This window comes from Molossus molossus, unplaced genomic scaffold, assembly GCF_014108415.1.
Source record: "Molossus molossus isolate mMolMol1 unplaced genomic scaffold, mMolMol1.p scaffold_m16_p_5, whole genome shotgun sequence".
In the NCBI taxonomy this organism is placed as follows: Eukaryota; Metazoa; Chordata; class Mammalia; order Chiroptera; family Molossidae; genus Molossus; species Molossus molossus.
The window spans coordinates 116,168,993-116,240,769 of record NW_023425388.1 but is presented as its reverse complement, the minus strand read 5'-3'; the positions used below and the strand labels follow the sequence as shown (position 1 = coordinate 116,240,769).

The 71,777-nt window shown below is 50.1% G+C and overlaps 1 protein-coding gene across 1 annotated transcript; it reads left to right on the top strand.

Moving 5' to 3' along the window:
- Nucleotides 1–26,933: 26,933 nt before the first annotated feature.
- Nucleotides 26,934–61,141, top strand: MINDY4B (MINDY family member 4B). Its single transcript, XM_036242535.1, has 12 exons — nucleotides 26,934–27,046; nucleotides 27,253–27,280; nucleotides 28,883–29,050; nucleotides 35,545–35,664; nucleotides 36,350–36,441; nucleotides 39,086–39,251; nucleotides 40,143–40,208; nucleotides 44,146–44,216; nucleotides 46,155–46,227; nucleotides 47,004–47,162; nucleotides 58,577–58,757; nucleotides 60,999–61,141. The coding sequence occupies exons 1-12, from the start codon at nucleotides 26,934–26,936 to the stop codon at nucleotides 61,139–61,141; spliced, it is 1,380 nt and encodes a 459-aa protein (XP_036098428.1).
- Nucleotides 61,142–71,777: the final 10,636 nt, after the last annotated feature.

Sequence of the window (71,777 nt, the reverse complement as noted above, 5' to 3'; positions counted from 1 at the left end):
TAAATAAATGAATTTGGCAAAGTAGCAGTATACAAAATCAACATCAACAAATCGACGGCATTCTTATACACCAATGATGAACTCACAGAAAGAGAACCTAAAAAAAATTTCCATTTACCATCAAATCAGAAAAAATTAAGATACCTAGAAATAAACTTAACCAAAGAAGTAAAGGACCTATTTGCAGAAAACTACAGGACATTGAAAAAAGAAATAGAAGAAGATATAAAAAAGTAAAAGGACATACATTGTTCATGGATTGGAAGAATTAACATCATTAAAATGTGCATACTACCCAAAGCAATTTATAGAGTCAATGCAATCCCCATCAAAATACCAACAACGTATTTCACAGAACTAGAACAAAACACCAAAAGTTTATACGGAACCAAAAGAGACCTTGAATAGCCACAGCAATCTTGAAAAAGAAGGACAAAGTAGGTGGGGTCACATTACCAGATATCAGGTTATACTACAAAGGCACTGTAATCAAAACAGCCTGGTACTGGGCACAAGAACAGGTAGATAGACCAGTGGAACAGAACAGAGAACCCAGAAATGGACCCAAGGCAATATGCTCAATTAATATTTGACAAAGGAGGCAAGAGCACACAGTGGAGTAAAGACAGCCTCTTTAATAAATGGTGTTGGGAAAACTGGACAGCTACATGCAAAAAAATGAAACTAGACCATCAACTTACACCATACACAAGAATAAACTCAAAATGGATAAAAGATTTAAATGTGACCCGTGAATCCATAAAAATCCTAGAAGAAAATGTTGGCAACAAAATTTCAGGCATCAGATGCAACAGAATTTTTACTGATACATCACCTACGGCAACAGAAACAAAGGAAAAATGAACACATGGGACTACATCAAACTCAAAAGCTTCTGCACAGCAAAAGATACAATCATCACAATGGAAAGGCAACCCACTGTATGGGAGAGCATCATTGCCAATGATACATCAGATAAGTGTTTAATTTCCAAAATGTATACAGTACTCATACAACTCAACAAAAGGAAGACAAAGAACCCAATTAAAATATGGGCAGAGGAACAAAATAGACACCTCTCCAAACAGGACATTCAAATGGCCAAGAGACATATGAAGAAATGCTCAACATCACTAATCATCAGAGAGATGCAAATTAAAACAACAATGATGTATCACCTCACACCTGTCAGAATGGCCGCCATCAACAAATCATCAAACAACAAGTGTTGGCGAGGGTGTGGAGAAAAGGGGACTCTAGTACACTGCTGGTGGGAATGCAGACTGGTGCAGCCACTATGGAAAACACTATGGTGTTACCTCAAAATATTAAAAATTAAATTGCCATTTGACTCGGTGATCCCACTTCTAGGAATATACCCTAAGAAGCCTAAAACACCAATCAGAAAGAATATATGTATCCCCATGTTCATGGCAGCACTATTTACAATTGCTAAGAACTGGAAACAGCCCAAGTGTCCATCAGTAGACAAATGGATCAAAAAGCTGTGGTACATATACACAATGGAGTACTATGCAGCTGTAAGAAAGAAAGATGTTTTATCCTTTGAGACGACATGGAGGGATCTGGAAAGTATTATCCTAAGTGAAACAAGCCAAACAGAGAAAGACAAATATCACATGACCTCACTTATTTGTGCAATATAATGAACATAACAGTCTGAGGAATTGGGTAGACCCAGAGATGTGGAAGTAGGGTACAGAATGACAATCCTCAGAAGGGGGGTGGTGGGGGGAGGGAAGAGATAAACCACAGGACTTATATGCATGTATGCATAACCGATGGACACAGACAACAAAGCTGGGTATGGGGTGGGGAGGATGGGGAGGAGGATATCAATGGGGAAAAAAGGGAGAAACATCTGTAACAAAAATAAATTAATAGAAAATTTAAAAAAAGAAAAGACTAGAATACAAATGGAGGAGAGAAAAGCAAGATGCAGACTCAGATCAAGAAAGAGTCTCCTGGAATCTGCATATAAATATATTTATAACCTGGCTGGTGTGGCTCAGTGGTTGAGCCAAGAGGTCGCTGGTTCGATTCCCGGTCAGGGCACATGCCCAGTTTGTTGGCCAAATACCCAGTGGGGGGCATGCAGGAGGCAGCCAATCAATGTTCTTTCTCATCTGTTTTTATCTCTCTCCCCCTTTCCTATTCTGTCTCTGTAAAATCAATAAAGAAAAAACATTGTGTAAAAATAAAATAAACATATTTATAAGGCATCCTTGACAGGAGCTATTCATTGTTCCTCAACAGCTGTTCTCCCTTTACAATGTAGTAAAAGCATTCTTAGTAGAATGCATGGTGGCCCAGTTAAGAGCTCATTTCTAGCCACCCTTCCAACTAGTGGCCACATGATTCTGGCCTATAGGATGCAAGTAGATATGACATGTGCAAAATCCATGTCACATTCTTAGATGGCATGTCCTCTCCCCTTTTCCCCTTCCAGAGTTAACGGCAGGAGATGAAGCAGCCATATTGGACCTTCAGAAGCAAACCAGGTTTGAGGATGATAGAGCCACAAAGTGAAAGGCGCCTGGGTTACTGGTCATTGAGAAGCTACCAATCAATCCCTGCCAACCCAGACTTCTTTTCAAGTCCAAGAAATAATTTTTAGCCATTATATTGAAGAAATAATAAAAGGCTATCATCCATCATGCACAGTATCATAGTAGGCACTGGTAAATGATCATTGTTTCCATGATTGCTATGCAGGCTAAAAAAACAAAAGAAAAATTTGGTGTATTTGGCTAGGAAATTAGTGTTAATTTCTAGGTCTTCTTTCTTTCTTTACTTTACAATGTTAAATGGTCATGTACTAACAGTAAAGTTACTACTAAAGTATATAGCATCAGGGATCCAAGAGCACAGCGGAGTGGGTAGAAGTTACACGCACCACCTTCTTCGGTCAAACCAGAATTAAAACTTAAATACAGAGCAATCAACCTGCCCAACCAACTGAAGAGTAGCTGAAGCAAAGGATTATAACCAAGGATTTACAGAAGAAGCCACCTTGAGACTGGTAGGAAGGGCAGAGGCGTGGAAAGGGCTGACTCTGCTCCCATGGGCGGAGGCAGAGATTGCAGAGGGATACCTCCGCTGCAAGGTTACCCCTGAGCAGAATGGGATCCCAACTCCAAGCTGGGATCCTCAGCCCAGAGCACTAGAGCCAGGAACAGGCACCCATATAACAGCTGTGAAAATCAGTAGGGATTCTGTCTGCCAGAGAGTCTGCTACACACAGGTGCCCTCTTAAAGGGCCAATGCACATAATCTCACTTGCGGCCACTCAACATGGGGTCCAGCAGAGGGAGAGCAGAGCAAACTAGATTCGTGTGCGAGGGACTGAGGTTTGTGTTTCTGGGGAGAGAGCTAAAGGGACAGCTGCGAGGATCCCTGCACTGAGTTTCTCTTCCACGCTGCAGACACCCTCTTCCTTGGGTGGGGCACTCCCCTCTTTAAGCATCAGCCTGGAGGAATGCAATAGCCCCACCCTCTTAAATCCATCTTGCCCCACCCTTCAAACCTTATACCCTGCTGAGGAGTCAGCTGCCTGGGCTGGGGTAAAGAGATATGGGCAGAATGAAGGGGTGTCTGTGACTGAGTTGTGTGGTTTGGGGTGGAGGCATTCCTTCCAACTATCTGGCTAGCACCTCCCCCTCCCAGGAGGGAGATTCCTTAGGTCCACTCTCTGGGCTCCTGGAGGCCCCACCCTGCCTAGGTCTGGGCAGAATCCAGGACCCACTGATTTGTGTGGCTCTGGAGTGGGGGCTGCTTCTCTCACCTTCCCCCAAGCCTGAATAGTACCTCCCCCTCAAGGGAGATCCACTAGCTCCATCCCCACAGTCCCACCCTGCCGGGATTGCTCTACTGGCAGAATTTGCAACAGACTGAGTTGAGTGGCTCTGGGATGGGGGCCCTTTCTCCCTGGAATAATGACCGGTGCGGAGTCCTCCCTTCACACAGACCAATTTTAGTCTGTTTCAGCCTCATAAACTCTGCTAGCCTTACCCTAACGACTCCCTGAGACCCCACCCGACTACAACGGTATGCAACCACACAGCAAGCACTTGGTATACACTGGGACATTGGCTGAGTAGCCTCAGACCCAGCACTGGAACATAGTTTGAACCTCTATCAGTCTGGTGAATGCCACTCACCCACCCTTACCTGGCGACTCACTGAGAACCTACCTCATGCTTCTTGAGTACCATGAGAGTTCTTCCGGGGATTAGCAGGCAGCTGGCAGGCAGAGGCATATTTCAGGGTGCCTTGGGACTGTTACTGACCTGCTCCCAAGCCTGGTACTGGTAAAAAACAGATTTGGTGCACAGTTGGGTCTTTCCCGTGCACACCTGAGCCCAGCAGAGGCAGCCAGAAACTGTAGATCACTTTGTAGTTCCTAATAGGTTGCCCAGGGCTAGTCATAGGTAGTGTCTAACATTGACCTTCACTGGAGTTCCTGCCACAAGGCCCCAAAACAAAAATACTAAGTGGGCCCTGGCCAGTTTGGCTCAGCGGTTGGAGCATCGGCCTGCGGACCAGAGAGTCCCGGGTTCAGTTCCCACTAGTGGCACATACCAAAAAATATAATAATAATACTAAGCGGCCAGCTTTAGACAACAGCAGAGCAGAATCCAATTAGCTTCACAAATGGCAAAACCAAAGGGAGATCTCAGCAGGGACCAGACCCTGCTGAGGCGAATTTTGTTCTCAGTGGTCAGCACCTACACAGCAGCTTGTACACTATAATCAGGGTTAATCATCATAGTCAGTAGCCTGAGGGTCAATCTCACTCACAAATGGGCCACTAGCAATCAAGACTCAGTGACAATAGGAGAGCCCGTGTAACCCACACAATGGACATTACTGAAGCACCCAGCTCAGATGATCAAAGAGAATATGCCACTGGATTCCACAGAATACTTACTGCATAAGGCCACCCTACCAAGACTGGCAGAAGAGCAGATCTACCTAATATATAAAAACAAACACAAAGAGGCAGACAAAATGGAGAGAAAAAGAAACATGCCCCAAATGAAAGAACAGAAGAAATCTCTAGATAAAGAGCTAAATAAAATGGAGGTATGCAATTTTCCAGATATAGAATTCAAAAAAATAGTTATAAGATGCTCAAAGAAGTTACTGAGAAATACAACAGCATGAAAAACCATATAAACCATATAAAAGAACTAGTCAAAAATGAAGAATACATCTGAAATGAAGAATACATTAAAAAGAATAAACAGTACGTTGGATAAAGTGGAAGACTGAATTAGCTATTTGGAACACAGGTAGCAGAAAATACCCAATCAGCACAGCAAAAAGAAAAATAAGTTTAAAATATGAGGATAGTTTAGGGACCTTTGGGACAGCATGAAGAATAACATCTGCATCACAGGGATAACAGAAGGAGAAGAGAGAGAGCAAAAGATTGAGAACCTATTTGAAGAAATAATGACTGAAAAGTTCCCTTACCTGGTGAAGGAGAAAGACACACAAGTCCAAGAAGCACAGAGTCCCAAACAAGTTGAACCCAAAGAGGCCCACACCAAGACACATCATAATTTAAATGGCTAATATTATAAACAAAAAGAGAATCTTAAAAGCAGCAAGAGAAAGATAGATAGTTACCTAAAGGGGAGTTTCTATAATATTGTCAGCTGATTTCTCAACAGAAACATTTCAGGCCAGAAGGGAGTAGCCGAGATATTTAAAATGATGAAAAGCAAAAACCTACAACCAAGACTACATTACCCAGCAAAACTATCATGTAAAATGGAAGGAGAGCTTTTCAGATGAAAAAAAAATCTAAAAGTATTGCTGACAACCAAATGAGTATTATAAAAAATGTTAAAGGATCTTCTTTGGGAAGAAGAGAAGAAGAACAACAACAACAGCCAAAACAAAAAACAAACCCACAAAGAAACAAACAACAAAACAGAGGAAATAGTTAAAAGAATAAAACAATAAGTACCTATCAATAATTACTTTAAATGTAAATGGCTTAAGTGCTCCAATAAAAAAAAAAAAAAAAAGGGCATAGGGTAGCCCTGGCTAGTAGGGCTCACTCGGTAGAGCATCTTCCCATGCACCAAAAGATCCCCAGTTTGATTCCCAGTCAGGGCACCTCCCAGGTTATGGGTTTGATTGCGATGTATGAGGGAGGCAGCCAATTGATGTTTTTCTCTCACATCAATGTTTCTCTCTCTTTCCCGCTCCCTTCCTCACTCTCTAAAATCAACAAAAACATATATATATATATATAATTTTTTAAGATATAGGGTAGTTAAATGGATAAGAAAACAAGACCCATATATATGCTGTCTACAAGAGACCTACCTCAGAATGAAAGACACACACAGACTAAAAGTAAAGGGATGATAAAAGATATTCCATGCAAATAGAATTTTTTTTAAAAGTTGTAGTAACAATACTTAAACAAAATAGACTTTAAAACAAAAGCTGTAATAAGAGACAAAGAAGGACTGACATACTGATAAAAGGATCATCCACCTAGAGGATATAACCCTTATAAACATGTATGTGCCCAACATAGGAGCACCTAAATGTATAAAGCAAATCCTTATGGACATAAAGAGAGAGACCAACAGTACTACAGTCACAGTAGGGGATTTTAACGCCCCATTAACACCAAGGGACAGATCTTCCAGACAGAAAAATCAACAAGGAAACAGTGGCCTTAAATTACACACTGAATCAGAGGGATTTAATTTACATCTTCAGAGCATGTCACCCCAAAGCCACAGAAGACACATTCTTTTCAAGTGCACATGGAACATTTTTTAGGATAGGCCACAAGTTAGGACATAAAATAAGTCTCAATAAATTTAAGAAAATTTAAATCATATCAAGCATCTTCTGTGACCTTAATGGTAAATCAATCACAAGAGAAAAACTGACACACAAACACAGAGAGGCTAAGTAACGTATTACTGACATGACTGGGTTGACAATGCGATCAAGGGGAAAATCCAGACACCTTCAAACAAGTGAAAATGAGAACACAACAACCCAAAGTACACAAGGCACACTGAAAGCAGTCCTAAGAAGAAAATTGATAGCATCATAGGCCTACCTCAAGAAAGAAGAAAAATCTTAAATAAATCATCTAACTTTCTACTCAAAGGAACTAGAAAAAGAACAACAAACAAAGCCAAAAGTGAATAAAAGAAAGCAAATAATAAGAATCAGAGAAGAAATAAACAAAATATAATCTAAACAAAACTGCAAAGATCAGAGAAACCAAGAGCTGGTTCTTTGAAAAGATAAACAAGATTGACAAACCTTTAACCAGATTCATCAAGAAAAAAGAGAGAGGACCCAAATAAATAAAATCAGAAATAAAAGAGAAGTAACAACTGATACCACAGAAATACAAAGGACTGTAAGAAAATACTATGAACAACAGAATGCCAAAAAATTGGACAATCTGGACACAATGAATAAATTCCTAGAAACATATAATATTCCACAACAGAATCAGGAAGAATCAGAGAATCTGAACAGACCAATTACAACTAATGAAATTGAAGCAGTTATTTTAAAAAAATAAAAAATAAAAAAACCCAAAAAACAAAATTCCTGCACCAAATGGCTTCACAGATGAATTTTACCAAACATTCAAAGAAGAATTAACACCTATTCTTCTCAAATGATTCCAAAAAATTCAAGAGAAAGCAAAACTCCTGGGCTCATTTTAGGAGACCAGCAATCAATATCCTAATTCCAAAACCAGACAAAGACACTACAAAGAAAGAAACTTGTAGGCCAATATGCCTGATGAACATAGATGCTAAAATCCTTAGCAAAATATTACTAAACCTGATTCAGAAATACCTTAAAAAGATCATACACACCCTGCCAATGAGGCTCAGTGGTTAAGTGTTGACCCTGCACCAAGAGGTCACTGGTTTGATTCCTGGCCAGGGCACATGCCCAGGTTGTGGGCTTGATTCCCAGTGGAGGGCATGCAGGAGGCAGCCAATTGATGTTCTCTCTCATAGATGTTTTTATTTCTCTCTTCCTTGCCTTCCCTCTCTTTCTAAAATCAATAAAGAAAAAAAATTGAAAATATAGTAAAAAAAAAAAAAAGATCATACATCATGATCAAGTGGAATGTATTCAGGAGATGCACAGTTGGTATAATATCTGCAAATCAATAACTGTAATACACCACATAATAAAAATGAAAGATAAAAATCACATGACCATATTCATAGATGCAGAAAAGGCATTTGATAAAATCTAGCACCCATTTATGATAAAAACTCTCAACAAAGTGAGACTTGAGGGAACATACCTCAATATAATAAATGCCATTATGTAACAAACACACAGCCAACATTATCCTCAATGGACAAAAACTAAAAGTGTTTCCTTTAATATCCAGAACAAGATAGGGTTGTCCACTTTCACCACTCGTACTTAACATAGTCATAGAAGTCTTGGCCACACTAGTCAGACAAAGAAGAAATAAAAGGCATCCAAATTGGAAAGGAACAAGTAAAACTGTCATTATTTGCAGATGATATAATATTGTACATAGAAAACCCTAGAGATTTCACCAAAAAACTACTAGAACTGATAAATGACTTCAGTAAAGTAGCAGGATACAAAATAAATACCCAGATATCAGTTGCATTTTTAAACACCAATAATGAACTATCAGAAAGGGAAACTAAGAAAATAATCTCATTCCCAATAGCTTCAAAAAGAGTAAAATACTTAGGAATAAATTTAACCAAGGATGTACTCAGAAAATTACAGGACACTGAAGAAAGAAATTGAATAAGATACAATTAAGTGGAAGTATATACCATGTTCATGGATAGAAAGAATTAACATCATTAAAATGTCCATATTCTGCCTCAGAGAAAACTTTTTCATTACACTCTGAATGATAGCGGTTTTGTTGTTTTATCTGAATTTCCATGTGTCTGAAGACGATGTTTTTTATGACCACTTATGGTCATTTTGTACAGTTTTGAAATGAAATTTAAACAATTGAAAAAGAAGGTCCATATTCCTTAAAGCAATCTACCAATTTATCACAATTCCTATTGTCACCATAAAGAGACTGGACCCAGAGTGGGCTTGGGCTTGCAGGTAGCGTGTGGGTTCTTGACTTTATGCAGGAAAGATTGTCCTATGTGAGCCCAGGTGGTTTTGAAAGTACGTTTGTTAAAGCTGGAGGCAGTGAAGCGAAGGGCGGGCGTCAAGTGGAAGAAACAACAGGGAAGAGCCCGGGCAGGGCTTCTGCCTTGGCTCTCTAGAAATGTTATAGAAAAAGGTGAGCCAAGGCGGGGCTACTATTAACTCACTGGAAAGTCAGAGAAAAGGGGCCTTGGAGACAGGTACAGGGGGTTCGCTCCATACCAGCTGAGGCTGCCTGCTGCTCCCTGAGTTGCAAGTCTCATGGGGACCCTTAGAGTTTAGGAGAGGAAAGATGCACACCGGAGAGGGAAGAGAGGTGGGGGCAAGCTCCAGAGAAAGGCCATGCTGGCATCCTTGGTCTAGATGGTGTTTATCTCTCTTCAGTTGTTGGAATCCCAGGGGCGGTATCAGGGAAGCATTTCAGCAGAATATCCATCAGCTTTCCAGGTGTGCTCTTTGGTATGTCCATGCACTGGAATGAGCACAAAGGGGAATTTGGGATGATTCTCTGGTCACCTCCGCTTTTCTCGTGGGTCTGTCTGACTCGGACTGGGTTTTTGTTATTTGTTACTGACTTCGTCTCTCCTTGGGTTTGGCTGGCACAAATGGCAATAATTGGGTCTCTGTTACCTATGTCCCTGACCAGGGTGATTTAAGCTATTTATTCTCTTGTTGGCGGGAGAGGTATACACCATTTGCTCTTAAGTGTCCTTGGTTAGAGAAACTCATCTTGTGTGCCATTCACTCGGTTTCCCTATTTCACTAGCCATGGAATGTTCCTAGCTTCTTACTATCATCCCACATCACTAGCAAGATACCAATGATGGCCCTGGATGGTTTAGCTCAGTGGTTAAAGCTTTGGCCTGCAGACCAAAGAGTCACAGGACTGATTCCTGGTCACAGGTACATACCTCAGTTGCAGGTTCGATCCCCAGCCCTGGTTAGGATGGGGCAGGAGGCAACAAATTAATACATCAATGTCTCTTTCTTTCTCTCCCTAACTCCCTAACTCCTTACCTCCCTACCTTCCACTCTAGCTACAAAAAAAAAAAAAAAAAATCAATGAAAAAATCTTGAGAAAGAATGAAGTTGGAGGAATCATGCTACCTGGTATCAAAATATACTACAGGCCATAGTAATCAAAACAGCATGGTGCTGGCATAAAAACAGACATAGATCAATGAAATAGAATGGGAAGCCCAGAAATAAACCCACGTCTTTATGGTCAATTAATGTTTGACAAAGGAGGCAGGAACATACAACGGGGTAAAGACAGTCTCTTCAATAAATGGTGCTGGGAAAACTAGACAGTGCAAAAGAAGAAACTAGAACAGCTTCTTACACCACACACAAGAATAGACTCAAAATGGATCAAAGACTTACTTAAATGTTGTACTCGGAAGCCTCAAAATACTAGAAGTAAACATAGGCAGTAAAATCTCGGACATTTCATGTAGAAATATTGTTTCTGATATGTGTCCTTGGGCAAGGGGAAAAAAACAAACGGGACTACATCAAACTAAGAGGTTTTTGCACAGCAAAGGAAATCACCAACAAAACGAAAAGACAACCCACTGAATGGGAGAACATATTCACCAATGATAAACCTGATAAGGGGTTAATATCCAAAATTGATAAAGAACTTATACAACTCAACACCAAAAAACAAACCCCAAACAATCCAATTTAAAAATGGGCAAAGGACCTGAATAAACATTTTTCTAAAGAGGACATAACAGATGGCCAATAGATATATGAAAACATGCTCAGTCACGAATCATCAGAGGGATGTAAGTTAAAACCACAAAGAGATATCACCTCACACCTGTCAGAATGGCCGCCATCAATAAATCAAGAAACAAGTGCTGGCGAATTTATGATCTGGGTGAGGGGAAAAGGGGACTCTAGTACACTGCTGGTGGGAATGCAGACTGGGGCAGCCACTGTGGAAAACAGCATGGAGTTTCCTCAAAAAACTAAAAATGGACCTGCCTTGTGACCCAGTGATCCCACTTCTGGGAATATATCCGAAGAAACCCAAAACACCAGTTCAAAAGAACATATGTATCCCATGTTCATTGCAGCGTTAGTTACAATGGCCAAGATGTGGAAACAGCCCAAGAGCCCATCAGTGGATGAGTGAATCAAGAAGCTGTGGTACATGTACACACGGAATACCACTGGGCTGTAAAAAAGAAGGAAACCTTACCTTTTGCAACAGCGTAGTTGGACCTGGGTAGCGTTATGCTAAATGGAATAAGTCAGTCATAGACAGACAAGTACCATATGTTTTCACTTACATGGAGAATCTGATAAACAAAATAGAAACAGGTTGACACATGCAGAGAACAGATTAACTGTTCTCAGAGGGGCGGGGAATTGATGATCTGGGTGAAAAAAGTAAAGGGATTACACAAAAAATCCACAAAACTCATAGATAGCGGTATGGTGATGACCAGAGAGATAAGGGGGGGGAGGGTTAGAGGAGGGTAAAGTGGGGATAAATGGTGATGGAAGGAGACTTGACTTCAGGTAGTGAACACACAAAACAGTGTACGGATGATGTATCATAGCCTTGTACACCTGAAGCCTATATAATTTTATTAACCAATGTCATTCCAATAAATTCAATTGAAAAAAATAGATACACTTGCAAAGCTATCCAAGAAAGTGACAATAGAATAAAATGGCAGGGTAAGTTTTTCTAAAAAATATAATAAACAAAGTGTGGGTCACTGATTGGAATTGTTAAGTGTTTAGAATTTTAACACAAGTCTTCCTCTTTGGGGAATTTTCTTTTCCTCGTGGAAAAACTTTTTTCCAGCTATTTCTATCATAAACCCAGCAACGGCGACTGTGGTTACATACCTCTGGTTCTTGTGTGAGATGTTCCATAGACCAGATTTGTTAAATATACATTTTTAATCGATTCTTGGGAACATTAAAGACTTTAAACTTTTCATTATGAAACATTTGGAGTATGTACACGATGAAGGAAAATAACATGATGAACCCCGACGGACCACATCTTTCCCAATTTCGAACCGATTTTGTTTTACCTATATGGCCTCATCCACTTCCAATCCTCCCCTGGGAGTATTCTGAGGCATGTCCCAGACATCACCACTTCTTCTGCAAATATTTTGTATGCATCTCGGAATAAGGACTCTTTAAAAGACATTACCATAATATCATTATTACACCTAAAAATCAATAATTCTTTTTTAAAATATTTTTTCTTTATTGATTTTAGAGATAGAGGAAGAGAGAGAGAGAAACATCGATTGGCCGCCTCCTGCACGCCCCCCACTGGGAATCAGGCCCACAACCTGGGCATGTGTTCTGACCGGCAATTGAACCAGCGACCTCTTGGTGCATCGGTCAATGCTCAACCACCAAGCCATAGCAGCCAGGCAATAATTCTTTATTGTTATCACACATACAGTGTTTAAATTTCTTCATAATTTTGTGTGTGTGTGTGCAGGATCCAGATAAATGCCATACCTGGCCCCCGGCTGATGTTTAGCGTAGAGGTTATCTGGACTTTCAGGAGAAAGACCAGCGAGTTGCTGGCTTGTTGAAGCCCCTGTCGTCTGGAGTCACTGTGCCACCCGAACACCCCATCTCTGCACCAGTCACCCAGGTGCCTCGACCCAGAACCATGGCGGGCCCCGGTCTTCAGGGCCAGCCCCTGGCTCACCACCCTGGTCCTCGGGCAGGACCAACCCAGAGCAAGGGCAGGGCCAGAGTCAGCACCCAGCTCCGTCTTGGGCCCAGACATCTGCCGTCCTCGCTCGGCCACCTGTCAGCCGAGACAGCAATCGGGACTCCCGGGAAGAACCACGTTGCCCCTGAGGGGAGCCGGGCCTGGCTCACCTGGAGCCGGAATCTCCCTCCCGGGCTGAGAAGGGGCTGCGCGGAGAGTCAGTGACTTTGCAAACAGCGCGTCAGAGACCCGAGCCCCCCAGGACAGTGGTCAGCAGGCTTCTCTGAAAGGGCCGAAAGGGAATTGCTCCAGGCTCGCACACCACACGGTCCCTGTCGCAGCTCTTCAGTCTTGCTGTTGACCACAGGCGCAAGCCCAGGCCGAAGGTACACCAAAGAGTGGGTTTCAATAAAACTTTATGGACACAAACTTGAATTGCCTATAATTTCCATGAAATATTTTATATATTACTGTGACTTATATATTATAATTACACATTGTAATATTATACAATGAAATAGCATGTTTGGTGTCATGAACTATTATCCTCCTTCTAATTTGTTTTTGACCATTTAAAAAATGTAAAAACAGCCCCTGGCCGGTTTGGCTCAGCGGTTAGAGCGTCGGTCTGTGGTCCTGAGAGACCCGGGTTCGGTTCCCGCTAAGGGCACGTAACTCGGTTGCAGTTTGTCCCCGGCCCTGGTCGGTTGTGAGGGTGGCAGCCACTTGATGTGTCCCTTCACATCGATGTTTCTCTCTCTCTGTTCCTCTCTCTCTCTCCCACTCTACCTGAACAAAAAATGGAAAAATGTCCTCAGGTGAGGATAAAAAAAAAAAATGTAAAAACCATTCTTAGCTTCCCGGCCAAACATAAGCAGACGGCAGACCCGATCGATGCGCTGGCCTGTGGGCCTGAATTCGCCAATCCCTGATCTAGCCCACCTTCTCATTTCTTCCACTGAGAATTAAACTGAGGACCAGAGAGGCGAATGCATTCACCCCAGGTCACACAGCAAGTTGATGACAGAGGCCAAGTTAGAGTCCGAGCCCCTGTCCCTGAAAATGCACATAAGAGTGGACTACGCAGAAACAGGTGCACCCGAGAACCACGGGAAAGGCCAGAGACAGAGAGGAAAACACGCCCTACGGATCCACAACAGAGAGCCGGTGGCCGAGCCCGTCTCCTAGTAACCACCGCCTCTCTGGTGAAGATGCTCCAACGTCTTATTTATAACTATTTCCCACTGCGGGGTGAGTGATTTGTTTATCTTTAGTTACAAGAGCCAGGGCAATACTGATCTACCATCTCAGGATAGACTCGGACCTTCAGCCACAGCTGCCAGGAGACGGGAGCAGGCAAAGAAAGCTGCACTGTGCAGTGTTGTCCCTGTCGCTGACAACAAGGGTCACGTACAGCAACTACTGCCCGCGCAGCATAAATAACAGGTGGCGGGGGGTGGGACGTGCCTATTCATACGCTGCGGAGGCAGGAGGCAGGCAGCAGGGAACCCTTTCTGCACCTTGCTCGTTCCCGGGAGCATCTGCTCCCTCACTTGCTTTCTGACTTTGTGAGCAGGACTTCGCTTCTGGTCCCTAGAATGACGTTCCCGACGACGAGTCCTGCTGCTCCGAAGGGCTGTCTGGGTTCCACGGGAAGTTGATCTGAAGTCCGGGGAGAACCCACACAAAACCGCACACGGCCCACACGTAGAGGAGGGTCTGGTCCCGAGTCAGGGTCCCTGTGAAGGCAGGTGGAGGTGACCGACGAGGCCATAAGCAGAGCAGATAAACACGGAGGGGCTTATCTGCAGTGTGTCCAGAGTTTCCCAAACCCACCCCTCTCCCTTGTTAGTGCCACCTCCAGAGGCCCAGAAAGGGTGAGTGACTTCCTTAAGGCCACACAGCAGATTCTGTGCGTCCACAGCTCATTCCTCAAGGCCCGGCCGACACCTTGACTGCAGCCTAGTAAGACCCTGAGCAGGACCCGCTAGACCATGTCTACACCCCTGGCTCACGGACACTGTGAGGTAACACACGTGTCGTGTTTAGCTGCTAAGTCGGTGGTAATCTGTCGCACAGCCAGAGATAATGGACACAGGGAGGAGCAGAAACTCCCAGCTGAACAGTCTGACTCCAGGACACGGCTTTAAGTGCTGGTTCTCGGGTTCTTTCTCATCCGAAATGAGCATTTGGCTGTTGTTGGTTTGTTTTGGGTTTTTTTTCCCCACCCACACCGGCTGATTTTCTAATTCTCCAACACCAGCTCGGTGTCCTACAGATGAATCCAAGCCTCGGTGACCGGGGCAGATGCCACAGGTGGATCTGCCTGGCCTCACCGCCTGCTCTCCCTTTCGGTAGCAAGTATGAAGCCGTCCGTACTTCCGACCCAGCAGCTGTGAATTGGGGGTTCCCACCACCCCCTCCTCAGGTTCAGTCATTTGCCGGAATGGCTTGCAGGACTGAAGAAGCCCCTTTGCTTGTGAAGACGAGGTTGTGAATCAGGGGTGCAGGGAACCAGCCGATGAGGAGGGGTTTAGGGAGCGTGAGGTCCAGAGAATCCACACTGGAGCTGGGGCGTGCCATTCTCGGGACATGTACATGTGCTCACCCACTTGGAAGCTCCCCAAATCCCATTGTTTAGGGCTTTTATGTAGGTTTCTTTTTTTTTCTATCCTCACCTGGGGACATTTTTGAGGACATTTTTGCATTTATCTTTAGATAGAGCGGGAGGGAGAGAGGGAAGGAGAGAGAGAGAGAAACATCGATGTGAAAGGGACACATCGAGTGGCTGCCACCCACACGACCCGAACCAGGGCCGGGGACAAACTGCAACCGAAGTACATGCCCTTAGCGGGAACCGAACCCGGGTCTCTCTGGTCTGCAGGCAGATGCCTAACCGCTGAGTCAAACCGGCCAGGGCCGTGTAGGCTTCTTTACATAGGCATGATTGATTACATCGCTGGCCACTGGTGAATAGCTCAACCTCCCGCCTGTCTTCCCTCCCAAGAGGTGGGGTCTGGGGCTGAAATGTCAGGGTGCTCATCGAGGCTGACTTCCTGGTGACCAGCCCTCACTCTGACGTCATCAGAACCAACGCCAGCCCGATCATCTTGTGACTCAGGAAATTCTCAGGGTGTCAGGAGTCCTAGGCCGGGCTCTGGGGACACGAGCAAATATGTCCTTTCCATGAGCCCACAGTGGCCTTCAGGTCTTTCGCAGGAGGACTGGGACCCACGCCGGCAACTCAGTGACCCCCAGAAGGCCACATGGCCAGTGGCTAGGGGACCGAGTCAGGACCAGTGTCCGGTCCTCTCACTTGACTTCTGGCTCCATCCTTGGTCCGGGCCGCTACCCCTAACGTACATGAAGGCAGGGGGAAATCTTTTAAAGGAGAATTTTTAGCATGTTAGAGGGAAGAAAACCTTGATGATAGGTTAGGAATTTTCCCATAAGTCCTATTCCATGCGCTTCTCTGAGGGGAGTCAAAGGCGTGGAAAGTGAAGTTCAGAGACTCAGTAACTTCTCCAAGGTCACACAGTCCGGCGGAGGCCCGGGAGGTGACCCTGCGCTGGCCACCCTGTGTCTCCTCCGCACAGAAGAACAAAAGGAGAGTGTATCAGCCACCCTCCGGTTGTCAGTCGACGGGTAAAGTTCTTTCAGGAGGGAATATAATCAGGACATTTCCATCTCCACGCAAAGTAGAAATAAAGAAAACGAGTGATCATTAAAGCGTAAAGGATTTAACTTAATCCTAAGGAAGGGCTTTCCAGGGGGAAGGTTAATTACACACTAACGAGATGTTGTTTAAAAAAAAAAAACAAACTTAAAGGCTCTAGAATTTTGCTTCCAGATTTCTGTTTGTGAGACAGCAAGACAAAAGGTTGGGGATAATTTCGCATCTGGTCCAATACGCTTGCCAGCCCGGGGATTTCAAACTTCAGCTTGAGATCGCATTGCGTCCATGATTGTAAAGACCGGTCATAGCTTTCTGGGAAACTAGAGAAAATGTTCATCACATTAAATTTGTACTTGCTCATTTCCAAGTTTGGGATGAATACTAGCTTTTCTCATGGAAGTGGTGGTATCATTTTTCCAAATTATCCACAGAGAAGGCGATGGCGAAGGCAGAGCCCGCACTGACACTGTGCGTCTCTCCACAGGGCAGTGACCCCACCCCGGCCCGGCCCGGCCCGGTGCGGCTGCAGACTGTGCTCCCGCCCGCGCTGGCTCTGTACCGGCTCCGTACCGGCTCCTTCCTTCCGCTGCTGCGGGCCCACTGCTACCCGGAGACCCCAGGTGCAGCCCAGTCCCCTGGCGTGGCAGGACGGTCTGGGGGCAGGAGCCCTAGGTGACTTCGTGTGCTATGGGGTGGAGGCATAGACACTGAAAACACTGAAGAGGCCCTGGCCAGACTGGCTCAGTGGTTAGAGTGTTGGCCTGCAGACCAAAGGGTTAATGGTTCGATTCCCAGTCAAGGGCACGTACCTGGGTTGCAGGTTTGATGCCCAGTCCCGGCCAGGGTCATTCAGGAGGCAACCAACTGATGTGTCTCTCTCACATTTCTCTCTCTCTCTCTCTCTCTCTCTCTCTCTCTCTCTCCCCCCCCCCCCTTTCTACTCTATCTAAGAAAAAAAAAATCAATAGAAAAATATCCTCGGGTGTGGATTAACCCCCCCCTAAATTGTATACGTATTAAAGCGGCGATTCCAGACCCTGCGTCCGTCTGTGCCCGCCCTGCCCTACCCCTCCAGATCTGGCTGGGACCCTAGGCCCATCTTCCCCCCCCCCACTTCTTACAGCCGGGCCTCCTACGCCAAGTCTTGGGACCAAATGCCCAGGAAAGTGGCGTTCCCTGGCTCTCGGGGTGCCCCAAGATCGGCCCTTCCCGCCGGGAACCTTACCAGTGTCTAACGGAGAGAGAGCGAAGGCAGGGGAATAAAATCACATCGTCTTCATTGGAAAGGGCAGGGCCACGGGTTCTAACTTGAGAAGAGCAGGAGGAAGGGGGGCCAGGCAAAGGACTCAAGAACAACGAGGGAATCCGACACTCTGTAGCAAAGGCCTTTAAAACGGCCACGTGATCTGATTCCGGCCTCCCACTTCTGGGAATCAAACCATGGGGAGATAAACAAGGTCTAAATACGTGATATGCCATTTTCACAGACTAGAAGACGCCTCAGTGTGGTAAAGGTATGAAATTATCCCCATTTCACAGAAGAATAAACTGCGGCCTGGAGAGGGTAAATAACTGGTCTGAGGCCACACAGCTAGTAGGAGCGAAACCATGATTCAAAACTAAGTGTTTGGACCCCGAAGCCATGCTCTTTACACACACACACACACACACACACGCACACACACACACATGCACACACGCACATGCACACACGCATGCACGTGCACATGCATGCACACACGCACACATGCACATGCACGCACATGCACACACGCACACATGCACACACACATGCATGCACACGCACATGCACACGCGCTCTGTGCCTGTCCCTGTGCTCTCACAGCCCCTGAGCCACTGTTTGCCCAGCTGGTTCCCCTCTACCTGTGTCTGTCCCTCCCCTAGAGGAGCACGAACCACACTTACCTTGGCATCTGTAAGTGTGTGGCACACAGCAAATACTCAAAATAGGCTTGTTGAACCCCAAAACTATTCTTTAAAAACCAATAGAATAATTTATTGGTAAGTTGCCTAGTCATTGAGATTTATACTTCTACCTTCACAAAATTCTCTGTAAATCAGGACACAGACGAAGCCCAAAGTGCATATATTTAATAATGACTCTTAAAAAAATGATTTTTGAAAAAAGATGGTGACAGGCAGGACCAGAAGGAGGGTGAAGGGATGAGAGAGTGAGCGAGTGTGTGAGAGAGTGTGAGTGGACATGAAGGTGGACGACCAAACCCGAGCAGTGCAGGGCCATGGAACAGAAGGTCCCTGTGCTGTGGACGGAGCAGCTGGCTACTGCGGTGAGCCACCCTTCAGGGGCTTCTCCCTGCGCCGCGGGGAGGTCCCACCATTTAGGAAGATCCCGGGTCTTCCCTGGAAGGAGGCAGTGGGAGCAGCTGGGGCCCAGCCACCTGAGCCCACCAGTGTACCTGGCACCATCGGACCAGTGGACACTCTGTGTCAACACAGACATGTGCACAGTAGTGGAGCTGCCAAGGTGCCGATTACGGAAGCCTCGAACAGCCCAGAGCCCAGCACCATCCCCCACAGTAGCAGTCCAATCAGAGTACAGATATACCCCCGGCAACAGAGGCTGGGAGCAGACATCCATCCCCAGGCAACAGAAGCACAGACCAGCAGCTGAGACCCATCCCCAAAAACTACAGCAAAGGCTGAGCAGGAGCTGAGCCACAGGGGGCAGGGGCAGCAGCACTCCCCAGCCTCCAGCAGCGGGACCTGGGGCTCCACAGAGGCCTGTGCAACACAGCTGCCCACAAGAGCAGCGGGAAGCCGGGGATCCAGAGGGACCTGTGTGACCCAGGGGCCCACAAGAGTGGTGTGGAGCTGGGGCCCCAGACGGGCCTGTGTGACCCAGCTGCCCAAGGTGTGGGCAGGGAGTGCAGCTCCAGCAGGGCCTGAGCAATACAGCTACAGGAGGCACCAGCGACCAGACCAGCGGGGAACACAGCTCCAGAGGGGCCCACGCAATCCAGCAGCAGCACCTACCAGGACACACCAATACCAGCCCTCAGTAGTCAATCCTCCAGGATTCACAGCAGGCAAGAGGCGACATGCAACAAAACAGTCTGGGAGGCACAGTAGCCTTATTTGATATACAGTGAGCTGCCTACACATCCAAACATCCCTCACTGGGTCTAGAGCTACCAGAGAGCTAAAATGGGGAGACAAAGAAACAACACCCAAAGGAAAGAATAAGAGGAATCACTAGAAAAGAAACTACAGAAAATGGAAGAAAGCGACTTGTCAGATAATGAATTCAAAGCAATGATTTTAAGGGTGCTCAAACAATTTGGTGAGAACTACAAGCAACTTAATAAGAATTATGAAGAGCTCACTGGGAACTACTTTAGCTTAAAAAAAGAGGTAGAAGTTATGCATAAAGAGGTGGAAGCTATGCATAAAAATCAAGAGGAAATAAAAAACGATATAGCTGTTAAGAAAAATACCTTAGAAGGGTTCAGTAGTAGATTAGAAGCTGAAGACTGAATCAGCAACTTACAAGACAAGGTAGAGAAAAACACCCAAATAGAGCAGCAGATGGGGGGAAAGTTTAAAAAGCAGGAGGAGAGTTTAAGGGAGCTGTGGGACAATACAAAATGTAACAACATTCACATTATAGGGGTACCAAAAGGAGAAGAATCAGAGAAAGGAATAGAGAACCTGTTTGAAGAAATAATGACAGAAAACTTCCCTAAACTGGTAAAGAAAAAAGTCACACAAGTCCAGGAAACACAGAGTCCCAAGCAAGATGAATCCCAGAAGACCCACAGCTAGACACATTATAATAAAAATGGCAAACATTAATGACAAAGAAAGAATCATAAAGGAAGCAAGAGAGAGACAGAAAGTTACCTACGAGCTCCCATTAGACTGTCAGCTGATTTCTCAATAGAAACACTGCAGGCCAGAAGGGAATGGCATGAAGTGTACAAAGTAATGCAAGGCAAGGGTGTGAATCCAAGACTACTCTATCCAGCAAGGCTGTCATTCAGAATTGAAGGAGAAATAAAGAACTTTATGGTTAAAAAAAAAAAAAAAAAGCTAAAGGAATTTACCACCACAAAACCAGCACTGCAAAAAATGCTGAAGAAACTGTTGCAAAAAGAAGAAGGAAGGGGCGGGGGCGGGGGGGCGGGGGGGACATGGGCATAAAATTAAAATGGAAACTAATAACTATCTATCAATAATTACCTTAAATGTAAATGGTTTAAATGCTCCAATCAAAAGACATAGGGTAGCTGATTGGATAAGAAAACACAACCTATATATATGCAGTCTATAAGAGACCCACCTCACAACAAAAAACTCACACAGTATGAAAGTGAAGGGATGAAAAGAATTTTTCCAAGAAATTGGAAATGAAAAAAAGCTGGTGTAGCAATACTCATATCTGACAAGATAGACTTCAAAATGAGAGCCATAATAAGAGACAAAGAAGGTCACTACATAATATTAAAGGACCAATCCAACAAGAGGATACAACACTGGTAAACATATATGCACCAAATATGGGGGCACCAAAATATATTTTAAAACTTCCAGAGGACTTCAAGGGAGAGATCAATAGCAACACAACCATAGTGGGTGACTTTAACATGCCACTGATACCACTGGATAGATCTAGACAAAAAATTAACAAGGACATAGAGTCCTTACAAGACAAATTAGGTCAGTTGGACTTCATTGATATTTGCAGAACATTTCACCCCAAAGCTGTAGAATATACATTCTTCTCAAGTGTACATGGGACATTCTCAAAGATAGACCACATGTTAGGACACAAAGCAAGTCTCTACAAATTCAAGAAGATTGAAATCATATCAAGCATCTTCTCAGATCACAGTGGCATGAAACTAGAACTCAATTACAATAAAAACAGACAAAAACAATCAAACACTTGGAGGCTAAATAGCATGTTATTAAACAACAAATGGGTTACTAACAAGATCAAGGAAAAAATTAAAAAGTTTCTAGAAACCAACAAAAATGAACACACAACAACACAAAATCTATGGGATACAGCGAAAGTAGTCCTGAGAGGGAAGTTCATAGCACTACAGGCCTACCTCAAGAAACAAAAAAAAATTTCTAATCAACTTTCTAACCCTACAACTTAAAGAACTAGAAAGTAAACAAAAAGAAAAACCCAGAGCTAGTAGGAAGGAAATAGTAAAGGTCAGAGCAGAAATAAATGACATAGAGACCAAAAAAAAACAATTCAAAAGATCAATGAAACAAAAAGCTGGTTCTTTGAAAAGATAAACAAGATTGATGGACCTTTAGCCAGACTCACCAAGAAACAAAAAGAGAGAAACCAAATAAATAAAATCAGAAACAAAAGAAAAGTAACCACTGACACCACAGAAATACAAAAGATCATAGAAACATACTATGAACAATTATACGCCCACAAGTTGGACAATCTAGGAGATATGGACAAATTTCTAGAAACACACAACCTCCCAAAACTGAACCAGGAAGAGATAGAAAACTTGATAGACTAATAAAAACAAAGGAAATTGAAGAAACTCCCAGCAAGCAAAAACCCAGGCCCAGATGGCTTCACGGGGGAGTTTTACTATACATTCAAAGATCTAATACCCATTCTCCTCAAACTATTCCAAAAAATCCAAGAAGATGGAACATTTCCAAACTCATTTTATGAGGCCAGCATAATCCTAATTCCAAAACCGGATAAAGACACTACAAAGAAAGAAAACTACAGGCCAATATCCCTGATGAACACAGATGCCAAAATCCTTAACAAAATATTAGCAAATCGGATCCAGCAATACATCAAAAAATTTATTCATTATGACCAAGTGGGTTTCATCCCAGGTATGCAAGGATGGTATAATAGTCATAAATCAATAAGTGTCATACACCACATATACAAAATGAAAGATAAAAATCATTTGATCATAACAATAAACACTGAAAAATCATTCAACAAAATCCAGCACCTATTTCTGATAAAAAACACTCAACAATGTGGGAATACAGAGATCATATCTCAACATAATAAAACCATACATGAAAAACCTACAGCCAACATCATACTCAATGGGCAAAAACTGAAAACATTCCCCTTAAGAATGGGAACAAGACAAAGATGCCCACTTTTGCCACTCTTATGCAACATAGTCCTGGATGTGTAAGCCACAGCACTAGACATGAAGAAACAATAAAAGGGATCCAAATTGGAAAGGAGAAAGTGAAACTTTCATTATTTGCAGATGACATGATATTGCACATAGAAAACCCTAAAGACTCCATCAAAAATCTACTAGAGTTAATAAATGAATTTGGCAACATAGCAGGATACAAAATTAACGTCAAGAAATCAACGGCATTCTTATACACCAATGATGAACTCACAGAAAGAGAAACTAAAAACACAATCTCATTTACCATTGCAACAAAAATATTAAGATACCTAGGAATAAACTTAACCAAAGAAGTAAAGGACCTATTTGTAGAAAACTACAGGACACTGAAAAAAGAAATAGAGGAAAATATTAAAAAGTGGAATCACATACCTTATTCCTGGATTGGAAGAATTAACATCATTAAAATGTCCATACTACCCAAAGCAATCTATAGATTCAATGCAATCCCCATCAAAATGCCAATGACTTATTACACAGAACTCGAACAAACACTCCAAAAGTTTTTATGAAACCAAAAGAGACCCTGAATAACCACAGCAATCTCAAAAAAAAAAGAACAAAGTAGGAGGGATCACATTACCAAATATCAGGATATACTACAAAGGCACTGTAATCAAAACAGCCAGGTACTGGTATAAGAACAGACAGATAGATCAATGGAACAGAACAAACAACCCAGAAATTGACCCAAAAAAATATGCTCAATTAATATTTGACAAAGGTGGCAAAAGCATACAATGGAGTAAAGACAGTCTCTTCAATAAATGGTGCTGGGAAAATTGGACAGCTACTTGCAAAAAAAATGGAACTAGACCACCAACTTACACCATACACAAGAATAAACTCATAATAGATAAAATACTTAAATGTAACTCATGAATCCATAAAAATTTTAGACGAAAATGTAGGCAACAAAATTTCACACATCATACGCAGCAGAATTTTCACTGATACATCACCTAAGGCAACAGAAACAAAGGAGAAAATGAACACATGGGACTACATCAAACTCAAAAGCTTCTGCATAGCAAAAGATACAATCATCAACATGGAAAATGAACCCACCATAAGGGAGACCATAATTTCCAATGATGCACCAGATAAGAGGTTAATTTCCAAAATATATAGAGTACTCATACAACTCAACAAAAGGAAGACAAAGAACCCAATTAAAAAATGGGCAGAGGATCTAAATAGACACCTCTCCAAACAGGACATACAAATGGCCAAGAGACATATGAAAAAATGCTCAACATCATTAATATCAGAGAGATGCAAATTAAAACAACTGTGAGGTATCACCTCACACCTGTCAGAATGGCCGCCATCAACAAATCATCAAACAACAAGTGTTGGCGAAGGTGTGGAGAAAAGGGGACCCTAGTACACTGCTGGTGGGAATGCAGACTGGTGCAGCCACTATGGAAAACAGTATGGTGTTACCTCAAAAAGTTAAAAATTGAACTGCCATTTGACCCAGTGATCCTACTTCTAGGAATATACCCTAAGAAACCTGAAATACCAATCAGAAAGAATATATGTATCCCCATGTTCATAGCAGCACTATTTATAATCTCTAAGATCTGGAAATAGCCCATCTGCCATCAGTAGACAAATGGATAAAAAAAAGCTGTGGTACATGTACACAATGGAGTACTATGCAGCTGTAAGAAAGATCTCTTATCCTTTGAGACGACATGGACGGACCTAGAGAGTATTATCTTAAGTGACACAAGCCAAGCCGAGAAAGACAAATACCACATGATCTCACTTATTTGTGGAATATAATGAACTAAACAAAATGATGAGCAAAATTGACCCAGAGACATAGAGGCAGGGTACAGACTGACAAACCCCAGAAGAGGTGGGGTTGGGGGAAAGAGATAAACCACAGAACTTATATGCATGTATGTATGAACATAGACAACAAAGCTGGGGATGGGCTAGGGGATGGGAAGGAGGGTGTCAATGGGGGGAAAAAGGAGAAACATCTGTAACAAAAAGAAATTAATAAAAATAATTTTTTAAAGAAAATGATTTTCTTAGCTACTCCCCTTTCTGGGTTTTGAGTTGTTAAATAATCTAAATGTCAGGCCCAGAATTTAGTTATTTACTTTTTTAAATATGTTGTTATTTTGATGATTTTAGAAAGAGGGGAAGGGAGAGAGAGAGAGAAACATCGATGTGACGGAGAAACATCAATCGGCTGCCTCCTGCACGCCCCCTGCTGGGGATGGAGCCCACAGCCCGGGCATGTGCCCTGACCAGGAATCGAACCAGCGACTTCTCAGTCCATGGGATGACGCTCAACCACTGAGCCACACCAGCTGGGCCAGAATTTATTTTTTAATATGACTTTCTAAATAGGATATTCAAAGACATTTCTGACCATGACATTATTTGAGAGCATGAATCAAGTAAATTCTTTTTTTTTATACTGGGGAGGCAATACATATTAATAGTGATACTATCATTAAAACTATAAAATTGTAAAGAAAAAATAGTACAGCTTTTTTTTAAAAAGTGGGGGTACAGGGAGGAGAATTTACAGTCGAAGGAGGACAATTAGACAGGATTTCTTATGTCCTTTATATTTGCAATAAAAATTCTAAATCCAGTAGAAGTCTGCTGAACCTGTGAAATGGTTAAACCACCACCAAAAATTAGTTTAAGAAGCTGGAAACCCAGGCAGAACTGTGGGCACCTAAGTCCACCTCTGGCTTCTTTTCAATATCATACCTAAGCCGTCCCCTCAGCCCTGCGTGCTTGAGTCATAACCGGTCCACAGAGTCTCTGCCTTGACCTCTTAGCATTCCCGGGGTTTTATGCAACTTGTGATAGGAATGTTGCCAGAGAAACTGACCTGATGAAGAGGTTCCGACTTAGTATTCTACCAAGACAGAAGAGACAAGGACACTTACTGCTATCCAGTCCGTTTTTTTATGAACACCATCGAATTACTCAGGGTTCTCCATAGAAACAGAGCCAATATGATGGGGGGGGGGAGGTTATTTTAAGAAATTTGCCCTGGCCGGTTTGGCTCAGCGGTTAGAGTGTCGACCTGCGGTCTGGAGAGACCCGGGTTCGGTTCCCGCTAAGGGTGTGTCCCTCGATTGCAGTTTGTCCCCAGCCCTGGTTGGGTTGTGCGGGTGACAGCCACTGGATGTGTCCTTTGACGTCGATGTTTCTCTTTCTCTCTCTCTTCCTCTCTCTCTCTCCCACTCTGTCTGAATAAGAAAATGGAAAAATGTCTTCGGGTGAGGACAAAAAAAAAAAGAAAAAGAAATTGGCTTACGGGATTGTGGGGCTGGTGGTTCTGGGGTACATGGGGCAGGCTACAGACCCCAGGAAGAGAGGATGGGGCAGCTGAAGTTGAAGGCTTTTTGGAAGTGGACATCCTTCCCCTTTGGGGGACCTCAGTCTTTTCTCTTTGGATGATCTTTACTCAAAACCTATTGAAATGTTAACGTGAGAAGAAAAACACCTTTGGTGCAACACCTAGACTGGCATTGGACAGAAACTGGCGACCATAGTGTAGCAAACTGACACGTAGAACTGACGACCACAGCCATCCACGTTCTCTGTTCTCAGTCATTACGGCTGCAGTTCATTCGGCCCATGTGTTTCTGCCGGAAACAGATCGAGCGAGTCCTCCCTCAAACGTGAGCGAGATGTCTGCGAGCAAAAATCCACCTCAAAGCTCTGTGGGCCTGGGTTTTCCTTGGCCTTATTCCTTAATAACCGTCGACAGAGTCTTTTATATCACCAGAGTGGCTTTTCCCTCCTTCGGCCGCGTACTTTCTGTTCACAAACACTCCCCAGAGGCACCCGGTTGGGTACTATCGTGTTCTCTCATCAGTTCAAGTACCCCAGTGGCTTTGATACAGATAAGTAATTGCAATCCTTTTGTTTATAGATGTGCCTTGGATTAAACATTCATGGCCTCTGTACGGAACACAAATATGCGCAGGGTTCCATCTCTAATGAAAGTTTAATTGTGGTCTGCCAGCAGGGGACCCGGGGCCCAGGGCACAGGCTGGTCAAGAGCAGGGGCAGCGCTGTGCACCTGCCACCTGAGCCGCGGGCCCTCTCGAGCCCCAGACCTCCCGGCTGCGCCGATCCCTTCTTCCAGCTCCTTCTGGGGCACAGCTGAATGGCTGAGGCGCTCTCGGACCGGGAGCCGAGCTCCCCGGGGCTGGATCTGGAGGAGATAAGTAGGAAGATTTCTTTCCTCGACAAATGGAGGGACATCTTTAGTTATCACAGGTGAGCTGGTCTCGTTTTCCCACTTTTCTGGCGCCGAAGGGACGGTCGGCGTTTCGGTGCGCAGCCTCTGAGCCTGCTACGTGAGCAGACTCCGTTCCGGATTCACGCGGACAGCCCTCCGGGTGCAGCTCTGCAGCACGAGGTTTGCGGATGAGAGGGTCGAACGGGGTGAGCCATTTTCTTGATGTCTTCTCTTTCATTTTTAGGTTGGGAAGCAGTAACACAGCTCCTCAGGTAATTACTGTTCTCAAAGCGTTGCCCTCTTCAAACAGCCGTGTTCACAGCGCGATCCACGTGGTCCACGCCCGTAAATGCCACGCAGCCACGGATCACTTCACGTGCAAGAACATAAAACCAGAACGCCTGTGGAAAACCCTCTCTTCTACTCTCTTTTATCGTAAAAATCACTTCCTACTTTTAAGAGCTACTTCTCGTTAGCAGCGCCGTACGGTTATCATTTTAGAAAAAAGTGATGCCGGGATCCAGCTCCCCCACGTGAGCAAGGACGCCGGTTCTGACGGCCAAGCGCTCAGCGTCCCTGAACAAGGGTCGTTTTGAAGACTTATCTTTATTCGGCTTCTGAGAAATTGTTTTCCCTCACCGTTTCCAAAGGAGAGGAGGGTGACTAAATTCTGCTGCTAAAAAGTTATTTTAAAATCTGTTATGCAATATAAGATTTAAAAAGGAGGTTTGTATCTCATGTCGCCTGAGAAGGGTAGAAGGTGACAGACTTCGTATTTCAGATACGAATTCAGTCACTAAACGAACACAGCACAAAATATTAGGGTGATTTGCAGTCGTATAGGATATGATCAGACAATTGAATTATTACTATTTTAACCATAACACTAAAGTATCCTGCCCCAAGTAACCTGTGATCAAAAGCCTTATTTGTGTTACTTCCTGAACCGTGGTCTAAATTAGAATCAGGAGATAGGGATTCTGTTTCAGTCCTGGGAGTATTAAGTGGAGCTAGTTGCCACTTGGGGGAATAAAATACTTAAATGACAAAACAATTTTTGAAAGAAGAAAATAATAATAATAAATGGCACGATATGCCTTACGGAGGTGGGGGAACCCCACCGGCACTAAGGGAAAGATTTTCCATTTGATTTACAAAACGCATCTTATCCCATCAGTAGTCTGTGGCTTGGATGCTGTATTTCTGAGATAAGAAGGCATCTGTGCCTCTAGGGATCCAAAACACTAAGTAGGCAGTTTCTTTCATGCTTCAGCTACGAATAGGGCAGATTTCTCTCGTGACCTGCGTGTAGAAGTTAAGTACATTGGAAGAAGAGTTGATGTTCCCGTATATTTAGATGCCATAAAATCAGTCAAGAAAAACAAAAATAGATTTTTTTTTTTCCTTGAAGATGAGACGTGAATTTTTTTAAGGAAGGAAATTACTCTCACTTAGTGGGAAAGAGAATGAAAAGGACCTGACTTCGTTTATTGGCCAGTTAATATAATGACAAACACCGGGAAGATCCATCCACTACTCATGAAATGCTGTCCCCTCAGAACCAGACCCAGTGACATTTATGTTCTTCTCCAAACATAATTTCATGTCAAGGTCTTGATAGCATTAATTATGTTTCCATAGTTACATTTAACCTCTTCCAGTCCCATCGAACTTGTGAGAAACCCCTTTGACACAGACCCTGGGAGGTGCCTGCCTCTTTTATTGCTATGTAGCACGATTTTCAGGCATCTTGAAAGAGGAGACAGCATTTTCTGGGGGGAAATGTATAATTTCAGAGAGAAAGAAAGGAAAGGTTGGGGGGAAGCCGGCACAGCTCTGTCTGCTTTGTCTTTTGGTGGCTGCTTTGTACACAGAACCATGAAGACAGCCCCGTGTCTGCAGATAAAAGGGGAGATGGACCAGCACTACCTCAGCCCAAAGGACAAGGACACTTGCCTCCAAGTGGCCTTTGTTCCGTTGCCAAGCGCTGGATCACCCCTACAAAACCGGGCGGCCTCCCTGTCTCCCCGCCGATGGCCACAGTGAGTGCGACTTGTCAATTAAACATGAAACGAAACGTAATCTTCCCCCAACGGCGGGGCCGGGACATCTTATCTGCTGTCCCGGGAGAGCGTTCTCGAAGATGAAACCACCCGCGTCTGTTATTAGTAAAAGGAGAATAGAGTTAAAATGACTTATTTATAGGGTTTTTCAAGGACACTGGTGATGTTACAGTCTTCCTCCCAAACGCTGAGTCTCTCCGTGTCCTCGCTTTGACAGTTAAGCGTGAGGGAGTTAAAGTCACAAGAGTGGCTGTGGGGGTCGGGTGGGTCAGCCAGTGAGTGCTGGCGTCCAGGGGTGAGACGGAGCCTGTCCGGGGTGGGCAGGAGGAAGGGGGGTCCTGTGCCAGGCTTAGTTCCAGGGCAAGAGCTGACCTCAGGACAGGAGGGCTTCCTCGGGCTGCCAACGGGTCTGCAGGCTCGAAAAGAACCCGGCACGAGAGGATCCAAGTGGATCTGGAAGCAGCTGGCCCTAAGGACCCTTTGCTCATTTCAGATCTTGGCCAGGGTGGGGTGCGGGGCTGAGATGGAGACCCAAGGAGCGGGCAAACCCAGCAGCACCGTTGGCACAAACAAGCCAGGGCTGGGGCAAGGCCTCAGCAAACGTCCAGAGGAGCCGCTGTCGTGCTCCAGAGGCCGCTGGGAGCTGGGGCAGCTCAGCCTGGGGGGAGCCAGGGGAACAGGACCCGCGTGGGTGAGAGAGCCCTCCAACGGTGCGGCCCTCCACTGTAGCCCCCACATTCTCCTCACACCCCAACTTCACAGGGACCTGCCCCGGGGGCCGGAGGACAAAAGGAGGAAGACTAGTTCCTTCCAGAGCACCGGCTGCCCTGCCCCTGGGCATGGGCGCAGACACCCCCGTGAGGCTGCCCGGCCCGCCTGTGCCTACAGCCCAGGGCCGCTGCTGCCCAGGGGTCGAGGGGACCTGGAACCCCTCCGGGGACACCGCACAGGCTCCACCTGCTGCTTCTTTGTAACCCTCACCGGGGATGTTCGTTGATTTTAGAGAAAGGAAGGGAGGGAAAGAGAGAGAGAGAGAGAGAGAGAAACATTCATCAGTTGTCTCCTGTCTGCGCCCTGACCGGGAATCGAACCCACAACCTTTTGAGGTACAGGACAACGCTCCAACCCACTGAGCAACCTGGCCGGGGCTGCACCTGCTTCTTGAGCACAGGGGCCGAGCTGCCCGACCTCATGTTTCCTACTCTGGACGTAGCTGTGCCGAAGCTCCTGGGATGAAACATCACCAGACCAGGGCCTCCCGCGCCTGCTCCCCATCAGGCAGTGTCACAGGTGCGCCGTCGGGTTTGCCCCACGATGTACTGGGGGCCTGTCTCCTCTTCCTCATCACAAGTCCCTCCGCCTCAGTCCACCTGCTCTCCCCTGCTCAAACGCCAGAGGTCAGAAGACAGGTCAGCAGGGATCTCAGGAGAGGCTGTGCCTCCCAGCCCTGGGTGGCGCCTTCGCTCGGTCTTCGGTACCTGGCGAATCCTCCCCTTTGGGGGAAGAAGGCAGTGACACCTCCTCCTCCTAGGGTGCAGCCTCCCGGGTCCTAGGAACACACGTCAGGGCAGCTAGCTGTATTTTACGGGACAAGATCGTGTTTTTAATGAACACTCTCTAATACGGTGTTGGTCTCTGAAATAAACTCCCGAGGAGAACGTCATTTTAAAATGTGTGTGTATCTGGGAAGAGGCTGCTTTGCGTGTGAAAGAGAGAAGCCTAGGACTCTGCTGGCATTGCCGTGTGTGCACACAGAAATCCCCGGGGAGTCCCTGACGGGGAGCCCTGGGCCACTGGGCGACAAGGGGCACGGGGCGGGGGGGTCCTTCTCAGCTGCCTTCTTACACTCTGGATTTTGAACCGTGTGAATGTGCAGTCTATTTTTAAAAACACACATACAGATTTTTAAAATAGCAAAAAGCATTTGCAGATGCCTCCCAGAGTCTCCCAGTCTCTCTGCAGGTCCCTGGGTTCTGCGGAGGCAGGAGTCCGGGCCTGAACCCCCGCTTTCCTGCCGAGGCCCTGGCGGCACAATGGGGGCCTCCCCACGGGCTCCCCCAGGGCAGCCCTCTCCCTGTGGAAAGGCTGGGGGACGAAGAACCCGGACCACTCTCGCCCGAAGCCGACCGAGGGGGTGTTAGGGGAGCCCCGGAGGTAGAGATGATTGACTTTTCTTTAAAAGAATATATTTGGTCCGTTTCCCTTATGCGGCCCGATGACAGCGTGTCCCTTCGACAGCGGCAGCACTGAACGCACCTGGCACGGGGCCGCGAGGAGCCCTGGGACTCTGAGTCCCCGTGTCCCGGGGGGCAGGGCGGCTGCCTGCGAGGTGCAGAGCTGGGGAGCCCCGAGCCCCGCTGGGGCATGACTCTGTCGCTGGTCTGCGGCTTTCTCCCCAGCTCCCTGTGTGAAGTGGGGATCGCGGGATTTCCTGACGTTGGCACCCACTCCGCTGGGAACCTGCTCAGAAAGTAGGGGTGGGCCAGGCACCTCGGGTACCCCTGCTTTTCCCAGATCCCCGGTTTCTCCCCTTTTTGTTGCTGATATTACAGCCTTCTTCCTCCCTCCAACCGAACATCTTACGGTGTGTGTACGGGGGGGACACTGCCCCAGACCGCTGACCCCTGGTTTGTGGACAGGGAGGGGGGCCCTGCTCTGGCTTCTACCCGGAGTTGTCCAGGCCCTTCTCCGGGGCCAGCCTGGAGCACACTCCTGTAACGGCTCATTATCAGCAGCCGGTGAACAAACCGCGGTGTGTTGGCGACACCGCCCAGCGGGTCGGACTGGAAGCGTAATGCTGGGAGGTCAGCGATTCTGGGGGGACCCAGGTGAAGCTGTAACAGAGGATAACGGGCAAAGCCATGGCTTTGGGGGAGCAGGGGGCGCAGGCTGGTGGCCCCAGCATGGGTCTGGCCAATGGATGGGCCCCAGGAGATGTTCATTGACTTCATTAATCCACTGCTCCGGGTGACCCCGAGACAGGCACCTGTGTGGGGTGGGGGTGCCATCCCAGGGCCGCTTCAGAGTGCTCTCGAGTCTTCTCTGTCTGCTGCTGCAGGAGACTGGCCGAGGGGCTCCCTCCTCCTCGGGCTTCCTGCCCAGTCTGTCCGTCTGTCTGGTGGGAGCCATGGAGGGAGCCTGGCGGTGGGGGGGGGTCAGGTTTGCACAGCTGGCCGGTCCCCTCCTCCGGTGCAGTTCAGGTGACCGCTCCTCCCCCTTCAGGTTCAGGGTGCACAGAGACTTCTGCCTATAGCCCGGGGACCCTGCATTAGCGTGTCCCCATATGTGGTCCACATCTTGGAAAATAGTTTCTGCGTTACACTCTCCTAGTTGTCCTGGCTGGTTTGGCTCAGCGGTTGGAGCGTCGGCCCGCGGACCAGAGTCTCAGGTGTGATTCCAGCCAAGGGCACGTCTTTGGTTGTGGTTCATCCCCGACCCTGGTTGGGGTCGTGTAGGGGGCAGCCAGTCAATGTGTCTCTCTCACGTCAATGTTTCTCTCTATCTCTATCTCTATCTGAAGATAAATGGAAAAATATCCTCGGGTGAGGATTAAAAAAAACTTTCCTCGAGTTAACTGTCCCGACTCCAGAGAGCCCATCTCCTGCTGGGACCCAGACGGGGGTGCCCGTCGGCAGGGTGGCACTGGGGTCCTGGCGCTGCCATTTACTAACTGTGAGCCTGGGTACCCCGACTGCTCTGGGCCTCCAGTCCTGTAGCTGTAAAACGAAAGGGTCGAATTAGACTTTTTAAAATTATTCAGCACATGCTCGTGGTGAGCTGCTCTGTGCCCGGCGCTGTGCCCAGCGCTGTCCCGACCTGGACAGATCCGTGCGAGCCAGTCAGCGGAGCCCGAGCCTGGCTCTCTGTCGCACGGGCTGAGACTCACTAACTCTGAAATCCTGGGTCCAGGACGGTCCCGTCATTGTTAAGGCAAGAAAAGATTTAGGGATGGGGCTTCAAACAGAATGACCTCACTTCCTGTTGTCCGGGGGAGGGGGGAGGGGAAGAGGCCTGGACAGGACCAGGTTGTCACAGGGAAACTCTAAGCCCAGGGACAGGGACAAAGCAGTGGGGGTAAGGAAAGTAAACCTGGTGTGTGTGTGTGTATTAATGACCGTCGTCATTATCATCGTCACAGGAACCAAGAAAGAGATATTCATGACAAACCCGAGAAAACGAACAAAGTGAACGAGAAAAGCTATACACGGTGCTGGATGGTATTAAGTAATTATGTGTTTGGTGATTGTAGTAAGTAACAATGACCAGCACAGTCACTCCTTAGGACCACTGACCACGTGTGGCCAGTCACGAGGCAGCCACATACATGTATCGCTGAGCTGTATCAGGTCGACCTTGGTGTAAGTTACAGTTGATGCGCAAGTGGTAACATGAAGGTTCTCTCAGCAGGGGGTCTGGCAGAGAGGCCCGATCCAGGCCTGGGGGGCAGCCTTCTCATCGGGCTTGTGCTCCACGCCTCTTAGTCTCAACAGTCGTAATGCCCACGTTCACACACGGCGCCCCCTTCCTGCCGGGCTGCAGCCTCGTTCCGTCTGGTGCGGACGGGCTTCCCCGCACAGGTGGTCCCGCGCAGACAGGCTGTTTCCACGGAGGGAGTAGCGCCCTCCGCTGACGCGGCGCGCCCGGCCCCAGAGCCCGGGTCCGCCCCTCTGCTCTTTCAAGGGTAGCCCAGGTGGGGCCCAGCAGGGATGCTCCTCATTTGGAAGAAGCAAATGAAGTCTTTAAGCTTGGACCTGTCCGAGCCCACGTGGTCCGTAGGGAGCACAGCTGGGCTTCGCCACCCCGGTCGGCAGTCTGCCTTCTGAGCTAGGTAGCCTGATGTCAGGGAACCACTTTCTGTCATTTCCGATCCTCTGCTAGGGGTGTCCTGAGTGGGTGGCCCTCTTTCGCCATGGTACCCACGGAGTCTGTGTCTTCTAAGAGCAACCTCTGCGCCCCTCTGCTGCTGTCCTTGACTTGCACCCGGGATCGAAGCTGAGGCAGAGCAGTGGTGTCAAAACAGGCAAAACCCCTGCTCCGTTTCCCCACCTGGGTGACCTTCGGCAAATACTTCTCTGTAAAAGGGGATCATAGTGTACCCACCTCCAAGAAGTAAATTAACATAATGAAGGTAAAGCACTAAGCCCCGTGCCTGGTGTATAGAAATGTTCGGTAAATGCTAGATGTCATTTTTCAGCTTAGCTGAAATGCCACCTCTTCCATGCAGCCTTCCTGAATACTTCAGTCCGAGGTTCTCTCTCCTTCCTTTGTTCTTTCGTGGTACTCCGCACCTGACTTACGGAACCTCACACCTGTGTCTTTTTTTTTTTAATCCTCACCCGAGGCTATTTTTCTTTTTTTTTTTTTAAATGTAATTTTTTTTTTCCTTCATTGATTTTAGAGAGAGGAAGGGAGAGGGAGAGAGAGATAGAAACATCGATGAGAGAGAATATTAATGGGCTGCCTCCTTCATGCCCCCTACTGGGGATCAGGCCCACAACCTGGCCATGTGTCCTGACTGGGAATCAAACTGGTGACCTCTTGGTGCAGGGGTCGATGCTCAACCACTGAGCCACACCAGCTGGACTATTTTCATATTTATCTTCAGATAGAGTGGGAGGGACAGAGAGGGAGAGAAAGGGAGAGGGAGAGAAACATTGATGTGAGAAAGACACATCGACCGGTTGCCTCCTGCATGACCTGGACCAGGGCCAGGACTAACCGCCACCGAGGTACATGCCCTTGGCCGGAATCAAACTCGTGACTCATTGGTCTATGGGACGACGCTCTAACCATTGAGCCCAACCAGCCAGGGCCACACCTGTGTCTTATCCATACTTGTGGGTGGCAGAGGTTTTACGCATCTACCTCCCACACAGGACCTGGCACACGCTACACGATAAATGCATCTCTGATTATGGGTGGGTTTCCTTTTTTCACGTGTTTGGTGTATAAAGTTCGTTTCCATTTTTCTGGGAAGCCTTCGGAAACAGTTTCCACTCTCAAGGTCCTACCGAGTATGCAGGAAAAGCTAAAGATTCTGGAGCAAGAGAACAGAGATGCTTGTGCGGCATCATCGAAGCCACTACTGCACTCAGGCTAGACACGCAGAACCCCGTCTGTCCCTTTCGTCCCGGAGCAAGTCGTGAATGTGGGGACACAGGCACAAGGACAGAGCGCAGCCCGGCGTGTACCTGGGGGGGGGGGGCACGGCCAGCAGTGACAAGGGACGCAGACACCAGGGACATAAGTCAAACAGGTGTGTGGTTGACACAGAGCCTTCAGGATGAAATAGCCTATGTGAACCGGAAGCGAAGCTTTTGCCCAGGACTTGACAATAAAGTAGAGAAATGGACTAACGTGTACCCCACACGTAGGAAGGGGACAGGCCCACCTCCACACCTAACTCAGGACTGACTGATGGGGGGTCTCAGATGATCTTTCTTTGCTCAAACTGTCTCCATCCCCCTTTTCAGAAGCTGCGGCAGAGCCTCTTTGGAAATACGGTCCATGTCTTCAGCCCCGACTGGAAGAGGGCCCGTTTCAGCTTCCACAAACCTTTTTCTGACCTGGCTTTCGCCTTGGAAGTGGGAGAGGTAATACAGGTGACCACCGAAGGTCCCAATTCCACGTCCCTTCTCTGTGTCCCCTCCATCCCCACCCCCGCGAACACATGCTATCACTGCCACCACCTGCACACACACGGTCACTTAAAATGCGAGCTTGAACAAGAACAGACTGTCTTGCAGTGACAACAAGCTATCTGGGTGGTAGCAAAGACTCAAACTTCCTTTTCTCCTCCTTCCATCTTCTAACGCCTCGGTCTCCTCGCTCTTTCTCCACGTCCTGCGCACCCCCGGGGATTTACAGGCAGGAGGAGATCTAGCAACTTCCTGTGGCTTGTTTCAGTAATTCATGTCATTGATCACCAGTCACGTAGAATCTCAAGAGCTGGCCATCTAGTTCCTTCCTTCCTCCAAACGGACAAGCTCGATGTGACGCAGGGGCATTGTGGAGGCAAGGTGGAGGGGGCCCATATCCCCAGGGGCCCGTCTATGGGGTCCACAGAGAAGCCGGTCACTGCAGATTCTAGCCTGGCGGAGCCCACAGGGAGGGTTGGCACGGCGTCCGATGCCCTTGCTCAGCCTGGGGGAAAGAGCCACCAAGGACAACGGTGCAGGGCACCCGTCCGCAGGAGCCCCCTCTGCAGCGTCAGCCCTGAGGCGCCCCACTGTGATTGTACCGCCCTGCACCAGCCTCTTGGTCCACCTTCCCCTCCAGGGCGGAGCTCGAAGCATCCAGATGGCCGTGCAGGGCTCCATCATCAACTACTTGCTGTTTCCCCGGAAGGAGAAAGACTGCCGCTTCCGCAGGTAAGAGGCCTCTGAGAAGTACTTGGAAGAGTTATTATTTCCTGAGAACCTTTATGCGCTAAATAATCGCAGCGGAAAGTCCCCTGGATCCCCTCAGGAAGGTGACTAGCTCGGGAGCCGGGAGTGGGGCTGGTCCTCCCGCGGGGCTGGACCGTGACCAGGAGGGCCTCCGGCAGTCACTCTCAAGTCCGGCTGCAGAATGACTGACAGCTGTCGCCTCTGCAGCAGACCACCCTGCCGGGCAGAACTGAGCACCAGGCCCCAGGTGGACGTCCCTGACCATTTTAATGGGAGCGTCAACCCAGCAATTCCAGGGAGGAGCTAAAGGGGAGAGCCTGAGAGGAAGGAGGAACCCTCCTGCCCTACCGGGCTGCCAAAGGGCAGTGTTTGGCAGTTGCCTATTTAAAACATCGGTTCAAATCACTTTCTTCTTAGAAGTTAAACAACCCTGTCCTTTGCAAAGCTCTGTGCTTGGTATCAGAGAAAAGATAAACCAGGGAAAAGCATCTCTCTGCCCTCCAGCAAGAGAAGCTAGCCCCCCAAAATGGGACTAAATGGACAGTATATTCCAAGGTGGTGAACAGGCAGGTGCCCGGAAGCCGAGCAGAGCTGGGAACTCCCTCCGCGGGGGTGGGAGGCAGGGTGGCGAAGGAGAAGCTGAGGGGAAAGAGGGTTTCCGGGGGAACCCCAGGTCCGGGGGAGCTCTGCGGGGTCACTGCCCCACCTGCAGCCGTGTACCTCCAGCCTCGGCATTGGCCAGGGGCCACCCTGCAGGAGGGCGTAGCTCCCGGTCCGGCCAGGTGCCTCCAGTTCCGCAGGGAAAGGAGCCGGTAGAAGCCAGCGGCAAGTTCTGGAAGCAAGCAGCTGGGAGCCACACCCCCCACCAAGTCAAAGGGGTCCCAGGAAACCCAGACGGGACACACACAGCACCTGGGGCACGAGGGTGAAGCATTTAACACAGTCCTGGCACGTGGCGAACATGAAACAGCTGGGAAGGAGTGACTGCTTCGGTGCACCAGCCCCGCGGAGCCTTCCGGAACCTTCCCAGCCCGCGATCTCTCTGCCGTCCTCAGAGCCCGCTCTTGACTCTCACCCGCCCCGCCAGGGCTTCGGCTGAGGCTCCTGGTCACGCGCGTCTGTGCTGCGCAGACCGAGGCGGACTCTATGCATTCCTGCTGGGTTCACTAACAGAACTGCGTGTTTCGTCGTCAGGACAACGGCTGTCAACATGACACATGAGAAGACGGGCAGAGGAACAGTCTGCCACGTAGAGACGCCCCGTCCCCGAATGGTGGAGCTGAGATTAGTACTCGGGGGGCGGGGGAGTGGCTGGTCAAGAGCAGGGAGGCGGGAGCCGGACTGCGGTTCAGGTCACGGCTCAGCTGCTGCAGAGACGCGTGGCCGGGCGAGTCTCAGCCTCTGGTCTCCAGCCTTCACCTCCTCGAGGGGAGAAGCGTCACCTCCCAGGTGCTGTGAGGACTGAAGGAGGGGCCGTGGGGAGTGCTCAGGTGTGCTGGGCACACAGCCGGGTGGGGGAAGCCCGGGTGAGTCAGGGCCAGGGGAAGGCGGGCTCAGCGCTGCACGGGTGTGGTCGGGGGTGTCATGGGGTGTGGTCGGGGTGTGGCCAGGGTGTGGTTGGGGTGTGGCCAGGGTGTGGTGGGGGTGCGGTCAGGGGTGTCATGGGGTGTGGTCAGGGTGTGGTCGGGGTGTGGCCAGGTTGTGGTGGGGCGTGGTCGGGGTGTGGCCAGGGTGTGGTGGGGTGCAGTCAGGGGGTGTCATGGGGCATGGTCGGGGTGGGTGTAGCTAGGGTGTGGTCGGGGGTGCGGTCAGGGGGTGTCATGGGGTGTGGTGGGGGTGCGGTCAGGGGGTGTCATGGGGTGTGGTCGGGGTGTGGTCAGGGTGTGGTCGGGGGTGCGGTCAAGGGTGTCATGGGGTGTGGTGGGGGTGCGGTCAGGGGGTGTCATGGGGTGTGGTCGGGGTGTGGTCAGGGTGTGGTCGGGGGTGCGGTCAGGGGGTGTCATGGGGTGTGGTCGGGGTGGGTGTAGCCAGGGTGTGGTCGGGGGTGCGGTCAGGGGGTGTCATGGGGTGTGGTTGGGGTGTGGTCAGGGTGTGGTCGGGGGTGCGGTCAGGGGGTGTCATGGGGTGTGGTCGGGGTGTGGTCAGGGTGTGGTCGGGGTGTGGTTGGGGGTGCGGTCAGGAGGTGTCATGGGGTGTGGTGGGGGTGCGGTCAGGGGGTGTCATGGGGTGTGGTCGGGGTGTGGTCGGCAGGGCCCCCGTGGGGTGTGCACGCTGAAGGCAGACAAGTGCGTGAGCAAAGGCAGGGTGACAGGAAATGATTTGCTCAGGGACTGGCACCTGTGTGGAGGGCTTGCCAGATGGACATCTGGGAGGTGAAATGGAGAGCGGCTTGGGCTGTGTTACTGGATGAATAGCGGCTCATCCCTGCTGGACTCCAGGAAAGCACAGCGGGGGGACACCACGGGGCGACAGTGCGGGGAGGGGATCCCCGAGAGGAGCTGCAAGGAGGACGCAGGTCCAGTGGCCGCAGAGAGGACAGGCCCTCCAGGGCACCTCACCGTGCGGGCCGATGAAGGAACCAGGGGACAGCCTGCGCCGTGTCCCCACCCCACCTCCTGCCTCGCAGGGTCCCAGCGATCAGCTCGCAGGAGCAGAAGCAGGCCCTGGCTGCCGCACTCGCTGGTGTCCTGTGGGCGGCGGGAGACGCTCAGAAGGCCACCGTCTGTCTTGTCACTGAGGACACTCACGTCACCCGGACCCCTGACTACTCGGCGGACGGCTTCACGGAGCGGGTGAGTGCAGCCTGTCCGTGCGGCTGGAGGCGGGCAGCACTGGGCTCAGCGTGGAGGGGAAGGTGGCCCACCCTTGCCCGGCATCTCTGTGGCCCAAGGCGCCGCCCAAAGAGGTGAGGACCGTGGGCTGTGAGTGATCCATGGTCCTGCTGTGGACTTCTCCTCCCAGAATCCACCCTGATCAAGAACACCCCGCGCCTGAAAGCTTCATAAACTACTCGTGTCCACTCTCATAAACTTAGCTGAATCCCACCTGTTAAGAAAATAATCTGTTTACGCCACTCGATGTGTTCCTTTCACATCGATGTTTCTCTCTCTCTCTGTTCCTCTCTCTCCCTCCCACTCTACCTGAACAAAAAATGGAAAAATGTCCTCGGGTGAGGATAAAAAAAAAAAAGAAAATAATCTGTTACGGTTTTACGGCTCAAGAGATCACATTGATTTAAAACTAAGAGATGTAGCCCAGCTGGTGTGGCTCAGTGGTTGAGCATCGACCCTGCACCAAGAGGTCGCGGGTTCGATTCCCGGTCAGGGCACATGCCCAGGTTGTGGGCTGATCCCCAGTGGGGGGCGTGCAGGAGGTGGCCAGTTGACATTCTCTCTCATCAATGTCTCTGTCTGTCTCTCCCTCTCCCTTCCACTCTCTCTCAAATCAATAAAGAAAATTTTTTTTTTTTAGTAAAATAGAACTGAGGCATGTAAACCTGAGGCCAACAGCACCCAGTTCCCCCCGTGTGTTTCCATCTGGCGTAGGAGACCGCGTTTGCGCTTAGCAGTGCGATTTTGCAATGAAACAAAAATCTCTCTCGAGGTCACAACCGCGAGTGGACACCTTAGAGGTGTAACTTCCGTGCTTCCTTTTCATCCTTACCTTCTCGTCCTGATTTATAGCTCCGGCTGTTTGACGTGTTAGAGCGAGAAGCCACCGAGAAATTCATCTATGACCATTTACAATGCGTAAGTGTTTCAGCGTTGAGATCGTGCTTTTATGTCGAGCCGATCGGACGCGCATCTTCTTCTCTCACAAAGCCTATTTTTAATGATGCTTGTTAAGAAGACCAGGCCATCCTGGGGGCTAAGGAAGGGGGGAATCAAAGAGAGGGAGCCCACCCCACTCGCCCCGCAACCCAGAAAGAGGCACATCAGACACAGGCCCCTTCCTGGCTAATCAAACCCAGGAAATAATACTGTGGAGGGCGCCCGCCAAGGTTTCTTTGTGGGAAGAGCCAACGCTGACGGAGCCTTGCTCGTCTAATGAGTGAAACCCCACGTGGTCGGCAGCGAGGCTGTAGCCCAAACTGTCAAAAGGGCCATTCACACGGACTCTGAGGAAAACACTTCTGGTCTGAAGCGGCGGCCCTGTCCCACCTCTTCCACACCTCGTGTCCCCAGCAGCGGCCCTCGGCCACCCCGTGCGGGCAGGGGACGAAGGACGGGACAGCAGCGGTTGACAGGGACAGCGGTGTGTTTGTGAGACTCCTCCGTGGAGGAAGAATTGGAAGTTGATCTGAAGAAGCGAGACTAGGCTGAGCGGAGAGACCGGAAGCCACACGACTCTGGGCTGTGCCCAAGGGGGACTGTGGTCCGTGGAACTTTCAAGGGCCGTGGAGGCAGAAGACGTGGACATGAGGGCCCGGCCACGCTAACTACATGGGGTCTCGGTGAAACCGGTTCCCCAGGGGGCTCCCCCTCCCGCCACCTCATAGGTCTGTTAGCAGAAGAATGGCCCCCCGAAGACAGCCAGGCCCTAGCCCCTGAACCCGCGAGTGCTACCGTCCATGAAAGGGGAGCTAGGCTGCCAATCGGCTGGCTTGGCAATAGGGAGAGTTACCCAGGTGGGCCCCGCGGCATCACAGGGCCCTGCACGGGGAGGAGGGCGCGGAGGAGCGGAGCAATGAGGTCTGAGAGGAGGGCACCACCCTGTGGCTCTGAGGATGAGGGGGGACCATGAACCAAGGAAGGTGGCCAGGGCCCAGCGCGGGCCGGGAACGCAAACAGGTTCTCCCCTGGGTCTCTGGAGGGAGAGCAGCCCGCTGACGTCTTGACTTTAGCCCCGGGAGACGCCTTCAGACTCCCGACCACCAGGACTGTGAGAGGATGCGTTTCTGTTACGTAAGGTGCTGGACGTGCAGCGATTGGTCACAGCCGCATCGAGACTGTGAGACCTGTATGGCGGACTCTCGTGACCCGACGGGAGATGTTAAGCCAGAAGCCTGCTTAGCGACGCTGCCTCGTGGGCGGGACATGTGCAACGGGGGGCGCAGCTCGAGAGGAGCCGGGGAAGAAATCAGCGACCTTCCCGCTGAAAGGAAAACCTCCCTGCTCTGTCGCCATCTCTTCAACTCAGACCTGGGGGAGTCGGTTCAACAGCAAGGACCCCACATCGGCAAGGGATCCTTAGGGGCTGAGACTCGGGGGGGCAGAGCTGCAGCCCTGGGCAGGCTAAGAGCGGAGCTGGGACCAGGAACAAGTCTCCGCGCACAGGCAGCCTGGGTCAAGCCGACCCAAGCTGACCATCCCCGTAGCCAGTGCTGGGGAGGGGTCAGCACCGTTCCTGAGCAAGGGGGGGGACTCGAAGCATATGCGGGGTAACCCAAAACACATATACACACACAATTAAACAATGTCTGTAGATGCTATTATGTTTTGGACATGAAATGTAGTTTAATAAGCACTGCCTTCAAAGTGCGCCTCCGTGTTTCAGGGCCTCCCTTTACTCTGAAGGGTGCTGCTTGACCAGGGCCTGCTCACTGTGGTCAGCCCCAATTCAGACTGTTACCAGACCCCATTCACTATCAAAATGCACCAGCCCTGTGTCCCAGCTTGGAGCACAGAGGTCAAGCTGGGTCCGAGGGTCCCCTGTGAGCAGCAGTCCTGCTGTTACAGTTGGAATTGCGTCCCCCTAAGAAAAGTGAGTGTAAGTCCTAGCCCCCAGGACCTGTGCACCTGCTCCGGTTGGGAAAGAGGGTCTTTGCGGGTACAATCAGGTTAAAACCAGGTCATGCGGGTTTTGCTATTTCTGTAAGAGGAAAACTGGGGCCTAGACCCAGACGAGCAGGGAGAACACCATGTGGTGGCGGAGGCAGAGGCTGGAGGCAGGCACCTCTCAAACCAAGGGGCACGGGGGACGCCAGCAGCCCCAGAAGCCGGGAAGGTCCAGGGAGGACCCTCCCCCGGGGCCTGCGGAGAAAGCAGGGTCACTCTGACCCTGATGGAAGACTTCCGGCCCCAGAACCAGGAGAGGGAGCGCTCCTATCGTTTTACGTCATTCAAAGTTCTGGCCCTAGAGGGTCAGCCACCTGTCTCTGCAGCATTACCCCACCGGGCGTACATTTTTTAAAGAATCTGAGTCAGCGACAGTCCAAAACAACCAGGAAATCCCACATAAAAACCTGAATGTCCGCTTTTCCCAAGAAAATCGGGAAATCTGGCCGCACCGGACCTGCAACTCGGCACGTCCTCCACGGGCTGGCGACCCCCATCCGACAAGTTGTGACAGACTGAAGGACGTTACCTCGCAGGTACAGAGGACAATGCAGGTGTGATTCCGTTTGAGATGTCGAGACGGGGAGATGACCCTGGTTTATCCCGGTGGGCTCGGATGGCCATGGGCTGCGTAAGGAAAAGGGGAGGGGAGGAGCGGAGGGGGAGGGGACGCAGTGCCGAAGCAAAGGGATAGGGCACCCTGGGCCGAGGAACAAGGATGGCTTCTAGGGACTGGAAATGGGCAGAAAGCAGTCTCCCGAGGGGCCTCCAGGCAGGACACAGGCTTGCCAGCCATCTGAACGGGGCCAGCGATACCCAGGACTCCAGGATGTAAGACAGTAAGTTCACGGGGCTGTGAACCCCGAGTGCGTGGCAAGTTGCTGGGCAGAGTTGGGAAAGACGACCCGAGTCTTCTCGGGCGGCCTGCACGCTCCCTCACCGCCTGCAGCGCCCATCTGGGTGCTGTCTGGCCCCTGGCCTCGGAGTGTGTCCCCCTGCCAGGTCCCAGAGAGCAGAGGGGACGCATGACTCCATACGGAGGAAGCACAGGCATCTTCGTTGAAGCCTTCAGACACAGCGCCTCTCGGGGGGAGGCATCAGCCCCGGCTCCCCAAGGCCAGCCCGGCAGCCTCTCTTTAGCAGGCTGAGTATTAACAAAAACCTGAGGCCAGCGAGTGAGAGGCCCTGAATGTTGGTCGGTCACTTCGGATGTAATCCTGCAGATCAGTCGCCTTCAGAAAGTGCTGAGCAGAAAAGCAACCCGACGAAGAGAAGGGACAGGAGGAGAAATGCCTTAGAGAACTGTAGCTCTAGCACGTCCCAAGAACCGGTGCAGGTGTTTGCATTGTGTCACTAGCTTTGGCAACACACCTGCGGAACAGGTGTTTCTTCTGCAGACAAGGAGATTGCAACTCCAAGACGTTAGATAACTCGGAGTCAGTGAGGAGGAGCCCCGGTTCAGAACCGAGGGCCGCGTACCTACAAGCTGTTTCTATAAAGTCTCTCGACTCCCCTGACTTTCTTGGGGCAACCAGGAGGGTTGCACTGACTGAGGAGAGGCTGGGAAGGGGGGCCGGCCAAGGGCAGCGCTGGGACCTGGGCTCGGAGGCACAGCAGAAAAATGGAGAGGAGAGACACGCTCCATCTGAGCCAGGATTTGCAGAGAATCCGCAGAAGGAAGTAGAAGGGAGAAAGAGAGGCTCAGAGCCAAGAGAAGGAGGGCACCCTGGGCAGGCTGAAGCAGGAAGGGGAATGCCTCTGAGAGGCACCCGGGAAGGAGAGAGCCCCCTGTCCTCGCCTCAGCAGCTAGGAAAGCGATCTCCCGGGCACTGACTCCCTGAGTTCACGCCACAGGTGTACACGCTGCACCGCTTGTAGGCAAACGTGCTTTTCTCTCATTTCCCAACAGTTCGGTGGGGAAGGAAGCCGCGGGGTCATCCTGTTTCTTTACAGCCTGATCTTCTCCAGAACATTTGAAAGGTAAACTCTACAAGTACACGCACAGGTCTATGGCTCTGGGTTCACATAAACCTTGTATCCTGGTGAAGGAAAGTATTTTCATGCATTGGAAATCTGGGTGCAATTTTTTAAAAAAATTTTTTTTTCTTTATTGATTTTAGAGAGGCAAGGAGTGAGAGGGAGAGAGAGAGAAACATCAATGAGAGAGAACACTGACTGGCCGCCTCCTGTGACCCCCACTGGGGATCGGGCCCACAACCTGGGCATGTGCCCTGCTCAGGAATCAAACCGGCGACCTCTTGGTGCAGGGTTGACGCTCAACCACTGAGCCACACTGGCCGGACTGGGTGCAATTTTTTTCTAGTGGATACCCTTCTCTTGCTATGGCCTTTTCCATGGTCAGTTTGGCCATATTAATGGGGGCGCAAGTGTCATCAGAGAAGCTTGAATCTGCTTTTCTGGTGCAGTGGTAGGTTCCTTCCTTTTGTGGTTATAGATATTGGCAGACAACAGAGCGTATGTGTATAATGTTATATAAAATATTGTATTCTTTATATGTGTGATAAAATGGATCCTCGAGTATTTCTTTTGCCCCTGTGATGTGCAAAGGCCTGTTCTCCACACTGTGGGAAACATGAAGAAGGGCAGGTAGGGCCCTGGCCTCCTGTTGGTTCCAGTCGGGGACAGACAAGGCCCCCAACGAGCCTGGGCGCGTCCCAGCTGGTACTGGCTGTGCCCAGTGAGGTGTAGGGACAATGAGTCTACTGGACTCCAGAGGGTTATGGTAGGCAAGGAAGACTTCTTAGAAGCAGACGACTTTCTTCTGGGCTCTGGAAGGAAGGTAAGCTTTGGGGGAAATAGAGGCCCCCAGAGAGAAGAATTACAAGCCCTGAAGCAGTGTCCCTGAAACTGGCCTATTGTATATCACCGTCAGATTTTTGTGGTGTACACGATTACTTGCTTAAGTGTTCTTTAAACCAACACACAATTAAATATCAGCTTCTTTCTCAACGGGACTATTCTTTAAACCATGCATTCATTGTGATAAATAAAATATATATGTATTAAACACATCACTATAAAAATTTTTAAATGCAGTCCGGCCAGTGTGCCTCAGTGGTTGAGCATCGACCCTGCACCAAGAGGTCGCCAGTTTGATTCCCGGTCAGGGCACATGCCCAGGTTGTGGGTCTGATCCCCAGTGGGGGGCGTGCAGGAGGCGGCCGATTGATGTTCTCTCTCATCGATGTTTCCATCTCTCTCTCCCTCTCACTTCCTCTCTCTCTAAAATCAATAAAGAAAAAAAATTATAAAAATTCAAAAATTTTGAATGCCCATATCCTTACCATCCAAAATCATGCCATCCTTGGGACAGCACAGCCCTGAATCACGCCTGATGCTGCCGACACTCATGCTTGGCCCCAGTCTTTAGGTCTTATTCACGGAAGAGCTTGACCTCTGGTCCCGTGAACAGGTCCTGTCAAACAGAACCAGTACTCAGCACCTCCCCCTGGGTGACAGCAGAGCCACATCACACCTTGACCTTAACCTTGTTCGGGGCAGAAGCCCAAGTCTCTGATGACACAGCAGAAGCTGCCCTTCTAGAGCCACGACAGGGGCTCAGCCCCAAGGTGGTGTTTTCCACTGAACAGTCTGTTCGAGTCTGGAGGGCTCACAGGCCACCACCTAAGTCAAGCATCTCTCGTCCCAAAGCAGCGTCTGCGCCGAGCCCAGCAGCAGAGCACGCACAGGACTCTCCCCCACCTCTGCGCTGGCTGCCCCCACCCACACCCACAGCTTTTCCTACGCAGCCCGGTCCTCGTGCTTCCCTGTGAGAAGTGGACATTGGCAGGAACAGTGACGAGCCAGCCTGTGTGACTGCTGCTTTGGTTGGGGGTGCAGGGAGCAGAGGCAGTCACCCTGTCTGACCACATGCTCACGGCTTCTTCCGTTCTGCAGGCTCCAGGGGGACCTGGATGTCTCCACCACGCACCTGTTACAGCCAGGCGCCGGGGGCCTCCTGTGCGGGCAGGTGGGTCGGAAGACTTCGGCTTGCTGTCGTCAAGTCTGACGTAGGCTTTTGTGTTGTTGTTTTTCAATGAAGCCTATTGTCTTAAGTGAAGAGAGATTGAGTTATCTCTGAAGACTAAGATGCCACCCTGAGTTTGTTATCCTATTTAACCTTCCAATTTCCATTGCAATCCTTTCTAGTTTACCTCTGGGAACCCCACATCCCTGATACTCTAGAACCATTAGAAAATACCCTCTTTTTTTGTATTTAATTTACTGGGGCCACACTGGTTAACAAAATTATACAGGTTTCCGGTGCACAGCTCCACAACACATCATCCGTACCCTGTATTGTACTGTGTGTTCACCACCCCGAGTCAAGTCTCCTTCCATCACCGTTTATCCCCCTACACACCCCTCCACCTCTTGAAAATATCTCGCCAAGACCCGCACAGAATCCCCAATAACTGAGAGAGAAGTACTATGAAAACATCTGAGCTTCATGTCTCTGAAATCCTCACTATGGAAACCACGTTTTTAAAAGAAATGGAAAGGGGAAGACAAGTCATGAGATCCGAGTGAGCACACGGGAAATTATGGCGTGTGGCTCAAGAAAAAAGTCAACTGTGGTTTGAGCCCTACCACATGTTCAGGACATGCATCTTTCCAGAATTATGTATTACATTATTTCATTCCTTCCAGTAAGAAAGGTCGTTTTAAAATGATTGTTAAAAACAAAAGAAATTAAGTCCTGTGCCGTGGCTACCGAAATGTGAGTATGTGAGCTGTGTCATCCAGGCGGTTCTGAACTTGATCTTAACGGGGAGAGCAAGTCCGAATGTCTTCGACGGCTGTCAGAACGGGGAGTCTCAGGAGACACTGCGCGGAGTCCTGATGCGCAGTGACGTGGGCTTCCTGCGGTGGCGTAGGGACACCTCAGACGACGTGCTTCCCCAGGTGAGTGTGCCCTGGCCCTCAGCCACACAACCAGAGTGCAAATATTTTGACATTTTTAGGTCTCGCTATTAAAATCTGAGCTTACTTTTACTACTTTCCTGCATATATTCCACCCACTACGCACATACACATGCACACACACACACATGCACACGTACACATGCACACATGCACACGTACACATGCACATGCATACATGCACACACATGCACGCACACAAACACAGAGACTGTCAGGGTCTACACAGAAATATCCAACCCTGTCTGCTTCATACTTTGCTTGATGTACTTTATGTACAAGGAGTCAGTGTCCCCACCCAGCTCCAGGCCCCTTCACAGAAGCCGGCACTGCCAGTAACTGATGGGCATCTTCCCAACCCTTTATTCATGCAAATGGACACATATTCTATCTACTGCTCAACGCTTAAACATATCACTGGGGGGATGGGGGTGGCCCACTTGTCTTGTTGCTGCTGCTGCTGTTTTTCAGTTTCGGTTGCCGTTCGATGCTGTTTCATATCAGTTCAGACGTGCCGCCCAGTGAGAGGGGCCACTTGGCAAACTCCCCTCAGAGGCTTTGCAGCTCGGGGTCTTCACAACCCCGGACGAGCGGAAGGTAGAATCCGCTGCTGCAAAGCACAGCGGCGACTTCAGTAAGATGAGACTCCCTGAAACAACCAGGAGCGAGTGAGAACGTGGATGTACCCACCCGGACCGCAGAGCAGGGATACGTCTGTGCTATTTTCCCAGTGGTTTTCAGCCTGAAACCCAGGGAAGTCAGATTCTGTGCAAAGCAACGAACTGGCCTCGAGGCCAGCTGGGGGGTGTCCAATGTGATGGTGACAGGCTCCCCAGGCACCAGCCCTCGAGGCCCTGCGGCTCAGTGCCTGACCTGTCCCCACCTCCCCTGCTCCCGCTCAGAACCCTCCGCGTGTGCAGGGCCGCACACCTCCACGTCCTGCCGTGTGCACCGTGCCGTCCACCGTCCCCTCCTGGTGGCCCCAGCGTGTGGTGTGAAACCGCATGGCACAGCACACAGACCCTGCGTCTGATGGTGTCAGGACGGTGGTGTGTGGCCGTTGCCGAATTAGCATGTTTCGTGTACAAATGTGTGTTCCAAGTCTGCTTATTACTGCTCAAGGTTGAAATCCAAGTTCATCGCAGAAAGATGAGGACGACAGATAAGCTCAAAGTAAAAAAGACAAACCCAACCCATCACTCGGGCCAATCCTTTCAAAACGCCTCTTCTCTTCCTCTTTCTCATACGCCGTGTCCGTTGTACTCTCCGAAACCTGCCTTTCTCTGCAGCGCGGAGACCTCTGTATGGCCGGGGTCCAGCCCTCGGTAGATCTGATGGCTACGGAGCTCCGCCCTATGGATGGGAAGGGCTGTTCTTTGAGAGCACCCTGGACAAAAGCTGCATTTGTTATTATGATAAAGTCCCTAATCACTTGTTCCAGATATTTGGGGATTCGCCTTAGAATATGTTGCACATGTAACGTCCGCAGCCGAGGGCTCTGTATGTTGCAGAAACCAGTGCTGTGCAGGGACTCCGTTCGGGGAAAAGCGGCAGGATGCTCTGGGGCAGGGGTCAAGGGGGCCCCGCAAATCCACAGCGCTCGTTCTAGTGTTTGTCTTTTGTTACAAAACTCTTTACGATATTCTCATTATCACCCACAACGATTTAAAGCTGTGCTTCCCATATTTCAGTCCCGCGAGCAGGTCATTCACGAGCTTGGTCATAGCTCCACACCCCTCTGCTATGATTGCCTCCTCCTTTTCTTTAAATCGACTCACGTGTAGAATTTTAATCTAAAAACAAAATTGCATCCAACCTTTTTCTGCAGCAAGAACACAAGCCATGGAGTTGACGGGCTATTTCCGTTCCTAATACGTATTTAAATGAAAAAAAAAACACGTTTTGTGTTCGAAGTTCACCCCTTCTGCCACTGACTCAGTTCCACGTGCCACCCGTGGGCGCTCGCCCCACGCTGTCCCGTAGCAGCTCAGGGGCAGCCCTGGCCTGGAAGCCGGGGACTCGGTGGGAGGCCTCGCCCTGCACTCACAGGGGTGCGTCTTGGCCAGCCCCTTACTCTCAGCCTGTTTCCTCGTCTACAGACCAGGGTGCCGTCACCTGTCCGGCAACCACAGAACTAATGAAGAGGAAACAAAACTGAACGCTGAACCTGCTAGACAGCCCAACAGCTGACACACGTCAGACTTTGTAACAGGGCAAGGGGTACAAGGGGTACAAGGGGCACAGGGACAGTGCTTCACTGGGCCACGTTCGTGCATCTCCTCGTGCCAGGCTCCGTGGCCATACACGTGTGAGTCCCACGTGGGCCAGTACAAATGCCCACACTGATGGATTGAGGAAGGTACAGGCGACAGATGTACAGCCACTCTGGAAGGCCGCTTGGAAGCCCTGGCCGGTTTGGCTCAGTGCTTAGAGTGTCAGCCCGCGGACCGATGAGTCACGGGTTTGATTCTGGTCAAGGGCACGTACCTTGGTTGTGGTTCATCCCTGGCCCTGGTCAGGGTCATGCAGGAGGCAACCAGTCGATGTGTCTCTCTCACATCGATGTTCCTCTCTCTCTCCCTCCCACTCTATCTGAAGATAAATGGAAAAATATCCTCTGGTGAGGATTTAAAAAAAAAAAAAAAACTAAAAACTAAACTTATTGTTAACATGCAATGCAGCAAATGCCCTCCTTGGTATTTACCCAAAAGAGCTGAAAACTTATATCCAGCCCTGGCCAGTTTGGCTCAGGGGTTAAAGCGTCAGCCTGCGGTCCTGAGAGACCCGGGTTCGGTTCCTGCTAAGGGCATGTATCTTGGTTGCAATTTGTCCCCGGCCCTGGTTGGGTTGTGCGGGTGGCGGCCACTCAATGTGTCCCTTTCACGTCGATGTTTCTCTCTCTCTCTCTCTTTCCCTCCCACTCTATCCAAATAAAACATGGGAAAATGTCCTCAGGTGCGGATAAAATAAAAAACTTATATCCCCACAAAACCTTGCCCATGGACGTTTATAGCAGCTTTATCCATAATCACCAAAACCTGGAAGCAACCAAGTTGCCTTTCGTAGGTGAATGGATGCACAAGCTGCGCTACATCGCGGAATGTTACTGATCCAGCGGAATGTTACTGATCCAGCGGAATGCTATTTGCAACATTTCCGTGAAACAGCATTCAGTGCCCTGAAGAAAGGACTCACTGAGCTGTGCAAACACACGGAGGCCACCTGAATCATGTTACTACGTGCAGGAAGCCAATCTGCAAGGCCCCTCCCCGGCCCCGGCGCTGGGCCCCGCTGCGTTTCCGCCGCAGTGGCCGAGCATTCCGGTTGCTCCCCATCCTCACCGGCATTTGGTGTCGTCAGTGTCCCGGATCTGGGCATTCTGATAGGGGTGGAACGGAGCCTCGCCGTTGTCTGAACGTGCGTTTGCGCGATGATACATGACATGGAACATCTTCACACGAGCTCATTTGCATCTAGGAATCTTCTTTGCTGAGGTATCTTTCAAAGTCTTCGGCCCACTGGGAGAGCTTTTAAACCACCAGGGCCCCGCTCACCCCCCAGAAGTGTCAGCTCCCCACGTGCAGGGTCATGTCATCGCCAAGGGTCCCCCCAGGAGGCCCTGCTCTCAGTTTAATGCTCCGCTGTCGCCATCCTAAAATTCTGAGTAATGTTTGAACAAGGCCCCGCATTTCTGTCTTGTGCTGGGCACTAGTGACGTGGCTCGTCCCACCCGATAACTGTTCCAGTTGGTCTGGCGAGAACCTCGGCATCAGAATTTTCTAAAGCCTACGGGTGTTTCCAACGTGGCACCTAAGTTAGAAACCTCTGTTCTGGGGGGGCTGCTCAGCCTTAGCACCTGCTGCTGACAGTGTGGACCGGATCATTCGTTGTGACGGGGTGTTCTGTGCACTGGGGGTGTTAGCAGCATCCCTGGCCTTGCACACCAGACGCCAGTAACAACCTCCCCCCCCCAACAACCACAATGTCTCCAGACACTGCCAAATGTCCCCTGCGGGACAGAATTGCCCAGCTGAACCACCACACTAAGGAAAGGGGGGGTCTTGTTACGCTTAGATAATTAGATCCACAGTGAGTAGAATTGGAAAACTCGCTATTTCAACTGACATTACAAGAAAGAGTCTCTTCTTTTCATCAGTATCAGGAGGTTGACAGTGCTCCGCTCCCTGTTAACATTCACAAGGCTCTGGGGAGACGTTTCAGACCTGACCTGAAATTAAAATTAAACGAGTGTTTGCTAAATAGCTAGTAAGTCGCTCTGAGAGAAGGGACTGTATTAAGGAGTATGCCACCGAGGGAGAGGGAGGGGGGCTCAGAGAGTCAAGAATTTGTGGGCGCCCAGTGCTCCCATCTTCTCCGATCACATTTCCTTTCCACACAAGTCGGCTCAGAGCAACGGGGCTATTCCATCATGCTCTCACAAAAATTATCTGCGCATCTTAAAATATTCTCCGACAATAAAGTCGAGGTTTGCCAGGAGCTTAAAGCCAGTGGAGAAGCTGCAAATATGATTAGGTAAAAAACAAGCACCTTCCTGCTGGGAAGAGGGCAAACCGTCCCAGACGAGAGGACCGCTAGCGGATGCCTGTCCGCAAATTGAAGTCGGACAAAGGGCGGGACCTGCTCAGGGTCGCTCTGCAGCGACAGAAATCAAATCTGCGAGCTTCCGCCTTTCTGAACAGTGGCCACCGGCTTCCCATCCTTCCTGTTTGGACTGCGTCCTCTGTCCCCGGGGAGACCCCCGTGAATCTGGCCTCAAGGAAAATTGCCTGCAATTGTCTGCTAATGGCCTGAAACCCTGCCGATGTTTATTGAGCTGTCTCTGTGCTCTTGAAGTTGGCTTCAGAACGAATGTATTAAAGAGTGAAGAGACTGTTCCTTTTCTTTCTTGCTCAGCTGAGACGTATGAACATGTTAGACGTACACTTGTAGATGTAGAAAGTTCATTTTATCTGGAGGTATTCTTTATTCTTTCTCTCTCAGCTCATCGTTTTAGGATAAAAGTAATACCTAGCGCGTCTTTATTATTAAAATAATTACACAGACACTGATTTTGTATGTATAATCATTTCATATTTGTTCCACCACCCTGGAGAAGGGGAATTCAGGAGAGTACAGCAGATCCCCCGATAACGTTTCATCCAGTACCAATGGTCATAGCATTGATAGGATGCCACGGGGACTTAGCCCTGTGCACACCCACTAGTCGATGCGGAAACGGGTTTCCGGAGGCGTCGTTTTGCTTCAGGTCTCAGAACCTGCGGACGGCATTAAATGACAGCTGTCGTGTCTGCGAAGCTCACGCATCCACGTCGTGCTCACGCCCTGTGTGCCGGGCTCTCCCCGAGACACTGCATCAGACCTTCTTCCGTCTGCTCCTCACGTCCCCTCAGTCACAGTCGGTGTCAGTTACAGCCCAGTGTCTGTCGTTTGGTCAATCACTTAGCGATGACGACGTCCAGACTGAGAAAGGTATCGGGACGTGCCCGAGGCCACCAGCCAGGCCTGTGACCCCAGATGTGTCCACATTCCAAGCCCACATTCCACCGACGGGTACACGCTGCCCGGTATTTACCATCTTCACTTGTTTCTGATGAGGTGGTCAATACAAAATGCCCATTCTCGCCCTGGCCGGTTTGGCTCAGCGGTAAGAGCGTCGGCCGGCGGTAGAGAGAGACCCGGGTTCGGTTCCCGCTAAGGGCATGTACCTCGGTTGCAGTTTGTCCCCGGCCCTGGTTGGTCGTGCGGGTGGCAGCCACTCGATGTGTCCCTTTCACATCGATGTTTCTCTCTCTCTCTCTTCCTCTCTTCCTCCCGCTCTGTCTGAACAAAAAATGGAAAAATGTCCTCGGGTGAGGATTAAAAAAAAAAAAAAATGCCCATTCTCGGGATTATGCTCTAAGTGCTTTTCTGGTCTGCCACAGCTTTGCAAATAGGTGCGGATTTGTACTCCAGATGTAGTCGATACCCCAGGTGCGTCGAAGCTGGGCCCTAACGTTTCGGTGGTGGGGACATCACGGCCAGGTGTGAGGACGGTGATAGTCCTGCTCAGCAAGCTAGAGCGTTGTCTGCTGACTCCCAGGTGGAAGGAAGCCCTTGTGAGGCGGCGGGTTGTGAACTGTGGGGGCGGGGGACGCACCCTCTCTCGCGTCTCGCCCCTCGGCCTGCTGGCTTGGCAGGCATCTGTCAGCTGCGCTCAGGGGACAGGGTCGAGGCACTCAGGGCGCCCTGAGCAGAAGCCCCAACCAGAAGTCTGCTGTTTCGCAGTGTTGGTCATGGACCTGAAATACCGAGCGAAGCAGAATTTGGCTCCAGAAAGAAGGCTGGTTCTAGAACAGGGTCCGGGTACCACCGGATTCAGGACCCCACGGCCACGCCCCTTTCTGCTCTGAGGCTGGGGACCCCATGGAGGGACCTCGAGTATGCCAATGGGGTCTATAAGCACCTTGTGGACGGTTAGAGGCTCTTGCTAGGATGGATGCTATAAGTTGGAAGATGAAATGTGCGCACTGGTCATGAAACCCCGCGGCAGAAGGGGTGCTGGGGTGCTGCTGGGGTGAAACCACCCTCCGCGCTGTCTGTCTTCGCGAAGCCAGCCTCTCCCTCCCCTGCGGAAAATCGCACAGGCTGCAAACGCATGTCATTCAGTCCCGATGTCACCACCCAGTGGGTGAGATTTTTTTTAAAATGGAGCTTTCGTTAGATGACATGCAAACGCCCAGAGCCCACCAGACTGACGTGCCCGCGGACCGCAGCCAGCCACCCGCAGGGGGCACCGTGTCTACGGGAAGGTCCAGGCTGGAGGGAGAGGTTCCAATACCTAAGTGAGGACAGACAGCAGTTCAGGTCGAACACCATCGGAAACCTCAAGAGGTTCACGTTATTTTCACACCTGCCGCCGGGAAGAAACGCCACCTCTGCTTCCAGAGGGGACCGAAGCCACTCAGGTTGGCCGGAGTCCCTCCCCGGGCGGAGCTCAGCCCCTGCTCTGCTGGCCCTCTTCCCGCATTATTTTCCCTTTAGAGAGACTGAAACTCCAGCCGTAATAGGACCACTTGGGGTGCAGCACATGCGCTGCCCGAATCACCGAGGGCACCCCACACACGCCACAGCGGACTGCAACGCGCTCTGTTCCAGGTGGCACCTCCGCGCCAGACCACTGACATCTCCGCCCTTGGGTCGTCCCCGGAGCCAGCGAAGAAGGCACAGGCTTCCGACCCCCTCCTCCCGTTCGATTGCCAGACGGGGCCTTGGGCCTGACACCGTCGGGCGCAGTGTGCAAAGGTGCGTCCCAGTGCCGTGGTTCTAGTGGCCGAAGAAGGCCCGGGCTCAGCCCGTGCGCTCTAGTGTTCGAGTCGGTCCCTCCTCTCCCCGTCCTGGTCATTTGACTTTGGCTTCACTGATCATGTTGTGCAAGGCTCGGCCGCCGCCTGTAAGGCAGAACCTACTGGGCTGGTTACATAACGAGTGAACTTCAGAGGACAGGTGTTTTATTTATAGGAGCGCTGTGTCACACCTTTTTGCCATGGCAACAGGAGGCGCAGGCACCATTCTTCACTGGTGGAATTGCACCAGGAAAGCCTCTTTGGAATCCTGCTTGGTGTGGGGGTGGGGGTGCTGACAAACGACCTAAACGCAATACAGATTCTTGACTGAAAATTCCAACCAGACGGATTAGGGGGTCTGCCCAAAAAAAGAAGGGGGTGGGATATTTGGCTGGATGTGACTGGGGGGTTGCTTTGTTGTGTTTTTGCAGGCTTCACTTTATCTTTTTATTTTATTTGGTTATTATGTTTTTCTTTATTGATTTTAGAGAGAGAGGAAGGAGAGGAAGAGAGAAATAGAAATATCAGTGAGAGAGAACATCGACTGGCTGCCTCCTGCACGCCCCCCACTGGGGATCTGGCCCACAACCTGGGCATGTGCCCTGACTGGGAATTGAACCAGCGACCTCTTGGTGCAGGGTTGACGCTCAACCACTGAGCCACACCAGCCGGACTGCAGGCCTCCCTTTAACACAGGTGTGTTCTCAGCTGGAATTGAGAGACTTGCCTCTGAGAGTTAAGACCCCAAGTATCACAACAGTCACACATGACCTTCTCCTTCTCACCAGAATCTCCCAAGGCAAGCGAGCTCTGCCTGCTCCGTGCAGGGTCCCTGTGTGGTCACTCTGGGGGTTGGAGGTTGTTGTATTTATAACTGTACAGCTGACCCTTGAACGACATGGGTTTGAACTCCGTCGCCCACTTATGTGTGGATCTGAGGTTGAATCTGTGGACGTGGAGGGCCGAGAACACCTTGGCCCACACCATCGTATACAGAGGACTTAGCGTCGGCCAGTGCATGGGGGTCCTGGGACCAGTCCCTACTAAAACTGAGGGACAAGTTCGGTTTTGAGGGAGTCCAAAGTGATACACAGATTTTCAACTGCCCAGGGCGTCAGAGCCACTAACCCCACCCTACATTGTTCAAGGGTCAACTGTCCATGTTCCTCCTACTCGAATAACATCCTGAATAGCTTTGAGTCCAGGAAAGAAAGCTGCGACCTGTTGTCTAAAGTAACACTGGTGTGGTGTTAGCTCCTTGCAGAGTATGCTAGCTGACTGCCAGTTGAATGTTGCCTACATGACAAAGATTCTGTGAAACAATATCATATGTGTCTATATTCTAATACATCCACCGGACATTCTTTACAGGAACACTTATTAGTTTAAAGTCAGCCAGAATAGCCACCTGAAGATCAAAAGGAGTAGCATTCTCCTAATTAGCTTATCCAGGATTTCCAACACTAATACTTCCATGTCCTGTGGATCCTGCTTTGATTATATGTAACCTTAGTAGAGAAGGTCAGCAAGAAGGCAAAGAAGGTGTTGATGTCATAACTAACAAATGGCTACAATGTTCTAACTAACGAATGGCTACAATGTTCTAACTAATGAATGGCTACAATGTTATAACTCATGAATGGCTACAATGTTATAACTAACGAATGGCTACAATGTTATAACTCACGAATGGCTATAGTGTTATAACTAACGAATGGCTACAGTGTTATAACTAACGAATGGCTACAATGTTATAACTAACGAATGGCTACAATGTTCTAACTAACGAATGGCTACAATGTTCTAACTAACGAATGGCTACAATGTTATAACTCATGAATGGCTACAATGTTATAACTCACGAATGGCTATAGTGTTATAACTCACGAATGGCTACAGTGTTATAACTAACGAATGGCTACAATGTTATAACTAACGAATGGCTACAATGTTATAACTAACGAATGGCTACAGTGTTATAACTCATGAATGGCTACAAGGTTATAACTCATGAATGGCTACAGTGTTATAACTAACGAATGGCTACAGTGTTATAACTAACGAATGGCTACAATGTTATAACTAACGAATGGCTACAGTGTTATAACTAACGAATGGCTACAGTGTTATAACTAACGAATGGCTACAATGGTATTTGGAAGGTGGGGGTGGATTCTGGAAGGTAAACACTTGCAGCTGCTTGAAGGACACCTCCTCGGTGTTTATTCTCAATGCAGCCAGTGGGTGACTTGCCCACGTTGGTATGGGAGATGCTGGCAGCCCTGAGGGGCCAACTGGAGTGTGGGTAGATGAGCAAACCCTGCACCCACTGTGAGCAGGTCCAGATTGGGGTGCTGGGTTTGTACCACTTTTTTAAACTATCAACAAAAACTGAGACCATGTAATGATTCTGTGGTAGTGAAAAGCTTACAAACACATGCATGTCTGAGTGGCTCATACTGAAGAATTTAAAGAAAAACAAAGATTATTGAGAAATCAAAATATCAAGTCATTGGCCTTTAGTGCTGGGGTTTATAAAACACATGATAATTTTCCAAAGCTGGATTTTCCATGAGACAGAATTTGTTCCTGAGCACACGGTCCAACTCTGAGGACTGAGCAGGAAAGGGAGAGACTCGGATCCCGCCTGAAGACACACCAGGGCGGACCGTCCACTTGCTCTCCCGGGCATCACGTGGACACGGTGGGTTTTTCCATGGGGCTTGTGTTTCTCTCTCTAAGTAGGAAAAAATTGTGCTTCATGTCAATAAGCTTTAATGGCAACCTCTATAGATATATTTGCTTCCCTGCCCCTTTGAACAAAATGGTAAGTATCATTAATAGAAACGTGCTACAATATTGCGACACCATCCGGGCTATGAACTGTGCAGGCCCTTTTAGTCCGGGGCCTCAGTGTGCTGCTTTTGTGACTCTGGCCCACTAGCTATGAGACTTCAAGGCCAAACTGACCCTTGTCTGGACAAAACAGATGACAATCTGGTTGTGGCAGTAAACTTCTGTATGTAAGGGAAACTAGTACATTTAGTTCTAAATACATCCTCATAATTGAGCTACGTGTTAACATACAGATATGTGTATATATGTGTGAGTATGTGTGTGTGTATGTGTTCACCTCATTTCCCAGATGCTTTTTTCTACAGTCAAAATATTCTAGCCCTGGCCGGGTGGCTCAGTTGGCTGGAGCATCGCCCTGTACATCAGAAGGTGGCAGGTTCAATCCCGGCCGGGGCACAATGGGAGGCGACTGATCCATGTTTCTCTCTCACATCGATGTTTCTCTCTCTCTCTCTTCCTCTCTCAAATCAATAAAAACATATCCTCGGGCGAGAATTAAAAATATATATTTGCCCTGGCCAGTTTTGCTCAGCGGTTAGAGCGTTGGCCTGCCGACCAGAGTCCCGTGTTCAATTCCAGCCAAGGGCATGGACCTTGGTGGTGGTTCATCCCCGGCCCCGGTTGGGGTCCTGTGGGTGGCAACCTCTCAATGTGTCTCTCTCACATCAATGTTTCTCTCTCTCTCCCTCCCACTCTATCCGGAGATAAATGTAAAAATATCCTCGGGTGAGGATAAATATATGTATTTGTGTTCTATATTTCTCTATCCTGAATCATCTTTCCCCGTATCCTAAATGGCCGGCGTCGCTGGAAGCCGGACCCCCTGCTGAACGGAATCTGTCCTCTCGGGAACAGGAGCCTCCACAGCAGCCAGTGACGAGGACAAACTGGAGTTCTCACTCCACCTCCACTCACACCGCTGTACCTGCGTGCCTGCCCCTCAGCGAACCCAAACGCAGGTGTCCCGTCTCCTCCCTGAGGTCGCCCTCAGACGCCTTTCAAAGAAAATCCGCCAAGAGGACTGCAGCGTGCGCCCCAGAGCACACGTTCGTGAATGCAAACATGCTCACAATGCAAACACGCTCACGCGCTTCCTTCGTGTCCCCTCCCCGCCAGGGCCCCGCCCGCTACCAGCCTCCTGATCAGCCCCGCAAAGAGCCCAACGCTGGGCCTCACCTCCGCTTGCTTCTCCCCCAGGTGGGCAGCAGGCTGAAGACGCCCAGACTCCCGACCTGGCTGTGCGACGTCAACGGAAGCTACGGCGTCCTTTTCAGCACCGACAGGCAGCTCCTATCAGACTGGAAAACGGAGCGGCTGTTCGACCTGTACTTCTATGGGGGGCGGCCCTCCCAGAAAAAGCCTGCCCGTCTGACAGTCGGTGAGCATTTCCGAGCCTGGGGGCCGCCCGGGTGCGTGCCCGAGGAGACGTGTGCCCGCCGGGGCGATTAGGGCTAGGTCTGCGGATGCTAGGCTGGTATCTGAAGGAACCCACGCTGAGCCCGTGGGCCCAAGCCCCCCGCCACCTGGGAACGCTCACCCGCTGTGCCTAGGAGCGCGGAGCAGGAGCACAGAGGAACAAGTAACTTCTAGGTTAGAGAAATACGAAAGGTGGGGTCAGATTTCCAGAATGCCCTCTGCAGGGTCTTTTATCTCTGAGCTGTGGCATTTCACACCTGAGGAAAGAGCCAGAAAAACTAATGAGTTGGGAGGAGGGGTTCCAGTTGGCCATTTCTGTCCCACAGCCCAACGTCCGATGACCGTCTGGTGACAAAAGCAACCAGCCTGGTGGTGCATTTCTGTCCAGATGAGTCACGAGGCCGTGCTGAGGGCCTAGGGCCAGTCCAAACGCCAGGAGAGCAGGCAAACAAAGGCACAGCCCTGCAAACGCCAGGAGGCGCTGGTCCGGCGGGGCGGGCGGACAGCCGCATGGCTCATGTCATGGCCACTCCAACCACGGTTTTAAAACTCAGGAGGGGAAGAGACTCACCTTAAGATAGTTTTACAGCCCTGGCCAGTTTGCTCAGCGGTTAGAGCATCGGCCACGGACCAAAGGGTCCAGAGTTTGATTCCAGTCGGGGGCACGTACCCGGGTTGCAGATTCTATCCCCGGCCTTGGTTGGGGTTGTTCAGGAGGCAACCAGTTGGTGCCTCTCTCTCGTAGATGTTTTTCTCTCTCTCCCTCCCTTCCACTCTTTTAAAAATTGTTTCTTCCCTTTATTTTTTAGAGAGAGAGAGGAAGGGAGAGGGAGAGAGAGATAGAAACATCGATGAGAGAGAACATAGATTGGCTTCCTCCTGCACGCCCCCCACTGGGGATCAGGCCCACAATGTGGGCATGTGCCCTGACCAAAAATCAAACCCGCAACCTCTGGGTGCAGGGTCGACGCTCAACCACTGTGCTACACCAGCCGACCCTTGTACTCTATCTTTTTTTAATCCTTTTTTTTATCTTTTAATCCTCACACGAGGACATTTTTGCATTTACCTTCAGATAGAGAGGGAGGGAGAGAAGGAGGAAGAGAGAGAGAAAGAGAAACATCGACTTGAGAGAGACACATCAAGTGGCTGCCACCCACATGACTCCAACTAGGGCCGGGGACAAACTGCAGTCGAGGTACGTGCCCTTAGCAGAAACTGAACCCAGTACTCTCTGGTCCACGGGCCGACGCTCTGACCGCTGAGCCAAACCGGCCAGGGCTCTATCTTTAAAAAAATCAATGGGAAAATATCCTCGAGTGAGCAGAAAATAAAAGATGGCTTTTAACACTGACCATTTGACCAAGGGAATAAAAGTGAGGGGCGTGGCGTCTGCGTCCGGTAGCTCTGATTTGTCTCAGCAGCCTGTCCATTTCATCTCTGGCTCCGTGCAGACATCACAAGCCTGCTCGTCATTGTGACTAAATCTGGAAGGTTCTTAGTGACCGACTTATCCGAAGCTCCTAATCCTTTTTCTTTAATTGTGAGAAATATATATGAGCCCCTTTAACGTAGTGGGACATGGCCGATATGTTCCTTAAAATATATGATCATTTCTACTTTACGGTCTTCTTTGAGGGAAGCGTGGTTTTTACTAGTTCACGTGCATTGCGAGCATTCTGTTCTGGGCACTGTTGAAACCTTATCCCTTTAAATGTCCCACCATCATGTGAGGTAGCTACTATGATACCTACTTTCACGTAGAAGAAACTGAGATGGCTAATAGTTGCTAATTGAATTAATGAGGCACAGAGGTGTTCAGTACCTCCTCAAATGTTGTATGAAATGAGTGTGGGTCTTGAACCCAGTTGTTGATTCCCTTGCTACAATCAATACCTTGCTCTTCACCCCAAAATGCAAATGTACCCTAGAAGCATTGAGAGGTGATAGCTCTCCCTTTTTCCTGACACATCCGGCGACCTATCCCTGGCTCTATGTTAGACATGCTGTGGCCACGGGTATCACATGACTTACCAGAGTTCATGTTCCAAAAGGCACAACCACCCAGTTTTCCTCCGCACCACCCCTGTCTGCTTGCTGGCTCAGGAACCCACGTGCTGAGCCTGCCTCCTGCCACCCGCCCTGCCTTCCTCTGGGACGTGGTCACAGGCTGGCGTCTAACTGGCCGCCGTTCCTCCCTCAGACACTCACTCCCACCACTGGGAACGGGACCGACGCGAGGACACACGTGGGCCAGGGAGACGGTTTTCCCCGGTGGAGATGGTTATCAGAACCAAGTGGAGAGACGCCACCATCGACTGGAACGGAACCGTTCCCTTGTTCTGAAGTCGCCAGGAGATGCGACACAGCGTCCGAACTGCTGGAAGGCGATGACTAATTTGGGGGAGATCATTTCCCATCTACGTTGCCCACAGAAAAACTCCACTAGCAGTTTAGGGGGGTCTGGGATGAGCCCTCGGCTGCTGCTTGCAGTGTTGGGGGGGACCTGGGAGGTTACCCTCCATACCCACTGTATCCAGAAGAGAAGAAGTCTCTTTCCTGCGCGTGGTTTCCGAAGTAGCCCTTTCTCGTGTGCGTCTGGCCGAGGACGGCGGGCTGGGCAGTGGCTCGCACCGGCGATGAAGTCACCGGCGATGAAGTCACCGGCAAGGCACCCGCCGCTCCTCAGCTATGGCAGGAACTCCAGCTTCCCAGAGACTCCCAGGCGGGGGCAGCACCCCTCTCCAAGGTCACAGTTCGTGGGCCCACAGGAGCACGCCGTGTCACTGACAGAGTGACTGGGCTCCGTGGGGCTTGAGTCGGGCGCTGTTTCGGGGGCGGGCACCCGGGGCGGGCGGGCACATGGCGGGGACATTCCTTCTCACGGCGCCGTGAGTTTCCTAAGTGGGCTCCAGACACACAGACAGAGGAGGGAGGCTGGTCCCGAGAGAAAACGAAATGACGCATAAAAATAGAACGTCTTCAGGTGTCATCTCTTTGGTCTTCGTTAAGCCCTCTGCAGTTGCTTGGTGTCGCAGGAGAAGCAGTTCTCCTAGGAATAGGATCCTTCCCTACCCTGTTGAACGCCTACGCTTTTTCCAAAGACATACACAGATTCTTTTTTTTTTAACCTCACCCGAGGACATTTTTACATTTATCTTCAGATAGAATGGGAGGGAGAAAGGAAGGAAGGGGGAGAGAGAAACATGGATGTGAGAGAGACACACTGACTGGTCGCCACCCACATGACCCCAACAGGGGCCGGGATAAACTGCAACTGAGGCACATGCCCTTAGCGGGAACCAGGACTCTCTGGTCCACGGCCCGATGCTCGAACCGCTGAGCCACACCGGCCAGGGAGCCCAGGTTCTTTCTGAAGGGGTTCACAGGAAGTGCCTCCACCTCCCTCCCACCCACCCCGCTGATCTGCCGGCTCACACCCTCGGGGGTTTGCATTCACCAGGAGAAGGGTACTTTGTAAAGAACAACTTGTCTGTACGCATTTTCCAAGTTAATTTGTTAATGCATTTTCATTTGGCTCAAAATATATATCTATGTTTTAACTTAGGAGCTTTCAGAAAATGAAACTTCAAGGTGAGTAATAACTTATGTCAAAAGAGAAGCCGATTTGGCTTGGGCTGCTGGTTGTGGTTTGTATCATGGGCATCTCCATTTAGGATTTTCAGGACACGGGACAAAGGAGTGAATCCCTGCAGATCCTCGTCTCGTGTGGTCCTCGCTTTTCCTGCGGATCAGCCCTGCTTTTGTTTTAGGGACACTGAGTTATGTAGGATGAAATGTCCCTTTGGAGTGGACTGCTGGAAGCAGCCTGCCAAGGGAGACACCCACCGATCCGAGCCCTCACCCCTGCGGTTCACACAGCGAGGACGGTCCAGCCTCGGCCCACGACCCTCTCAGACCAGGGTCGACCCTCGAGGACCGAGCAGCACATCCGAGTCCCGTACCAGGGAGGGTGGGGGACTGCTGGGTAGACAGCCAGCGGCACTGCCTCGCCGAGCGTTCGTTCTCACAAAGGGCGTCTTCTCACGGACCCCGTTTCCGAACTTGTTTTCTGTCCCTGCTGTATTTTCTCTCTGAGTTTTTAACTGATTTGGAATATATATTATGTTGCCGTATTTTATAGGTGGCTGTACTCTGTCTTAAATTATTCTGGGAACAGATCTATAAATAAAATCATGCAGGAAAAAACAAGAATCTATGTTGTATACATTGAGGTATAATAATTTTGACATATGATGGAATTAATAACTTTGCATGTCAATGTTCGGTGTCAACATGTTTTTTTTATTTATTTTTTTCTTTATTGATTTTAGAGAGAGAGGGAGGGAAAGGGAGAGAGATAGAAATGTCGATGAGAGAGAACATCAATTGGCCGCCTCCTGCATGCCCCCCACTGGGACCCACAACCTGGGCATGTGCCCTGACCGGGGATCAAACCGGTGACCTCTTGGTGCAGGGTCGACTCTCAACCACTGAGCCGCACCGGCTGAGCGAAGATAAGTTTTTATTTTATTGTATAAACAGGGCACTCGGTAATAAGTAAAAGTGTTTAAAGGAAAAACGTGTTATTTAAAAGTAGTTAAGACGTTTCCCAGGGCCATCGGTTCGCCTTTGAACTTGCGTTTTGCGAACAGTGACTTTAATTGTCCCTTCAGCATCTCAGACACAGCAGGAGAAAGCCATTTGCACAAATGGGCTTAACCGGACATAAATCACTTTTCTGAGTAGTCACCTCAGTGACTGTGTCTGTAGCGGGACTGGGCCCTGCAGGAGACGGCAAATCCTTTCTTCTTCTCAAATATGGACTTGGACGGGAGCGTCCCTGCAAATCATCATTTGCTCTTAAGGAAGACGTGTGTCACACTTCCAAGCGCGTCCTCACCACGTCCCGGCGGGACGGCCGGGGACAGGCCTGAGCGCCCCTCCCCGCGTCCAGCTGGGTGCTCTCCGGGTTACGCCGAACTTCCTCGTACCTGGACCTGGTGTCCTCTGTAAGCGAGTAACACAAACTACAGGCAACGTCGACGGTTGTCTTTGCCTCGTCAGGGCCCTGAGACAGGGCCGCTCATTCATTCATCCGGGGACTTTTTAAGCCGCCCGTGTGCCGGGCGGGGCTGGAGGAACAGAGGGGGCAGCCAGCCGGCCCTCTTCGCCCGCGGAGCGTCCGTGCTCTGGGGCCCCGACCACAGCAGTCACGATGAATGCGAACTTGGAGAACGAGATAAGGGTTTGCCTGGCCCTTATGAAGGGTGTGGCTCCGTGGTTGAGCGTCGACCCTGCACGAAGAGGTCCCAGTTCGATTCCCAGTCAGGGCACATGCCCAGGTTGTGGGCTGATCCCCAGTGGGGGGCGTGCAGGAGGCGGCCAGTTGATGTTCTCTCTCATCCATGTCTCTCTCTCTCTAATATATCAATAAAGAAAATATTTTGTTAAAAAAAGAGAAATAAGGGTTCGAAGGGAAGGGACTTCTGAGGAGCAGCGTCTTATAACACAGGCCTGGAGTTTAGGACACAGCCTCTGTGAGGAACGGCCGTTAGGCTGAGGCCGGAGGCGAGTGGAGGTTACCGGGCCAGGAAGAGGGACAGAGGGGCAAAGCCCGTGGTGACTGAGCCCGAGGGACGGGAAGCGGGGTTCAGTGCAGAGAGCAGGGTGGGGGGCTGAGAGGCAGTGGGCGGGCGGCGAGGACCCCCAGGCAGCAGGGGCGAGGGGCACGCGCAGCCTCGGGAGGAGCTCGGTGACCTGGCACCATCTGTATGTTGAAAAGCACCTGCATGTGGAGAACAGGTGGCGAGAGCTCAGGGTCCACGCAGGACCAGTAGGGAGCTGCGGCCGGGCTCGAGGCGGGGCAGGCCCGGGACAGAGCCGCGCTGATACCCACGGAGCAGAGTGGGTATATACCGGGGGGCAGGGGACGACAGAGGGCGAGAGATGGCAGCGGCAGGGGGCAAAGGAGCAGGAGGGCTCAGGCATTAACGTCTCTGGTTTGAAAGCCCGTGGCTGTGCCTCCGCGGACTCTGAGAACACGGAAGAACACAGACTGGAAGAGGAGAAAGTCACCAGTTCAGCCCTGGACACGAACATTCCTGTGGAGAGGGAGAATTAAGGATCTGGGCTCAGAGGAGAGGTCTGGACCTGAGACACACGCAGGGGAATCCCTGCAGATAAGTAAGGTGATGTCGGGGTGCACAGGGAGCCAGAGAAGAGCTGGGCCCACACCAGGGTCCGAAGAATCAGTGTCAGCCCCCAGGTGAGGTTCCTGACCAGTAAAGGCCTGGGAAGGGGGCAGAGGAGCCGCAGCCAGAGGTAGGAGGTGGCCTCCAGGTGATTTGAAAATACCCCGAAACAGCCCTGGCCGGTCTGGCTCAGCGGTTGGAGCGTCGGCCTGCGGTCCAGAGAGACCCGGGTTCGGTTCCCGCTAAGGGCACGTACCTCGGTTGCAGTTTGTCCCGGGCCTGGTTGGGGTCATGTGGGTGGCAATCACTCAATGTGTCCCTTTCACATCGATGTTTCTCTCTCCCTTCTTCCCTCCCTCTCTCCCTCCCACTGTATCTGAAGATAAATGCAAAAAATGTCCTCAGGTAAGGATAAAAAACAAAAAAAGAAAATACCCCAAAGTAAGGTATTTTCAAGCTTCTGGTTATGTGAGGCCCAGAGTCTCTGCAGCCGTGGGCCTGTCTGTATGATGAGTGGGTGAACGCGTGATTTCAGTCAACGGCTCTCTGTGTTCCAATCAACCAGTCCGTTATTATCAGGACATCAATTTAACTTTAGTTCTGTTGAGTGTATTCCTCTCCCATCTCTTTCCAGAAGGACTCGGGGTGACTGATCACTGGTAAACCCTCTGGGGAACTTTTTTTGTCTTCGGAGGTTGTTACTGAACCCAAATTAAAAAACAAAAACAAAAAAACAACCTCACAACTGTCCACAAGATGGTGCTATCAGAGTGACTTTTTTCCATCTCATTTTCTAAGGTAGCAGCAAAGTAAGTATGGGCAATTTAGTCACAGTACACACACACACACACACACACACACACACACAGAGTAAATCATTCTAACATTGATGTATCGGATATGTAATCTTTGTGATAGTTAGAATTGGTGTCACCAAGCACGGTGAGTAGGAGCCTTCCTCTCTCCGCTCCAATGGAAACAGCAAGAACTATAAACATTAACCCAAATATCTCCACCTGCGACACCCCTCCTGGGGCTGGTACCGGTCTCACCTGGACCTCTGCAACAGCCATCCAGTACACTCATCTCTCGTCTCGATCCCGTCCAATCCTTTCTCTACGAAGCAGTCGGTTCCCTTCCACAATTCGAGTCAGATCACGGTACAGTAACTCGTATTACAGTCATGTTCATGTCCTCCGCACAAAATGCCAAAATCCTCAGATGATTTACAAGCGCGCATACGATATAGCTCCCGGCTCAGCTCATGCCTTCTCCCCTAGTTGGTCCCCCCAAGCCCAGGTCACCTCCTCCCGGGGGACTGCACGGCTGTACCCTCTGCCCACAGTAACCTGCCCCGTCCTGTCCTTCAGAGCCCTGCTTAAGAACCGCTTCCTCAGAAGGGCCTTCTCTGGCAGCGTGCCCCCTCTGCTTGGTTTCCGGGTCCCCTCCCAGCGCCTGTCCTTCTCTATAGCACTCACCACGGTTTCAGTCACGCACTCACGTGTATACTCGTGTGCTAAATGCCTACCACCCACTAGACAGTGGTTCCCAAGCTGTTTGGTTTCAGCACCCATTTATGCTCTTAAAAATGATCAGTAACCCAAAGAGCTTTTGTTTATCTCGGTTCTATCTATCAGTATGTATCCTATAAGAAGTTAAAAATAAAGAATGGTTTAAATGTCTATTCGTTCACATAACATCAAAATAATAATAATAATAAAACCTATTACATCTTATCCTAAGACAGTAGTTTATTTTTTAATAAAACAACATTCTGCCAAAAGGAATTAGCGGAAAGAGTGGCATTATTTTATGTTTCTGTGAGTCTGTTTACCGGCCAACTGGATGTGAGTCAGCTGTGTTCTCATAGCTACCTCTGCCTTCAATCTGTTGTGATATGTGTTTAGGTGGAAATACATGAAGAGAATTGGGCCTCGCCTAGATATCTAGCTGGGAAGGAGGGAGAAATTCAGTAGCTTTGTGGCTGTTCTTTGATACCCCCCAAAACTACGAGCGGTCCTGTCTTCAAGGTTAGTTGCGGTGTGGAAGCTGAAACCACGCCATACACGGGTCAAACTCCGCTACCTTACATTGCGCTTTCCGTGGCTCTTCCCACACATCAGTCATCTGAAAATCAGTCATCTGTCGAATTATGAAGATTATTAAATGTCATATTTTATAATGCAACTCCAAAAAGTCACATTAGTTACTAATTAATGATTGGTACATGAAACAACACGGGTACATCTCGACACAAACATTGTGTCGAAGGAAAGAAGCTAGACAGGAAACAGGAGATGTGATACGGTCCCATTTATAAGTAGTTCAAACAGAGACAAAACTACTCTGTGGCGATAAAGATTGGGAGAGCAGTTACCTTTGGGGCCAGTGACTAAGAGGGGAAAAGGGGGGCTGCTGGGTACTAGTTATGTTGTTTTTGTTTGTTTTTTATGTTTTTATTGACTTTATAGACAGGGAGGGAGGGAGACAGAGAGAAACATCTATCAGCTGCCTCCTGCACACCCCTTGGGGATGGAGCCTGCAACCCCGGCGCATACCCTGACTGGGAATCGAACCAGGACCTCTCAGTCCACGGGATGATGCTCAATGCACTGAACCTCAGCAGCCAGGCAAGTGCTAGCTATGTTATGTTTCTAAGTCTGGGTTCTGCCTACATAGCTGTGTTCACTTGCAATAATTAATTAAAGTTATTCATTTCAATATATGTTATTCTCTCTATGTAATAGTTAATAACAAGATTTTTCTGCAATAGGACATTGAGGATGGACATATAGGTCAAGGGAATAAAATTGTGAGTTCGGAAATGAACCCTAAATTTCAAGGTCGAGAGGCCAAGCCAATTCAGAGGGGAAAAGAATAGTCTTTTCAATAAACAGTAGTGGGACGACCTCAGAGCCACATGCGGCAAATGAAGTTGGATCCTTACCTCACACCATACACAAAATTTAACTCAAAACGGGTCCCAGTTTTCAATGTAAAAGCTAAAACTAAAACAGTTGGGAGAAAATACAAGAATAAATCTTTGTGGTTCTGTGATATCTGCGATACAATAGCAGAAGCACAAGCAATGAAAGAGAAGATTGATCAACTGAACGTCACCAAACTTACACTGTTTGTGCTTCGAAGGACATCATCCAGAAGAGACAACCCAAAGGTCCAGGTGGGGAGGAAGCATCTGTGGGCCGTGTGTCTGATAGGAGACTCGCATGCGGAATATATAAAGAATCGCCTCTCGATTATAAGACAAGCCCATTTTAAATGTGCAAGTGACTTGAGCAGACATTTTTCCAAAGAGGATTCACAGGTGTCTGACTAAGCACAGAAGGTCTCCAGCATCACTAGCCATTGGGGAAAATGCACATCACCTCCGGAAGAGATGCCCCTTCACGCCGCCCAGGACGGCCATGCCTCAGGAATGTTGGGGAGGGTGCAGAGAAACCGGAACCCTCGCACACTGCGGGTGGAGATGTGGAATGGTGCAGCCGCCCTGGGAAACACTTTGCCGGTTTCTCAACTATAAAGTACCCCATCAGCCAGCAATTCCAGTTCTAGGTACACACCCCAGACACACAAAAACATATGTTCACATACAAAAAAACTTGCACATTAATGTGTACATCAGCATTATTTATAATAGTCGATAAATAGAATAAGAAAGATATCATATATCATGCAGTGGAATACTTTCCAGCCATAAAAGGAATGACAGACACAGGGGACCTACTCAGATGACGATAACATAGAAGAACTTCAATAAATTATGCTCAGTAAAGAAGTTAATCATAAAAGCCCACATATTGTTTGATGCCATGTATGTAAAATGACCAGAATAGGCAAATCTACAAAGGCAGAAGGTAGGTTGGGGGCCGGCTGCCTCGGGCAAGGGGAGGAGAGGGGAGGCGGATCGTGGGTCTGATGACTGGCTGCTAAGAGTAGGAGTCTTCTTTTATGGGATGAAATATTCTGAAATTAGAATGTGGTGATGGCCCAGCCGGTGTGGCTCAGTGGTTGAGCATCGACCCTGCACCAAGAGGTCGCCAGTTTGATTCCAGGTCAGGGCACACGCCCAGGTTGTGGGCCAAATCCCCAGTCCGGGTTGGGGGGGCGCGTGTTGGAGGTGACCAATCGATGTTTCTCTCTCCCTCTCCATTCCCCTCTCTCTCTCTAAAAATCAATTTAAAATAATTTTTTAAAATAAAAACTGATAAGGGGTCTGTTTTACACCCTGAAAGCTGACCCTTCCCCTACTTGATTGAGTCCTTTCCCCTCTAATCAGCTTTTGTTTTGCATGAGAATTGAACGCCACAGAAGGGATGCCACTGGCCCCTCCCCGGGAGGACCCCGAGTTCCCTGCGCTGTCCCCTCAGCCCCTCCCCGGGAGGACCCCGAGTTCCCTGCGCTCTGTCCATCTCAGCTCTTCCCGGGAGGACCCCGGGTTCCCTGCGCTGTCCCTTCTGCCCCTCCCCGGGAGGACCCCGAGTTCCCTGCGCTCTGTCCATCTCAGCTCTTCCCGGGAGGACCCCGGGTTCCCTGCACTGTCCCTTCTGCCCCTCCCCGGGAGGACCCCGGGTTCCCTGCACTGTCCCTTCTGCCCCTCCCCGGGAGGACCCCGGGTTCCCTGCGCTCTGTCCATCTCAGCTCTTCCCGGGAGGACCCCGGGTTCCCTGCGCTGTCCCTTCTGCCCCTCCCGGGAGGACCCCGAGTTCCCTGCGCTCTGTCCATCTCAGCTCTTCCCGGGAGGACCCCGGGTTCCCTGCACTGTCCCTTCTGCCCCTCCCCGGGAGGACCCCGGGTTCCCTGCACTGTCCCTTCTGCCCCTCCCCGGGAGGACCCCGGGTTCCCTGCACTGTCCCTTCTGCCCCTCCCCGGGAGGACCCCGGGTTCCCTGCACTGTCCCTTCTGCCCCTCCCCGGGAGGACCCCGGGTTCCCTGGGCTCTGTCCATCTCAGCTCTTCCCGTGAGGACCCCGGGTTCCCTGCGCTCTGTCCATCTCAGCTCTTCCCGTGAGGACCCCGGGTTCCCTGCGCTCTGTCCATCTCAGCTCTTCCCGTGAGGACCCCGAGTTCCCTGCGCTGTCCCTTCTGCCCCTCCCCGTGAGGACCCCGGGTTCCCGGCGCTGTCCCCTCGGCCCCTCCCAGTGCACCCGCGGCTGAGCACGTGCGCAGGGCGCCCCCGGTGACCCCGCAGCACCCAGGAAGCCGCCTTGCGCGAGACTAATGGGCCCTGACCGGGCAGAAAGACCGAGAGCCTGTCGGGCAAACTGAAGGGGCCGCCAGCCAGCCCCGTGGCTGCTCCTCCAGCCGGACAGGTGCACCAACCAAGCGATTGCGGGGGCGGGGCGGGCCCAGGAGCCGGCGGGTGACCTGGAGAAAATCAAATCAAATCAAATCGCCCCTCAGACTGGCGGGGCTCAGTGCCGAGTACGGTGGGTGCGTGAGTGCGCACGCGGGGTCCGCCCCACGCGTGAACGCCTGCGTTTCCCGCTGTACAAAGGCAGAGGCTTCGTGCGCGGGGCTCACCCCGTTCAAAGTCTCGGCAGCCGCCCGGCACTTGGCGGGTAAAAAACCAAAAGCCAACTTGGAGTCTTTCACAGGAGGAGGCTTCCCATTTGGAAAAAGAATAGCACACCCGGAAAATGCTGGGCTCCACCGATCCGCCTGGGTCCCTCGGCCCGCGGGTTGCCAGCCCAAGGGCGCGGGGACTCAGAGGGGGCACCGCCCTCCCTGCTCTGCCCCAGCCGGGCACCCCTTCCCAGGCACCGCTGGAGGGACCCCAGACCCACGGCCACGCCCTCCCCCACCCCCCGCGGGCCTCCTCTGGCTGCTTTTCTTCAGCTCTCCCCCGGGAAGCCCTCAGAGATTTGGGACAGTTTTATTTACATGGAGCCTGCCACCAAATAAATAATTCAAAGCCACGCCGTCCCTTCCGTTTCTTTCTTGTCTTTGCTCCTGTCTTGTGAGTCATCTTTTGGCCTGAGAAACAAATTTAATGGCTCCTCTGATTGAACCCTGTCATGAGGGAGGGAGGGAGGGAGGGAGGGAGGGAGGGAGGGAGGGAGGGAGGGATGAAGGGGGGAAGGAGAGAGGACCTCTGGAGGTGTGAAGACAGCCTGGGGAGGGCCAGCTGCCCAGGGAGCTGCAGGGGCGAAGGGCCACTGCAGCTGGTAACCGGGCACCTTTCTAGAAAGCCCTGACACATGCCCACTGAGAAGCTGACTTCTGGCCCGTCTGCCTTGGCATTCTGTGCCACAGGAAATCCGTGTGCCCTCCCTGAGCTGGTTTCCTCGTTTCTAAATAATCACAGCCCACCAACTATTTCCACAAGTGCTCGGACGACAATGCATGAAGAGATTTCGGCTCCTTCCAGTAGTGAAATCATCATCATGGAGGGAGGGGGGATGGTGCAAACTGAAGTGTACTAGTTAAGCATCGGCGCGTGTTTTTGCACACAGTGTCTGCGAACGTTGAAGCTGTGGGGCTGGGGGGTACGGGTTCCGACTCCGAACACCCACGTAGGTCCGGACTCTGCCATTGCTCTCTCCTCGCACCCAGCTCCCCAGCTGTGAAGAGTCCTCACCAAGTTGTGGACGTGATCACTGACAGACATCTGACATTCCTAGAGCGTCAGTAAACATTCTGAGCCCTGGCCGGTCTGGCTCAGCGGTTAGAGCGTCCGCCTGCGGTCCCGAGAGACCCGGGTTCGGTTCCCGCTAAGGGCATGTACCTCGGTTGCAGTTTGTCCCCGGCCCTGGTTGGGTCGTGCGGGTG

Coding starts and splice junctions, on each gene's coding strand:
- MINDY4B (XM_036242535.1), top strand. CDS start 26,934: ATGGCTGAGGCGCTCTCGGACCGGGAGCCGAGCTCCCCGGGGCTGGAT. Junction 39,252..40,142: donor CGGACGGCTTCACGGAGCGG/GTGAGTGCAGCC, acceptor CCTGATTTATAG/CTCCGGCTGTTTGACGTGTT. Junction 58,758..60,998: donor GCCTGCCCGTCTGACAGTCG/GTGAGCATTTCC, acceptor TTCCTCCCTCAG/ACACTCACTCCCACCACTGG.